We start from the raw sequence: 72,089 nt of genomic DNA on the forward strand, positions 1-72,089 counted from the left end.
AAATCATTTCAATTTTAGTATAAAGTTTTGAACTATTTCAGTAATTTTTTTAAAATCAGACTGTCAGTAAAAAAGTAATACTTAACAAAGAAAACATATTCTGAAGGAGCACACACATAATTTCAGTAAAAAAGTAATCGGTATTCTCTGATTGAAAATTTTATCAGGTCTAATTTTAATTCAATGTGTCAAATACTTTCCCAAAATATATTTTTTACAATGTCTTTCCGATCCAGGTATAGTAAAAACTATAACTAATCCTGTCTCTCCTTTTCTCAAAGTCTACCTTCCATTTCAGCAGGAATAAATGTTGGTCACACTTCAAACCAGATTTGCATTTTCCTAGAACAATCTTTCATTTAACTCTGAGGAATACAATAAATCTCAAATGACACATTCTATAGTAAGACTTTACTTACGTGTTAATTGTCATATGTGCATGAACTTACCAGAAATATAGATTCCATAGATTTTTGCCTTCCAATCAATATCAAAAAAGCAATCAAATCAAATCTGTTACATTCTCCTATACTTTCAGCAAGTTATGGTGATCATTGGCCTGGATATTACATTTAGTTACTAACAACTGATGTAGGCAGATGGCTGCCCAAGCTGAATCATACCTAACCTTATTCAAAGTTATTAGGGAAATTGAACTTGAAACATTGTGACTGAAGCTTGGGTTTATATGGTTTAACTAAGGTTATTTGGCAGGGATTTTAAAAAATATGTTTAAATAAAGAGATATAAGCATCAGTGGGCTAATCTGCATAAAATAAATTTGCTAATCTACTCAGGATTGCGTGGATTTATCAAACTCTAAGGCTGGTAAGTGCTGCTGTGTATCAGCAAAGACGTGAAGAAATCTGACTCCTGTATCATCTAAATGTTGGCTCCCCAAGACAAGTTAGAAGTCCAGGAGCAAAGGGTAGGGATGCCATGTGCCTGGAATGCAGAGTTCCTAGCAAGCACCTTTCAATGAAGATTAGATAGATAGATAGATAGATAGGTATCACTTAGCATCACAAACAGTTCCTCTAAGAGCTATATTTCAGAGGGCATGCTGTTGATTGTAGTTTAAAGCAAAATTTAGAGTGCAGTCAGTCTGAACATAGCTCCGAGGACTAGCAAATACTGGGATGGACTGACAGTGAAATGCAGTGAAATGCAGACTGAACACATCTAGTTTAATCCTGTGTGAACAGACAGATGTGCTATTTTAATTCTGGAGATTTGATGGAACTGGGACTTGATAGAAAAAAAAAAAACTTCTCCAAGTAAAAATATTTGTAAGGTCAAGTGTTACTCTGAATGTTGCATTTCCAAACAACAGAAGAAAAATCATCACAGGCGTGTAGAAATATGTTTTACTTCAGCTTTTCAAGGAAATGTACAGCAACACTTTATTTGTAAAGGAGACAACCACAAGATGGCTCCTTTCATATGATGCAAGCTGAAATAGAAACCAATCCTGATAACAGAGGCTGTTTAGTTTTTTTCAATCCCTTTCCCAAGCACCTGAAACACCAGGCACCAATCTCAGATGAAAATGTGGTGCCACAATTGCTTTGTTAAATCACGGTTTGGGGAGGAGCATGCTCTTTTTGACAAGTAAGAGCTAAGCCCCTTAAGTACAAGCATCTAATCTCACTGCACAGGGTGCAGGTTGCAAGAACACTTGCTAGGCTCAGAGACAGAAGTTTCACACTCTTTGCCTTCCTCTGGATTTTTGTTTCCTCTCTTTTTAAGTGGAAATGGCGTTTTCACCTTTATTAAATACTTTCCCATTTGAAGGTTTCTAGATAATTACATAATTAATCAATCCAGTTTTCTAGATAGGAGTTACTTACTGAATCTAAGCAATCAGTAAGTGAGATTTATATTCACCCCAAATGTCAGCTTCTTTTTTTCCCCTTTTATTTTTATTTTTATTTTTACAATCAGGACACAATTTGAAGATGAGGACATTGAAGAACCTACCCGTTACTGTGGTTCAGGCTCAATATAAATGGAAATGCTTTGGTATTGATTTCTTACACTACTGTTTTTAACCACAATACTGGTATTTTGCCACTCAATAAACGTTAATTTTCAGTTAAAACTGGTAAGGAATGTGGGAAAAAGAAAGGCAGTTTGTCAAAAAGCCAAGAACTATAATTAACTCCCTTATCTTTTAGGGACTAGACCTCTCAGCTGAGCACAGCCCAGTGACTCACATGTACGAAGAAAAGTTGCAGAGAGGCAGAATTGACAAAGCCTTATGATGAAAAAGGTCACTCTTCCCAAGCTTTTAAAAGATGGCAGCTTTACAACTGCAGTGCAACAAATCTGTTTTTATTTATTACCCATGAAATTGCTTCATTTCCTAAGCAGCAAAGTTTTTAAAAAGGGCTTCTTTACACATGAGTAATGATTTTCCCAATGAACTCTTGGTTTGTCTTGCAACCCAACCCTAGTTTATTTAACAGTGAGATTGCTTTCTCCAGGGAAGGCAGTCAGAAATGGGGGATGGGGAAAGGGAGTAGTTGGCTCTGTCTACAGGGCACAGCTGCTCTTTGCTACTAGCCTCCAACAGAGTAATACATCAGTAATTATTTGAAAGTCAGACAGATTCCCTGCTTTTCTTGCCAGACAAAACTCTGAGAACTGAGGAGTGGAAAGGAGGATAAAGGACTTTCAGTTTACTGTTTTTCCACTCATGGCTTTTTTTCCATGTTAGCAGCTACTGCTGCTATTAATTTTCTGATCTTTGTACCTCCAGAGGCCTCATATACTATGCACACTCGGTTTTAACACTTGAGCACCAATGTTTCTAAGTTTATGAAATTAGCTTTTACAAAATGTTTCGGCTGTTTTATCTAATAACTTCCTTCTGAAAAAAAAAAAAAGAAAAAGGTATGTATTTATTTTGGATTCTGTTTTAGGAGTGATTTAAATACAACACTTGGTCTTGTTGAAGAAAGGTGAAGACAGCCAATTATCTAGATAAGAACAACATATTTCAAGTGGTGCACCACTCGGCTGTGGTTTAATTTAACCAAAAATCGGAAGTAAATCTAATCCTTCAACTACTCCCTGAAAATTATGAGTCAGTCTCTATTTACACTGGAAAAATGATGGAAAGTTCCCACCATTACTGAAAAAAATCATGTCTCTAAAAAAATGTCACATTTTCATCACAGTTCACTGAGAGTTTTAGGGGGAAAAAATAGGGGGAAAAAAGGAAAAATAAAGAAAAATGGAAGATTAATAACATTTAAATAAGTTTGTCCTTTTGGAAAATCACACTCAAAGATAGGAAAACAAAATGAAACACAAATGAAAATGAAAACTAGCTGCTACAATGACCTACAGACCCAGAACTAGATTCAGATATAATGTGGGATGTAAACAGCGAGTCTGTGACAACCTCCTCCAAAGACAAGAGGTTTTATGGGACTCAGGACCAGACAAAATTTGAGGAACTCTTTTGTGACAGGGCACACCAATTCAAATGACATTTGTGGAGAAGTATTAGCCTAAGAAGCTTTCAGACTCTCAAGGTATCTATCAGCTCTGGGCAGTCACGGCAGAGAACTTTTGTAAACTGATCCTGTTCTGCAGCAGCAGCTGGCAACGGGGACAAGTACTCTTGGGCATCTCAAATGGCACTAGAAATGTATGTATGGGCAACTAAACAAAGCCCTAAGAGTTAACCAGTGCAAAGTTGCTACAGCAAGAACAGAGGAATTTGAATGACTTCTGTATTTGATTACATTCTAGAGTACTTTTTACAAAACCAAAACAAAACAAAAACAACAAAAACCAACCAACCAACCAACCAACCAACCAACCAACCAACCAAACAAACAAAAAAAACAGAAACAGGCAAACACTATTTATTTGTATCAGAGTGGCGCAGAGAAGATAAGTACACTACAGTTAAGTAACACAGCAAGTCCTTTTTCACAAACCACACATTTAAAATAACATGTTTAGTTTTTTAAATATATACTTGTTAGACTAGTGAATATTCAAGAAGTCTTCATTTATAGACCATTTTATTTCTGTGCCATTAGCTGAAAGTGAACATAAAACTAAACTTAGCTAAAATAGAGCCAATCTCTTCTTCCATTCCACTTTGCCTATAAGCTCTTCTGTGTGTTTTGCTGTTTGAAATTTAGTTCTGTTAAACACCCCAGCAAAACATAAAGTCTACCTCCTTGATCTGACAGAAGCAGAAAAAAAATCTTCTCACTTCCCTTAAAAGACCAAGAATAGAACTGAGGATGAAATTAATGCAAATAGGATTGCAAATAACTACTTTTTTTCCCAAATATATAAAAATGTGTTCTACTAAGTTTAGCAGGTGAAGTCTCCGAGTTATTTAAAAAACCAAGAATGTATTTTTTTCATAACTAATACTGTAAATGTTTACAATACTATTTACTGCATTCCAATAAAGGCTTCAGTTTAAAAAGCATCTTAAATACTAAAATCTTAATATAAAACGTAAAGAACCTGAAATGTTACATATTGTTGTGGCCCCTTTTTCATAAAAGTTTGTAAATCACAGTTTAACCCATGACTGTCAATTTCTTTGATTATTCCATGTGCAAACAGATTATAATAGCAGGTCAGGAAAACCAAATCTATCATCTAGACAGATGATAAAAGAAAACAGATTTATATTTTATGCATCTGATCTTTTGCTCAGCAAGACTGTTGAAAATCCCTTTAAGATGTGTATTCTTCTGTACAGAATCCAGCCACAATAACGATAGAGAAGTACAAAAGAATAAATTATAATGTAATTTAAATGAAATGTTAAAAAACACAGAATTTCCATGTTCTCAGTTTCACAAGATATGACAGTAGTCATAGATTTTATTTCTATTAAATTTAATTAACTTATCAAGTCCATTGCCAAAGTATTTTAAGGAAGTCAAAGGAAAAGCGGAATATCAAAACATACACACTTTTACATTTATCTGGATAATGATTCACATTTCAAAAAATAGAGAGAACAAATGTGATTTCACAAGTCATATGCCAACTACAGCCTGATTAAGGAATCAGTCTCATAGAGAGAACACTGTGCTGTGCTATTTTGGAACTTTTGGTGTAGATCACTAGCATGGAAATAAAAAAGATTGACCTCATAACAAGAATTTAGTCACGAAACAAGATATACCAGAGTTTATTTCTACATGCCAAATTCCTGCACATCATCATTAAAGCCTCTTCCCCTCTCTGCATTCTCCTTCCCCTTTTCCAAAATAAATGAAGTGCTAGTTGTTTATCTTGTAGGAATTACTAGCAGGTAAATGAAGTCACTGTCCATAAGGAAACCAGCCAGTCCCCTGTCTTTGTCTGGTGTGGCAGCTTCTATATCCCTGTATGAGATAAAAAACACACGCAAATCTTGAATATTAATCTTATCAAGGTCAGGAATTTTAATTCTTGCTCCTCTTCACTACGTTCTCTACATTCATTGCCTTTTATGGTAGTTATAAACAATATGTGAACAATTATGTCAGTGTTTAAATACTACAGTATAAAAAACATTGCTTTTTTCAACCTTGGAAACCATGTTCTTTAATACCAAACATTTTGGTAAGGTCCATTTTTATGACATAAGATGTGATATAGGTTGGGGGGTTTTGTTTTGGCTTTTTCCTTATTTGTTTTTGGGTTTTGTGTAGTTAGTTTTGGTTTGTTTTGGTATGGTTTGTTGGGTTTGTTTTTTTCTTTTTTTTTCCTTTCAATTGCTCCACCATATAGGATCTGCATTATTTAATCCCTGAACAAGTGTATGCATCTGCCTAACTGTATATGTGAAAAAAAATCCCCATAACCCGGGATCAGAAGTGCATATAGAATGATGAACTTTCAGAGCTTTTGAAAACAAAGGCCAGGTCCAACATAAAATGGACGTTTTTGTAAGGCAAAGGATAAGGGACTGAACTGAAAGTTGCTTTAGCTGAAAGTACTCCCTCCCCTGGCCAAAGCATTTAGCTTTCCAGGGCTTCAGCGTCACCATCTATAAAAGAGCTGATCTGTAATCCATCCTCCTTCGCACATTATTCTGACATCTATAACTTGGCAGGATACTAGAAGCTGAAGCGATATTTTATTTTGGTGAATATATAATAACATATAGGGGATACAAATATTAGCTGCAGTAATGCCTCATGTTGAAATGCCTTGTCTGTATATTCGTATCACAGTGTTATTTACCTCAAACCACTTTCATTAATTAAACTTCTTACCACCACTCAGGACAGGATTTTATTATTCCCATTTTGCAGATTAAAAAAAATTAAATAAGACTTTACAGTTTAAATAAAAAAGACAGCTAAGGTTAAAACAAAAGTTTCTGAATGCAAGACTTCCATCTTCATATTCTGACTTCATACAGCTATAAAAAATATCGCCACATTTCAATTTTATTATTTTTATGAATTTAGAGTTATATATCTTGATACCAGACTTGTGCTTCTAGTCCTAAATACAGAGAGCTGTATATTATTACCTGACTGTGCAGATCAAAACAAAACTTCGAGAACACAAAAAAAAAGGTGTTTCATTTTGCTATGATTTTTACAGCCTAAACCCACGGTTTCTAGCTCAGGCCATCTCTGCGATATTTTAAGGAAAATCTGAAGCTGAATCTCCAGTTTGCTGTTGCTACAGCTTTTTGGAAAGGACCTTCTCTACATGAGAGCAGTACAATCCAACTAAACACCCACTCCTTATGAGTTCCTTTCCACAATGAATGAATTCCTTAATCACCTTCTTGAAGGCTAAAAAAATCCCCCATATGCTGACTGTCCAATTCCTTTCCTAAGATTTTACATATGTACACAAAGAATACTTGCCATTGGATGCATGTGTCAGAGGGGCATTTTGTGCCCAGGTGTTCTTCTTTATGCTGGAACCTTATCTCTGAGCACTGGATACTGTACACACACAGCTTTATCTATGCCAAAATGCAAAGAAGCCAAATAAATGTGAGGAATGCCTGAAGAATCACAATTTCTGGGAAGAAAGATAAAAATTGTATTTCACAGTATCTTAGTGATCAATCTAGCCTGATAAAAAAAGCTTTTTAAATGCCTGGGGCTCTTGACACTTTTAACAAAAATTTATTTGTACCTTCTTTACCTCAGAATATAATTTCTGGCTTGCATTGCTTAGTAATTGTTCTGAAAAAGGAATACTCCTTGACGCCTAGAGAAGCTGTGGATGCCCCTGGGAGTGTTCAAGACCAAGTTGGATGGAGATCTGAGCAATCCTGTCTAGGGGAAGGTGTTCCCGCCTATGGCAGGGGGTTGGACGATCCCTTACAACCAAAACCGTTGTATGCTTCTGTGATTCCATGATTTTCAGGGACAGATGAGTGCACTTAAATGTAAACAATTGTACTCTTCAATATCATCAATTAAATTTTACTGGTGTCAGAAAAGTACGGTGCCACTCAGTAATACTTTGGACAGAAATCGATTAGGAGCAACAAACAGAAGTTCTCAAAAATTCCGCGGAGCCGCTACTCAAGGACTGGTTTCTGGCTGCAATTTAAAATCTGGCATTGTCATTTTAACCAGACATTGACAGGGTTATCCTTTGGTTTGCAGCCCACTGAGCAGCACAAACCCACGGTGACCTGCCAGTGCTGAGGCTGGCCGGACAGCACGCCCGTGGTGTACGGGAGCGAACACCACGGCAGCCGGTGCCCCGCGGCTCGGCAATTTCTCCTCGGGGACACACGGCCCGGCGCTGGCACCGCGGCGCCGGGGGAGCACGAAGCGCCCACACCGGCCCGGGGCGGCGGCGGAAAGAGCGGCTCGGCCGCCTCCACAGCGGAAAATTCGGGCACAGAGCGAGGAGAGGGGAGAGCGGAAAGGAGGAAAAGGAGGGAGGGCGAGGCGGGAGAGAAGGAAGAAGGGGGGGAGGGAGGAAGAGGGAACGAGGAGAAAGAGGATGAAAGGGCGAGGGAAGGAAAGGGAGCGTGGCGGGAGGGAAAGGGGGAGAGAGAAGGGAGGTCGGGACGAAGGAAAGACGGAGGGAGGGGGAGTGGGAGGAGGAAGGAGCACGGACGGAAGGGACACCTCGCGCACCACCCCTCTCGCCTCGCTCTGGGCTCCCTGAGGGCCGCGTAGCCCCGCCTTCCGGGGCGGAGCCTCGCGCGCAGCCCCGCCCCGCTCCCTTTGTGCCGGGGCCGCGCGCGCCAGCCGCAGTCGCGGCTGCTTCCCGCCCGGGCAGTGCGTGCCCGCCTTCTCGCTCCTTTTTTTCTTTTTTTTTTTTTCTTTTTTTTTTTCCCCTCCTTCTTCTCTTCTCCTCCCCCCTTTCTCCCTCCCCCATTCTTTCCCATTCCCTCTCCCGCTCGCCATGTCGCTGGGAGCCGGCCCCGAGGCGGGCTTCTCCAGCGAGGAGCTGCTGACCCTGCGCTTCCCCCTGCACCGCGCCTGCCGCGACGGGGACCTGCCCGCCCTGTGCGCGTTGCTCCAGAACTCGCCCCGCTCCGACCTGGCGGCCGAGGATTCCTTCTATGGCTGGACGCCCATCCACTGGGCCGCGCACTTCGGCAAGGTGGGGCCTGGCCGGGCGCAGCCGGCGGCGGGAGCGGGGGTGGGTACGGGAACGGGAAGAAGGAGAAGGGGAAGGAGGGCGCGATTCCCGCTCGCGCGCGACGCGGCGCCATCTTTAACCCTAGCGCGCGCTGTGCCGGGAGGCGCCACCGCCCCCCCTTCCCTCACCGCCTGCCGCTCCTCAGGGAATCGGGCGGGACGGGAGCGGACAGCCGTGGCGCTTGGCTCTGTTCCTGTCCCCGTGGTCAGCGAGGCGTGGGTGGCGCAGGTCACGGGGCTGGCGGCACCTGCCGTCTCGGCATCACTCGTCCCACCCCCGCTGCCGGCGGCAGCCGCCCCTCTCCCTCCCCGCTGCTTCCCCGGGTGACAGCGGCGGCCTCGCGCTCGCGGTGCCAAACGGCGCCCGGGCCGCCGGCGCAGGAGCGGGTGACGAGGAGCAGCCGATCCCCTCCAGACAGCCCCGGCGGACGCCGGCCTTGCGGGCTGGAGGCACCGCCGCGGCGCGACCCCTTCCCCGCCCTCGGCTGATCCTCCTTCCTGCCGGCCCTCCCTCCTTCCCTCCCGGGGCGATCCGCGCTTTGTCTGCGCGCTCTGGTCGCGGTCCGTGTCGTGCTCAGGCTCCGCACCTGGAGACCGTTGTGTTGTGGTGCCCGTGTTATGACAACCGCCTCGTTAGGAGTTGAGGCAGAAGGTGCTTGTTGTGCCTGTAAGGCGCTTCTCTTTTGCCTTCAATAGGAAAAATAAATTGCTGTTGGCTCATACGTGTAGAATTTTCTGTATTGGCGTCGTTGCATTGCAGAAAAGACCGAAACAAGCAGCTACGCTAACTTCACGTCTTAGAAGGAATGGTATTCTAATTTTTCGATTTTCGTATATGCTTTTCCTCTTTCTGATGCAGTAAGTATCTCAGAGTATGCAGAATTCCATCTTAGAGGGTTGGGGTCTGTTTTGTTTTTTTTCTCATTGATTTGTCAGAGTTCAGAATTCGAAGGGCTTTTGTTCTTGTTCTCCCTCCCATTTCCCATATACTTCTATTTGCTTATTGGTTGTGTGCCAGAGGAGAAAGATGGATGTACTTAGGCAGTTGTCACGGTTTATAAAAGGACATTAGGAGATGGTTTCTATACGTTATGTGATCTTATTTGTAGTTGCTTCTTTTAGAAAAAGCTTTAGCTGAGTACTCTTTCAGTCCTAAAACAAAGCAAAACAAAAAACTCGAAGCCCACAAAATCCAAAATGTAGAACAGCCTTCTATCTCTTCAGAAACAAGCTAATTATCTGCACTCTGAAAAAAGTGGAGTGCCTGTATTTTCCTTATGAAGTATGCCTGCAGAAAATATTGATACTAATTGGCCTTACAGTCTTCTGTTTTTTTTCTGTCTTGTAAGACTTTCTTTTCAGTGTGAGCTTCTGGCAGCCTTGCTTTTGCAAGATAGTGGTTATTGGATTATTGGATATAGATTTTGGATAGTGTACGTGTTGTTTTGATTTTTCCTTTAAGCATCTTCAGCTTTCTGCTAGCCATCTTAGGTTGAGTGAGCTTTTGTGTGCATTCCAGTTTCTCTTGAAGAGACTCACGCAGAAACTGCAAACAAAGGGAACAAGTCGGCCTGCAATATGTTGTGCTTGTATTTGCTATATTCATTCTTGGGTATGGGCAAAATTTGGTGGGTGCTGGTGTTGCATATGGGGGGAATCTGAGATGAAATGAGACTTGCAAAGGTAACATAGGCTATAAATGGATTTTATGGAATTTTATGTATGTTTTTTCCTTAAAACCATCACATTTGGGCAGCAATTTATGGAAGTTATCTACCTACCTTATAGTCTAGTCAAATTGTGTTCCTTTCTCAGAGCCGGAGACTGCGCAAGACTTTGAAAAAGTTGCAGTAGTGTAATTGAATCCCATACCCGACTGGGTTTGTGTTTGTGTGGCATGGTTACACTTATACCTTTCACCGGTTAGCAGTGTTGCCAGCAGTGGCACAAGAGCTGCTCAGATGCCTGTCTTAATGTCTGTATTTATGGCGCTTTTTTTTTTTCCCCAAATTCCCATTCATCAAAACAAAATGGAAAATTCTTCTGTTTCTCAAAGTGCCACAGTTTTCAAATGCTAATTTGTGAAGTGTTCATTAACAGTTACTGAACAGGTCTCTTTCTCTTTACTTCTTTGTTTTTATAGGTTTTGTGGGATTTTCACTTGTTTGGGTTTTTTTCTTTTCCTGGAAGAAACTGTGTGATGACAGAACTTCATGTCTCTCTGATCTAGGGCCAGTTAGTAACATGGTCCACCAGACATGTATGAGTTCTCACTGCAGCTCTGCAGGAGGCTGAAAAGACAAAACTGATTTAGTTATTTTCTGGAACTACTTGTAAGCAATGGAATCTAAGCCAGTTCATACATATATACGTGTGGCTGCACACAGCAGGAATCCAGGTTTGGTGAACTTTAGAGTTTTCTTTCCCTCTGCCTGTGGCACAGGTTGAACATGGAAGATGGCTCTCCCTGCATCAAAGGGCAGTACAGAAGAATTTTACAGTAAAGCTGTGTAGAGCAACAATCTTGAATGAAGTATTCTTCAGGAAGGAAGTAGCAGCGGTGGTCAAATTGGATATAAATGAATATGTGCAAGAGGGAAGGTGGCTTATGTCCCGGGAGGGGGTGAATACTGGTGTAATACCAGTACCAGTAAAAATGGGGTCTTCTACAATTATAAATGAAAACACAGAGTTCTTGAACAACTTACTCTAAAACATACTTCTACAGCTTGCAGGTAATACTTAAAATGCCAGCAAAGTCAACTGGAGGTGATGGATATTGCAGCTCGTGTTTCTAGTTATACTATCTGGGCATTTAATGACAGCATGGATCTCCTTTTAGAGATAGTAGCAAGTGCAAATTGACTTGCTTTGTTGAGTACCTGTGGTGGAGTTCGTATATTCAGGGCATTCCCTGACTGCAGAAAAGTGCTTGTCTGTTGATAGGTGAATTAATTCCCATTAGAGTATCTGTATTTTAATTGGAGTTAATTATATAGTGTCCTAAATTAAACTGGTATTCCATAGATTTCTGAGAAGGTGGGTCAGCATTTAAAAGTGTTAAAAGTCTAAAAAAGCTACCAGAGAGGTAGAAAATACAGGCTTGCATAAAAAAATATTTTGGTCTTAATTTTAATTCACTTTCTGTTGGATTAACTTTAATTCTCCTTTTAATCACTTGCAATTTAATTTTTATTTTCTCTGAGCACATCTATTTGCTTGTGCTCTTCTGCTTTTGTTTTTTGTCATTTGACTGTTTACATTATAGGAAGCAAAATAGTAGTAAATATGTTCTGTTTCTTTTGGAACAAAAGTGGTAGAGATAAAAATGCCTGTCTCTTGCTTGGCGTTTTGCCAGTGTTGTGGACTATGTGGAGGCCTGTCTTTCTTCACTAGATCCATTTAACCTCTGTTTTAGGTTGGAAAATATCCACCATATTAAATTATTAAATTTAGGTTATTTAATGAAAGTGGACTTGTGTGTCCTGATATCAAGCATAAGTGATCAAGTGAGGTATTATTTTTTGTCATGTTGGCTTTTCCTGTTCATGGATGTAATTTATCTCATTCTTCCATAACGTTGGAAGAAGCAGGTTTTTCTGGCAGCCATGATACAGAAGATCCATACTCAAGCTTTTAATGGGATGAAATATTTTATTAATTGTTAAAGCCCTATGACTCCGAAGTTAGAGTATGCAAAAAAAAAAAACAAAAAAAAAACAATGTTTAAAAATGAAGTTGCATGGATAATCATGGTGTGTGGCCATCTTAGATTTAAACAGTGCAGGATGCAGATAAGTACTGGTGAATCAGTTTGTGTTTTTCCCTTTTCAGTTGATGGGCTGTAATGCCTGTCTAATTAAGGAGTTCTTTCAGCCTCATGCCTGTGCAGGAAATATTATTCTTTCCCAAAGTTGTAATGCTTGTCTGGTAGTGTTTTCAGATTAACTGTATATAAGGTCTATTGCTCTAAAATCTGGCTGAAATTTATTTTTGCATTCAGTTACCACAGATGAACCTCTTGGTGTAGCTGGAGGGGTGTTTTCCATTACATGACTTGTTAATAATTGCAGTGTAATAATTAATAATTGCTGAAGATTGCGATGTTATGGCTGCTAACATGTGAACATCAAGGAAAGTCTTATATTGGCACATACAAAATGTAATTCAGTAGTCTAGTGTTGGAGTCATAAATTTTTTTGCACCAGTTATTGGAGGTGATTTTTTTTTTTCCAACAAAAATGCTTGTTTTCTTTTGAAAGGTACTTTGGCAATGTTGATGTTTATGGAGCTAGATTCATTAGTATGCAATATTCAAGTTTTTCGGCCTTACTTCATGCAGTTCATGGTAAACTGTGTTCAGCCTTAACTCCATTAACGGTCCAAAGAAATTACTTCTGTATATTCCAGAGGATATGGCTTGTTTGAATTATATGAGGGAAGGAAACAAATGAAGTTCACAAACTATTTGCAAAACTAATATGGAATACTTCTTTACAGAGGTTGGTACTTTTATGTCGTGTGTAATTCAGCAAGGTCAGGAATTTACAGGTTGAGAGAGGGAGAAAGAAAAGCTGACATAGAGCAACAGAGAGCAGTGTTATAATCCTGATGTTGATACTTCTGAGTCAAGCTGCCAGCCTGCTTTCAGGTTTTTAATTGTTTCTTTATGGACAGACTATTCCACAGCTGTGGTGTGGCTGATGTTTTCTTTAGTTGTGATACACTGAGACACCCACAGATTTGTTTGATATGATATGAACCAATGCCTGAGCCAGTGTAAGGGTCTCTGTTTTGCTGTTGCATTTGTGTGCAGTGGTATTGGTCTTCTACCCACAGTAAATGGATGCCTAGACTAAACTGTTTATTTCAGCGTGGTGAGTTCCTTTTCCTATCAACAAGACAATGTTACTGTGTAACAGGAAAGAAGTGTTGTTTTGACTATTTTTGAAAGTTGAGGTCGTTCAACTTGTGGTTTGCCTAGTTTCTACAAATGAGAAGTTATGAACCTTTAAAAATAGTATCTGGTTATCTGACACTTCTGGTTAGTATGTTAGGAAAAAAGGAAAGCTTATAGTTTGAGAGAATACTAAAATTTTTTAAAACAAAAAAGGCTTTTATCTTTGTGGTGCCACAAACATGCAGACTGTTTTGTTTTCAACAGTTTCTTATATGAAATGACAAGAAAATGGTGGAATTAATTTATTCCTTGTATAGATTTAACATATTGTATATTAAGTATTAGCTTTCTTGACTAATCTTCTGTCACTTCAGGAATACAATTAAAGAAATGAAAAATCTTTTTTTTTTTTCCTGACATATCTTTCTCTAAACTCTCCTGAGAGTACAAGTCCAGCATCTATGTATTTCCTAACAACACTTTTGTTTTGGCAAATACTATAATGTATTCATTTAGCACATGCTTATTGTCATAGCACATCTGTGTAACATTTTTGGGTTTTTTTCCCTCATGTCTTTAAAGCTGGAGTGCCTAATGCAGTTAGTAAGAGCTGGAGCTTCTGTAAATGCCAGTACAACACGTTTTGCTCAAACACCAGCCCACATTGCTGCTTTTGGAGGACATCCACAGTGCCTGAATTGGTTGATTCAAGTGGGGGCCAACATAAACAAACAGGTACGGATTAATGTGTATTTCACCTATGCAGATAGTTTTGCAAGAAGTGTCTTGTTCCCTTTTTATGACATGTATGATCTTTACATTAACATAGGGGTAATTTATTTTTGACATAAGCTGAAGTCAAATGACTTAATGATCAGTCATAGACATTTTACATTTCAGTAGAGATAGGACTAATAAATGACCTTTAAGCCTCTAGAGGTTTGGAGGATATTTGTTTTAGGAGTTGTCATCTTGCTGCTTCTTGAACAAAATGGTAGTGTTGCCTTGGTATTGGCAGCATTAGCAAATACTCTGATATTGTAGTGCTGCTGTAGGATCAAGAAAAAAAAATAGTGAGGAACATAATACTTACTAAATATGCTAAGAATTGAAAAATTTACCATTGCCTACAGACCCATGAGACCTTTGTGGTGCTTCATGATTTACTCATACATCTAACTAGTAAGGGCTGCCTTGATTTATTTTAATGTGCATCTGGTTTTATGTTTTTTTTTTTTTTTTTTTTTTTTTTTTTTGGTTTATTTTTTTTTTTTTTTTTTTAGTTCTAAAGCTTTTCTAGTAGCTTTCTGAAAATATATCAGAAACATGTACTTTACTAACAAAGAATGAATGGGTGATTTTAAAAATTTCTTTTGGTTTTTTTGCCACAATTTTCATTAGTTTTATGTGAGTATGTAATTATTTGGTAGCAGAGAGTGCATTAATATAGAAAAATTCCTGCAAAGGGCTGTTGTACTCTGGTACAGTAACAGAATCAACATGTAAAAACTATCATGTTTTTTAAGAAAATGTTTGAAGTACTGAATGAATCTGTTATGTTTGCTGGGCATACATAACATCCTTTCTAATGGTAATCAGAAGCATTTTTAATAATATTCTATGAGAGTAATTAATACTACAGCATATGCTGTTGTTAAAAGCTGTGGTATAGTGCAGCATCCATAAAATGTCTGGCCTGTTAAATCTTGCATCATTACTTTTCTTAAAATATTTAAGGGCCAGACTGCCTTTTATATGCAGTAGAATTAAGCTAAGTCTGCTGAAGAACTTAAACATTTGCATTTCTAGAGTTTGGTTCTTTTTTTTTTTTAAGCTGTGCAAAAATAAGAAATGGGGAAGTTTGTGTTGAGTTTTCAGAAAAGAAGTCTGGTGCATTGAGAACAGCTGTGAGACACCAGGAGAAATGTAGAAACAATGAAGGTGGCTGGATGCAGAGGCTATAGATCGCATCTTCTCCTTGATACCTGACAAAAGTAACTTATGCAATAAGTTATTGCTGCATAGTGGTAGAATCTTCAGAAGAGAAAATGCAAGAACTATAAATACATCTGGAGACCAGGTAAGAATGTAAAGAAATGGTGATTAGAGAGGAAACATGGCATGCACAGAATAAAGATATACAAATAACTGCTAAATGAGAAGAGAAGAATGAATGAAAGTGAATGAATGAGAAGAATGAAAGTTTCCAGCTATGAGGATAAAGAGAAGAACTGACCAGTGAGGTTGAAATGGAGTTGAAGAACAAGCTTGATGTCCTGGAACATGATGAGGGGGAAAAAAAATCATGTACAGTGAGTGAGGTTGTAGCAAAGAAGAAAGTAGCAGCTAGCTCCCAGAAGAAGAGGAGAAGAGTGTGGAGGGAGCTCTCCATGGGCTAAGGGCAGCATGCAGATGACTAAAAGAAAGCAGAAGGCAGTATAATATGCAGATAAAAATGGCCTGGAGACTCATTCCAGTTTAAAGAAGTTACTAAGGCAAGCCAGTGACTCGGGAGTCTGTATGTTGATGGCTTGTTGCCAGGATAAATGATTCTCCACACAGTCAAGTTTTCAGATAGTGATGATAGAATCCTATAGACTTCAGGGCAGACTTAGGCAGTGACAGACCACAGACACAAGAGAGATGGGTACTGAGAGCTGACACTGTGGGTGCCTTGTGTGTCCTTAATGGTAGGCTCAAGTTACAGTTGAATGTAGTAACTATGTAGTAACTACTTTTTGCCCCCACAAAATACTAATTGAGCATATGACTAGAGGTATTTTAGACTCAGTTCAGTGATAAAATAAGATACCTCTGGGTAATTAAAATGATAGTAGAAACAAAAATGTTTTCTAAGTTCATAGGATGCAGCTTGTCAGTCACATTGTTTTCACATGCACAAGCACTGAAAGCTAGGCAGAGAGCCTTGGTGATAACTAAAGCAGAAAACTTATCCCACAGATGGTTGGAATGTTTCATACATGGCTATGTAAAACACAGTGCATGTTTTGCTGTCCCCAGTTCCCTCAGCTGTTTATTGAATTGCAGTCAAATTCTACTATTGTTTGATTTGAACTCCTGAAATTATCTCAGTTCCTTATTTAACTTGCAAGCACTTTTAGGTGATCATTTAGGGCTCCCACCCACACTTTAGAGCTTTTGGAGCACTATTTCCTGATGTGTATTTTGTTTATTCCTTCCAGCTCGCTGACTGATGCTGTACTCCAAACAGACATAGTCACTGGCTAATGCTTGTGTGAGGACAAGTGTTCATGGACACTGGATACAAAACACATGCTGAGAAAGATCTGGGAATGCTTGATCTTTAAACTAGTAAACTTTTCCTTCCAAACTGACTTCTGGTCATTGGCTACAGACTAACCCTTCACTTCTGGAAAAAGAAAAGGATAGCTTCTGAAAAGGAATCCACCTGAGTCTCTCAGTTTTACTGTTAAACCTCTGGTACTCAGTAGAATTTGCATGCATGTTTTCTCATATCTGCCCTGAGGTATTGTATTGTAGCTCATGCTGCCTGCCCTGAAGTTTAGGAAAACTTAGAAATGTCTTACCTCATTGCTGGTGATAACTGCCCAGGACACTTCTCAGGCAGCAGCAATGAAGGACAAATGCTGAAAACTCCTTGTCCCAACTGTACTTTGCTCCCCAAATAAATTCTGTGAGTAAATCCTGGGATGCCCAGCGCACTTTTATATAACTGTACGTGCTGGCTAGAATCACTCTGTCTCTCATCAGCAGGCAGTTCTCTACCCCCAGGATCACCATATAAAAATGCACAGGAGGAAAGCTGAAGTGCCAAGCAACGGTCGGTCTGCTTCTAGCCAGCAGTGGATCTAAGAGAATGTCCTACTGTTTCTGATTTTTCTTTGTTTTTTCTTTTTTTTTTTTTTTTTTTCCCCTCTGTGGGATGTGCCTGCTAATAGTTCTTAGTGATGTGACTCGGGACCTGCATTTGGCTGCCTGCCTGCTCTAGTTCACTGTAACAGTGCAAAGCAATTATCCTGCTACTTTTCCTGAGGATTTTTTTGTTTTATCCTTGTCACAACACAGATTGATTCTGGTCTGTTGTACATATTAACATCAGATAATTAGTACTTTCTGATTTAGAAAACCATTAACTTTATTTAAACGTATTTTTCCCTCTAGCCTCAGCCTATTAAACATTTCTGTTGTACATTGCCTTTGTTGATTGGCCAAAAAAGCTGTTGTGTGGCCTGTCATAAAGAGAAGGGTAAAGAAATACCACACTCTTACAGGGGATGCAACTTACTATTCATGCAGTCAGTTATCATCACATGACAGTGATGGCAGATAAGTTTAGGAGGGTTAGGCTTCCCATAGAAGCAAGAACTCTAAGTAGGCTGATACCCTTGGTGGGGAGGAAGAAAACATTCTTTTGGCATAGTACAATTTTTATTTTAAAGAAAATTGGGTTTAAGTACAGATAAAAATATTCCATCATTTCTAATTTGCACTCAAAGGCCTTTTTAGCAAAGGAGGAAAAGTACTCAGTGTTCTTTATTTTCTACTTCCTAGCTTCAGAAAGGCTAGGATACTGGTTCTAAGAAGTGTAAGAAATTAGTAGTGTTTGGAGGTGTGATCATCTGATAGTTCATTTAAATTCCAGTCAGTTGAGTTAAGGAATGGAGTTAGTTTGTGTTTCTTACCAATGTAAGGGCTTTTGTGTCTTAGATATCACTACTAAAAGTATTTTAGAAGTGCTTGCATAGTGTTGAGGTTTTACCCCAGTGGATACTTAAGCACCCCACAGCTGCTTCCTTGTTCCCTCCACCCCCTGAGGTGAGGGGGAGACTCAGAAGGGAAGTTTGAGAGCTCATGGGTTGAAATAAAGACAGGTTAACAGGTAAAAAAGGAAACATAAAAAGAAATCCAAGAAAATCAAGTGATAAAACATTTTTTTAAATCTCACAGCACAGCCCAAAAATCTTTGTAGCTTACTACTACCTGACTGATGCCCAGCCAGTGCTGGAGCAATGACAGCCCCAGTTCTACTTGCTGAGTGTGATGTCATATGGTGTGGGGTAATTCTCTGGTTCGTTTGGGTCAGTGGTCCCAGCTATGCTATGTCCTAGCCCACTCCTAGCTAGAACATTTGTGTACTAAAAAAAACTGGTGGTCACAGATCCAAGACATCTTACCAGGTACTATGAAGAAAATTTAACTCTATCCAATCCAAATCAATATACATAGTTGAAAGCTTTCAGTGTAAATGAATGTGTGTAGGAGCCTTTTATTTTAAAAATAAATTCCTGCAACTAAGTTGGTTTTGGTTGGGTGGCTTGTTTTGGTTTTGGGGGTATTCTTTTGGGTTTTTTTGGTGTTTTTTTGGATTTTTTGTGGGTTTTTTTGTTTGTATGTTTTTATTTTGTTTTTTTTTGTGGTTGTTTTTGTTTTGTTTTTTTTTGTGGTTGTTTTTGTTTTGTTTTTTTTGTGGTTTTTGTTTTGTTTTTTTTTGTGGTTTTTGTTTTGTTTTGTTTTTTGTGGTTTTTGTTTTGTTTTTTTTTTGTGGTTTTTGTTTTGTTTTTTTTTTGTGGTTTTTGTTTTGTTTTTTTTTGTGGTTGTTTTTGTTTTGGTTTTTTTTTGTGGTTGTTTTTGTTTTGTTTTTTTTTTTTTTTTTTGTGGTTGTTTTTGTTTTGGTTTTTTTGTGGTTGTTTTTGTTTTGTTTTTTATAAGTGGAAGAAGTGTCAAGGTACCAGTGAGTGAAATCAATTTAATCATATCCAGGGACTTTGAATTTGGAGGACAAAATAGGAAATGTGCTCTGAATTCAACTGGACCATCCTCAGGCCAACAGAATTTTGGTCCCAAAAAGACAGAAGGAGGAAAAACGGAGTAAAAAATGGCTTTAGACTGAATTGAAAAAATACCCATATATGAAAGAGGCCTGGGAAGCGAGTTTGAGAAAATTATTTAATCAGTAGAGGAAATGTCTTTTGAGGTTAAACTGCATATTGAGGAAATGGAAACTGATGAATCAAGCATAGATTTACTGATTAAAGCCAAAAACAGCAAAAGATTCTTCAGCCACATAAGTAAAAAGAGAGTAAGGAAGGAAGCTAGATGTTTATTCAGTAAAATGAAATAGAAGTCAAAGGTAGTCTAATCATGACCCCAAGCTAGAGAAAAATGCCCTTGTCTATGTGAAAGGGTAGGTGTCCTTTCCAAGGAGGAGGAAGGCATTCAGCAGTGAGTTGCAAAAACTAAATGTCTCTGATGCTTCCTGAGTTTTTTGCCATTTCTTTAAGAGCACTGTACACAAAATATTAGTAGCCACAGAACCAATCAGATGTTTTATCTTGAATGCTAAATTAATGAAACTTAAGTTTCTGCTCATTTATTTATAATGCATCCTTTAGAATGTGAGACCAGTTTAGGCTGTTGGTGCAGTGTTGCAACAGAGGGACAAGTTCTGTTCTAATTTTGAAAGGCCAGTACAACTCATTGATGCTTTGCTTCCTGAAATATTATTACAAAAGTAATTGTGGTAGACTCAAGCAGAGATGGGGAATATGACCAATTCAAAGGATTATGAGGTGTTATCAGAAATAATCAGGGATTTTAGAGCTTCTCCATATACAGTAGCCTCTTTTACTCCACATAACTGAAAAGAGATAAGGAAGAAGTGTCTTAGACATATGAATGTGCTGACAGATTAGGCTCTGAACTGCTCTGGGAAACTTCTTGGAAAAAACTGTTACTTTGTTTTCCTGTTTGGTCACATTCATTCCAGTTGTTGAATCAAAACAGAACTGTTCTGAGACACATACAGAGTACTTCTGTTTTCTTCTGTATGCATGGTTTTGGATGCATTGAAAAATAAGAGAATTTAAAAAGCCATCTTTCAGTGGGATATATACATATATATTTTCCATTTAATCTAGTTTACAGTCTAGGGAGAATTTCTGAGGAGAGCTAGGAAAGTGTTTCAGTGCAAATATATTTGGCCACTTAAGAGAATTTCAAAGCAACATAATAGTAGTGATGACTGAAATCTGCGTTCTGGAATTAAAAGAAATGCTATAAAAAGCTAAATCTCTCTATTCTGTAGTTTTTAAATTCCTTAGCTTTAGACACATGGTTTTCTGGGCCAGTGATTGAAAGCAGCCCTTCTTAAGACATCTATTCTCTTCTGAAATACTAATCTTAGTGCTGTTGGGTGATGAAGTGGTAGTTGCTTTAAGCTTAGCTCATTCTTGCTGGAGAGTCCTTTTGCAAAGGTCTCTCATACTTTTTGTGTTTCCCCACAGCAATGTCATAATTCAGTTCTGTAGATCTTACTGTGGGCAGTGTGCTAGGTCTATGGGGCTAGGGGAGATTTTGTTACCTCTGTCATATGCATGGCCAACTAATCCTGAACTGAACTTCATATTGAGTGATCATTTTTTAACTTAGGGTTGGACTTGTGGATACTAATGCTGACTAAAATAGGCAAATCACTTAACTTTCTGTACTTCCACCACTTTAATGAAGGGGGGAGGGGAGGAAGCTGTAACAGAATGATGAATCGAAGACAGCTTCTATGATTGGAAAATGTATTACACCAAGAAATTTTTTAAATGGATAAATTAGTGTCAGATAAATTTCCATGTATGATAGTTTAAAAAATTGTATCCTGTCTTAAACTTGTCTCTCATCCTGTTACTTCAGGGGATATTATAAATAGGAAAAATAGCATAAACTTCATTGGAAAGCAGTCTTCTATCCATCAGCTGCAGACATCCATTTTGGAAGAAGGGTTGTATAGCTCTCTTCTAATCTCTAAGGCATTTGCTGCTCTTTTCTGTGTCCAAACTTTGTCAGCCTCAACAATTTTCCTTCGTTTATAAGAAAATAAACTCTGCTGCCACTATTGTTCCCTGCTGGGTGTGTTAGGTAGTTCACTGTTTGGCTGAATATATGTCTTTAAGCACTGGTAAGCTGGTTTACCCTCAGTGAATTTGTAGCTTGTTATAAAGATATTTCACCATGAAATAAAACAGTCAAGTAGAAAATTGAGAATGCATACCTCATAATACAAAATTCATTTTCAAGTTATACTTACATGGTCTAAAAGGTAGGATTGAATTTCTCAAAAGCTTGGCAGAAAATTTAAGACACTTAGTAGCTTCTGGGTAGTATGATCATATTTTGCATATATTCACGTTTCAAGCAGAGCTAAAATGCAACCAGTACAGTGGAGTTAGACGTACACTGTTGTGTGTAAACACCGGTGAATCAGTAAAGTAGCTGTGTTACTTTAATAGCTAGTGTTGATAATTTAATAAAAGGAACAGGGAGCTAAACTGGGCACATATAGTTAGAATATGTTTAATATCTGGAACAGACTAGTGAAGTCTGTCAAAAGTTTGGATACAAAGAAAAGTGGGAAGAAAAAAAAAAGGGGGGGAATATCGAAACCCTTGCTACACTGTGGAAATGCTGAGGCTTAGTCACATTAGCAAGCCAGGAACAACATTTACTTGCTACTCCAAGGCAGTGTTTCATTGTGGATTCTTCTCCGTGGTTCTCAAAACTGATGTTTAATTGCAACTACTGAATTTCCTTTGCAGCCTGTAGATCATGATGCATGAATTTACCTGCTTCTTGCTTGGATTTTTAAAATTGTTGTAAATCCTCCCTGTTACGTGTGACACAATTAAGGGGGAGGAGTTCCCTGAAAAGCAATACTCTACCCTCAGTATCTCTTCACATTATACAAAAGAATTAAATGATTGGATGTGCTGGTTAATAACAGTGGAATACAAATTGATGAAGAAAATCAGAAAAGTATATAGGATGTGAATCAATGTGTATGTGTTGGGAGGGATCCGGCCTGTCCTATGAGTACTGGACATACATCCATTACAGTAGAGCTCTGCATGTGTGCTCTTTTCCTGCTGATTGCTGGTGGTGCAACACTCAAGGACTGAGGTAGTGTGTCAGAAAGATCTGAAGGCAGCACAGTCCCACAGACTCAGCCTTGCTGCTCCCGAGTTCAAAAGGACTTGCGCAGTCCAGTGTATCGGGAAACAAAAGTGCCCAGAAGTGAAGGTGTTAAAATAAAGTGTTATGTGCTGTTTACTGGGAGGGTTAACCAGTTTTGCTGAATATGAGTCTGCTGATTGCTGAGCTGTTGGATAAGGCTTGTCTTGGGAGTTAAATGCCCTTAGCATTGCTTCTTGCTAGAAGTCTAATGTACACAAGAGATAACTGCAGACTTCAAAGTAATGATAAAGCACCTGATGTATTTGCTAGCTAATAATAAATGCTGTTTTTATGTATCTGCTATCTTAAATAAAGTGAATAATGTAATAATAGTATTTTAATTTTTAGAGATATTATGCTTGACAAAATGTAGTTTGTCTTTACAGGATTATGTTGGTGAAACTCCTATTCATAAAGCAGCACGGTCTGGTAGTATGGATTCCATAAGTGCCCTTGTGGCTCATGGTGCGCAAATAGAGTAAGTGAGGTATTTTTTTGTTGTTGTTGATTGTTCTGTGTGTAGCTGACTAACTTAGGTTGGTGAACATAGATACTAATTTCAGAAAGAAGGGTCGAAACAGGAGACACATGATCAAAATAATAATGACAACTAGACATGTTCAACTGTAATGAAGCCTAAGATATTTTGCATGTCTAGTAATAAAGTTCATTTTCCTTAAATGATATCATTGTGCTACATTAGTGTTGCACATACATCTGATACAGTAAAATATTTATTGTGCTTCTGTCAGATGACCCCAAACTGTACACTTTATTCAGCACGTAGTTATTTTTTACAAGAAATCTACACCTTGCACTGGTGAATAAGTATAGAAAACAGTGCAAAAGCAACGTTATGTGCAAAACAGCAATTCATACACTTCCCCATTAGTTTATTACTGTTTATTAGTGTATTGTGTATTTGCCCTGTTAACTTTTTTCTTTAAAGGTTTATGTACTGCAAAAACACTCAGAAAAGCTCACAAACTTTTGCAACTTACAACATGGACAAAATGGATGCAGTTTTCACCTAGAAATGTTGAGTATAAGCTCTGGCTTATAAATAATACCAATACTTTAGCAATTTGTTTTAATTAGAATTAGCTTTATTATCTTAAATGGTAACTAGTTACTGTGTTTTAACCTGCACTATGAAATTTTGAAGTTGTAAGTGAAATAAGAATCATGTAGTTAATTTCTTGTTTTACCCTTTGGTTTCCATCTTACTGTTTTTGTAATGCTATCTTGCTAAATCTACCATAAAATTTAACTTGTGTAGTGGTGTCATAGAGTATTCAGGAAATATATTACTTTTTAAGTTAATAGTAGTGAACTAATTGCTTTGTATGAAGAGATTTCTTAATAGAACAACGAAATAAGCTGTCTCAGTTATTGGCAAGCACATTAAATCAGTCTTAAATGTATAATTTTCAAGTTTTCACTCACTTTTGGATATTTTTAAGATAAACTTGGAATTAAATTTACTGTGGAATTGAGCAAACCTTAATTATCATCATCAATTAGTATGTAATCTTGTGGTTTTTACAAAGTAGCCAAGCAAAAGAGAAGTTGTGGAAACGTGAAACAAAGTGAAATGGGTGATACCTGTCTTTGATCAAAGCTATTTGCAGCAGAAGCAGCCTAGGTTTCTAGGAGTTTTAGTGAACAGGAAATAATTTGAATTCTCAGTTTTCTAACTTTGAATTCCATCAGTGTTTCAGTAGACTTGTCACAGGTTTTATAGGTAATTAAACATTGGATCCTATAATGGGACTGGTAAAATCAGGGATGCAACTGCAAAAGACTTGTGGAGCAACCCAAGTTTAATCATTTGAAGGATAAGCAATCAGCCCTGTCACCTGAGGGAGTTAGCTATTTTCTGGTAGCAGTGAGGATTTTATTCCTTAGAATCCAGTTTCCAAGTTCAGTATGTTAAATTAGGCCAAATCCATGTATATGCTTTTGACACTGATTAATTTTGGGTCATCTGGTTTTGAAAGCTGGCCTCAATTAATGGCTATGTAGATTTCCTCGTTTTTGTAAAAACTTGAAAATGTAGATGCCCTGAAAGTTTTGGCTCCTTTATTTTATGGCTTCAGTAGAAGAACAGGAGAGGGATTTTAGTCATATATTCAAGTTTTAATTTGTATATATTATTAAACTGAAATGATGATTGACTGTGTAAGACTAAGGCAAGAAATTTATGAAGTACAGAACTAAGCAGTAATTAGAATGAAACTGCTCATCTGTACTGATGATGAATTAAGTGCTTTTTATTTTTACTGGGATTAGATCTTCTAATCAGTTTTGGTTTTGTTTTGTCTTTAATTTCTTACTATAGTTAGCAGTATTGAAGTCTAGTTTCATAAGGATGAATTAAATACCCCTTGGGACTGCAAATAGTTAAATACTACTTTTACATTATACTTACAGTATATGTCCAGAATGCCATCATCCCTAGTTTTTTTACAGCAAGCAGAACAGGGATGCTAAGATTTCATTGTTACACAAACACTGTAGCCAGTAATGCAATATTGCAAGAAATGTATTTTTTGTTAATGAGTGATTATTGGGAGACTGCTGTTAAAATTAAATAACTTAGACTAGAGAAATCTTGTTATCAGTGTTTACCACATTTCTACTTTATTCCCTTCTTTGGTTACATTGGAAGACAAAAAATATTGATAATAGTCAAGTTAAGGATACAAGTAAGAATTTTAGTTTTAATAAAATAGCCTCACTTGAATTTTTCTAGTTTACTGTATATGAGGTTTGTTAGTGTATTGCTTTTACAGAGAAAGACAGGATGTTGCAGTCTATAAATCTCGTTAAGCTGTTGCATTGTTTTCCTAATTGATGAGAGAGAATTTGGGTCTCTATTCCTGTGTAAATTTTTAATAATATTAAAAAATAATAATTGTACCCTAGTGAAAATATTTTGATTTTTTTGTGGTATTTACCTTCTCATTTTAGCTGAAGCATATTCTGTGCACAGTATGTCCTACAGCCATAAAAATGGTTGCTCCACTAACTATGGTATTCATGGACCCTTGAAGAGGGGGAAGCAGGTGGTCACAATGTCCTCATATGAGTGAAAAGGTTTGCTGTGTAACTGACTTTTTAATGTGGATAGTACCTTTTAAAGTATCCATAATTACTGCTGGATTTTCACTACAAGGCATATTGATGCAATTTATGTATGGTTAATTGTGTATTATTTATTGTGACAGACAAGTGTCCACAGCTCTTTATGGAGGAAAAGCCTTCTTGGTGCCATGTTTTGTTTTGCTGTTTTTCACTCTTATGTAAATGCTGTGTTTTAATGTAGTTATACAGATTGTATCACAGCATGTATAAAAATAAAAAATTTAGCTGTAAACACAGGACACCATTGAATCAGAAAGAAGCAGCAGATCCAAGCGTTGATTATTCTGACTTGTCTCATGTCCATTTGCATGTCGTGCACTTGTGCATTGTGTCTACTTATTTCTGAATAAAAATTCTGCAGCTGTCACTTAAGCAGTTGTGTATTCCTTCGTGTCTTGATTTAGAGCCAAGATGGAAGCTTCATACACTGTATTATCCTGGGATAGAGAGGTGTAACTTGTGGTATAGGATGTGGCTTAGTATGCACCCATCCAGCTGAACACAAGTTCTTGCTTGCTTTAAGGGTTTTATCGATCATGATAATTTGAATAGTATTGTAGAAAAGCTTTTTATTTGCCTGGCAGAAATAGTCAGGTTTGGGTAAATTTGGGTTGTATTCCATGGTGGAATATTATGAGACCCCCCCCCAAAGAGATAATTTCCATTCTAGTTTAATATACTCTGTGGTCTCAAGGTTTGAGTAGAAGGGCTGGGATAAATAAACCAGTACATCTGTTTCCACCAGATAACAGGTTAATACTGTGATGTTGACGTGGTTTAGGCAGACACTTCAGCCACTTTCTTGTTAAAGCTATCTGGCATTCATCTGAGTGTGTAAATTCAATGCCAGAAATATCCTATTGCTGATAGTAAATTTTTCAGCAAGACCTTTATTCTCATTCTTTGATAGGGACTTATTTTATTTCTTCTTTTCAAATTTGTGTATCACCAGCTGCATTGCATTGTTTAAAAAGGCAATATTAATATTGCTTTCTTCTTCATAACTGCTCTCCATCCTCCAAACAGGAATCTGTCTGCAGTGATTTTTTTAGTGCTGCCGGATTAGTCCTTTGAAATTCTTGTATTTCTGTTTCACGTGACCACTCTTGTGATATCTCATCTTTTATTCTTCTCATTTCATACTTTTGAGATTTCTTGACTTACTGAAAACCAGTCACCTCTAGTGAAGAGACAGAAGCGTAGTGTCATTTTCATGACAACACAGAAGTCAGCCATTCCTTTGTGATGCCAACCCTCAGTTCCTTTTCAGTCTGGAGGGGAAGCCTGTTCTCTTGAAGGGTCTCATGGTTCAGAAATCTGTTCAAGTTAATAGATAGCTTCTTGATTTCTTAAAATCTTAGGTGGTCCTAGCAGCTTTTTAGTATGAGCTTGTTTTTCTTGCCTAGCTAACTTTACAAACAAACTTCTAATACTGAACTGCCATCCATTTCTGGTGTTGACATACTTGTGAAGTGCCACAACCATGTCACCTCTTTACTTCAGAAGTTGTATTACAGCATGGATTCAGTGTAGAAGAACCAACATCCTGTTTTCCTACAGTCATTAAATTAACCTCATCTTGAGAGTAATGCTTCAGGATCTTACTGATCATTTGGACTTAGGTGCTTTTTCAGCAGAGAGGTTCTTATCTGTTACTTGATGTATGAGTGCTTGTATAATCTGTTTGGTACTTTCCAAACTCAGACCCCTTCATACACATTCTTTTTATAAATTTGATTGCCTAATTGCCTCTAGATACTAGTTAAACTGCTGGATTAATTGCTGTTGTTGCATTAGTAGACATTGCTGTATAATTAAGGAAAAATATATAGCAGTTCTTGTTTAATTGTATGTAACAAGCATTTTAAGGGCCATTACTGTAGTATTCTTGTAGTGACCATTTTTTAGTGTAGAGGATACATGTGTTGGAATTTATTCTGTCTTTCCCATTTTATATAAATCCTTTTGGAAAGGCAAATTTGAAGTGGCATGTGCATTTCAGTGGTGAAACACTAATTCCCCTTGAAAAAAAACTCCAAGAAGAACTTGGTGATTTCTTTTCATGTTTGGTTTCCGGTTTTGGTTGTAGCAGTGCTTGAGATGGTTTGTAGGAGCTTGTGATTATGAAGTACAGCAGTAATTTGGATTTAGGCTGAAGGAAAGATTTGGAAATACCAAAGCGCAATGCATATGTGTGGGTAACTGATAAAAAAATGAGAGAAGCTTAGTCTTAGAGTAAACCAGTCTTGAAGAATGTAGTTTTCAGAGTTACTGACATTCCTAATAATTGCAGGAAGCTGAGGCAAGCTCATACCACTGAATTCCTGTTCAGTTGGAATGCAGATTATTCTTAGAGGGGGTGGAATAATGGTGATTACTGACATCAGTTACAAAACAGCGTAGAATATAAGAGGTTGTGCTTTTTATGAGTAAAGTAATATCCATCATTATAGCAATGATACTTATGACCTTTCTGAAACGTAAAGAGGAAATTCACTAGATACATGGGAGCTTGATAGGTTAGCTTATTCATTACTGAGAAACTTTATAGCACTCGTTTCTTGAATTTTCTTCAGTCCAAGAGAGCTGGGTCAAGAATATCGAAACTTTTATATGCGGATAGCTTAGGTTTCTGACAGGAATGTTAAGAGTTTTTTGTTGGGATTGATCTACCTTCGCATAAGATATTGCACTAATGTTCACATTAACATATGCAGTTTCTCTTAAAATAGATTTGGGTTTTTTTTCTGCCAAGATAAGCCATTCTGTTGCTCCTCTGGCTACAGAAACCTGGGTACAGTTGAGTCAAGTGGAGAAACCAAAGTGTTAGCGGACTTAAATACAGTGGAAGAAACAATTTTTATCCCAAATATAGTAGTCTTGTTCTGATGGTTAGTCCAGATGTCAGTGGTAGTGATCTGTAGGGGTGCTGTGCTTGATCTGGCAGTAGTTTTTGATTAGATACATGATGAGAGGATTGTTTATAGCAACGTCTGTTCTAGCCTTCTGTCTTGATTTGGGTTTTGTTTGCTGATCTGGTTTGTGTCTTTACAGTTAGGTTGTTCATAGACCAAGTAGCACCTAGCAGCCTGGACAAAAAAACCCAACCAAACAAAAACAAGAACAAATACTGCCTCCACCCAGAAAGAAGAAAAAAAACAAAAAAACAAAACACAAATCCAGGAGGTAGTTGTGGTGTGGCCCAGAACATATTCAGGTTGGTCAGAAAAGTTTTCTAATGTCTGTCATGTACTACTGATTACAAGATGTATCTCATGGCGTGGAGGCTTAACAAACCATGGAAGACCTTTTGTAATTATGACTTAGGGAAAACACTACTCTTTGGCTTCATTCTGTTTTGCTTGATTGGCTCATATGTGATAAATTTTCTTAAAACAGGGAAATCTAAGTTTTTTATGAAACTCATTTTAACTGGTTTTAGGCACTTCAGCAGTTCCTTAATCCTAAAGATTTTATGTCTGCTTGAGTAAACACCTCAAGTTATTTTTGACACCAAAAGGGAAAAAAGAAAAAAGTGTAGTTGGATAGTGTCCTTATTATGGGAAAATAATGAAACCATCTACTACCTATAGTCCTTGAATTCTTGATTTTTCCCTGTTTTGGGCACAGAAATACCATAACATTAATTTACCTCTTTACTTCAGTTTTATTTCCAAACTTCCACTGTCCATGCTTTTTGTGCTGAACAGCTTGAACTTTCTTTCAAGTTTGGCACGTTTGAGAGTAGCTTGCTTCCTTCATTTCTGTAATTCTAAGTTATCTTTGGGTTTGAGTTGCTATGTTGAGGAGAAATAATGTCATTTTATTTGCTACTAGAGTCATCTTGGTAGAAATCTGTGTTGCAGGGTTTTATCTTTTGAAGTCAGTTTGCTCTGAACCTGTCCTCTATAGTTTTCCATTACACTTTCTTCATTGTTAGTGACTTTATTTGTAATTCTTGCTCTGTTTATAGAAACATGAAAGCAACAGCAATGATAATTCTCATTGTCATAAGGTTGTCTAAGGAACTCTTACATTCTCTTTGTGTTTAAAGTGGCTGTGGTACTATAAAGATGCTTCTTTGGAATTTAATTTCACTCTAGTGATCTAGGAAATACTTTCATTTTAGTAGGAAATGTCTTTTCTGTTATGCTGTATTGCAGTCACTGTTGTTTCAAGAGTTACCATAGTCTTTTGTACCTTCCCTTTGTAAATTGTTTTAGAAATCACTTCTTAAATAATGAAATATGAATTTAAAAATACTGTTGCTGGTTCCAGACCACGTCAGGCCTATATTGTTCAGGGAAGGGTTTATTCGGAAATGTGAATATATTGTACAAAAGGTACCGAAAATGAAGTGTATGAGGTCTTTAGTAAAGCATATAAACGGGAATTACAGATAGAACAAAAAACCCTGATGGTGATGTTTGTGATAATTGCAGCATTGCCTACAGTGGTTAATGAATTCTTTCTTCTGCCAATGTTTGCTCAGTCAGGAGTTGAAGTATCTAGGAGCTAATTATAGGTGCATAATTCATACTGAACTTTGATTTGCCTGTGGCTTCACAAAGCAGAATCCTTCTGTCCAGTATGTTACTCTTGTTGGATGATTTTGGACATGCTCACAGGAACTCTCCCACTAAAGAGTGTAAAATAATTTCAGCTGCCAAATGCTTTGTTGTGAAATAAAAACTTGGCACCAAGTTGTGCTTTTGTAGATGCCCGGTGTGTAATTCTAGCATGAGTTTGTATAGCTACCCCAGCAGTGAAGCACATCTGTTTAGTTAAGATTATTTTTCTCTTGGTATCTGGAAAAAAAAATAAAAAGTATGAAACAATTTTATAACTTATGTATTTGGACACCAAAGGGTTAAAACACTTAAAGTTTAGTATTTGAAAATAATTTTGCTTTAGAAATTTTAGACTAGTGTACTACTGTTTATATAGGAAACAGTTTTTCTCACTGTGGGCTTTTTAGTGTTCTGATCTTTTTTTTTTTTCTCTTTCTTCTTTTGTTTTGTTTTAATCCTTGTATCTGCTAATTTTTGTATAGGAATAGCTACTAATTCTTTTGAGATACAGCCTACTAAATTTAAAGTAATTGAAGCCATGAGTTGACCGGTAACTTTAATCCATTCTATATAAATTTCAGTGAAGAATTGAAAAATTGGTTTCAGGATGAAAGTTATAATGCTTTTAAAGGCATAAAAAGCTTAGTATCTTGTTGTTAAGGTGGTCACATGATAATGGCTTACATATTGAATAATGTGCTACAGCACTTTATGTATGTTAATGTGCTTTTAATCTTAATGTTGCCTGCAAATATGTGATCCCTTATGATATAAGTTTCCTGTTTATGCACCATTGCCCGTTTAAATCAAACAGAAGATTCTGAAACTGTAAAAACTACACATGTCAATGTTTTACAGCTACGTAATTCGAATTGACTTGATTTTTTCAAGTAATCCTAGAAAGGGGGAGCATTCCATATAGAAACTGCTGAAACTGCCACAGGTGCTTCTCCGAAAACCTTACAGTTGTGGCATTGAATGTTCAGTATCGCTTCCTTTCTGCACACAAGGCATACTGTTGAGGTATTTGTTGCGGTGATTGGTTTTAATGCTAATCTAGGAATTCAGATATAGAATCTATAGATTTGCATGCTTTGCTTACCCTAATTTACAGTTATCTACATTTTTATTTGTAAACTAACAATAGATAAGTTGAGATCAGTAATTTTTAACAGATATTACATTGATATACGAAAACTGTGGTTTATTTTCTTAGATTGTCGCATGGCATTAACAAAAACACAGTAAGCTGTAGGTGCTGTAATCACTATTTCAAATTAAACATTTAGGAGAATTTTTTTTACATATACGATTTTCAAAAATATTGTTGACTTTTTGTGTAGTAAATGTTTGTTTTGTTTTTCAAGGTATGTGACATTATAAGTTGAAGATAGTATATTTCTATGTTAAAAAACCAGATATATACTTGGTTTTTTTCAGCCAATGAATATGAAAAATGAACAATTAAAGCAACTTACAAGCAGTTTTTTGTAGTAAATTCAACAGCATTTATGTTTCAGTGTGAGAAGCACAAGTCTTCATTTTCTTTCTACAGGTCTTTCAAAGAGTAAATTCTGTAAGTTACATTGAAGTAAATCTTCCTTGCACAAAGTCATATTTAAAGAATTCTCAATTTTGAGTGTTTTGTTGTTTCAGCTTTTTACTCTCGATGGCTTAGCCGTAGTGGAAGCATCTTGAGTATTTTTTAAAAGATTGCCTCATTTTTTTTTGTTCCTTTAGTAAACTTCTTCAATTAGATTGAAATAATACAAATTTCCTCCTAAATTATGCTAAATTGAAAGTTAACTTTGTGTTTCTGTACACCGATCCTGTTTGACCAGATAATGCACTTGTCTCTTGGTGTTGACCAACAATTGAATTGCACTCAACCAACATTTTTGAAAAAGCATTTCAGAAGAAAGAAATATCTAAACTCAAGCTTCATCAGTGTCCTCTTTATAGCTGCTTTAATTGGATACCTGGACTCTCAGATGAACTGGCATTTAGAATGGGAGTTCACATGATGTCAACCCAGAAGGAGACTTAAAAAAAAAGTCCTCTTCGTGCCAAGATCAGTCAGTTTTGAAGACTGTGGACATCACTTGATGGAAGAAGAAAAACATGTTATAAGAGTGTTGTTTTAAGCATTGTAGGTCTGTGAATAAATGTATATGCAAAAGTCAGAGTGTTAACTCAATATATCACTGTGCGTTTTGAGTTTATTTATAAAACACCTGTCACTACAGAACAATGCAAGTGTCATATGTCAAGAAACTTCAAGATCACCTGCTCATCCATATTCAGACTTTCACCATCTTTTCTCATGGATTTTTTTCTATTTAGAATAACTTCATAATTTGAAAATATATCCTTCCTTACATTTGGCTTTCTTCTTTTGTGTTGGAGTTAGCATCTTATACTCCTGTACTTTGAAGAAAACAAGATGTTTTTATTCCCAGCTCTTGGATTTTAGCCTACAAGAAGGCTGAGGGTAAATAATACCATTATTCGTTATTTGAATTTGTTTCTAGATGGAAACAGTGAACAAAGTGTATAGCAAAAATATGCTGCTAAGTGGAAAAGCCTGAAGGCGACTTGATCAGTTATCAAATTCTTGAGTTGACTTGGAAAGGATGCAAGATGTGTGTTTTCTAAACATGGAGTGAATTGACTTTCTGATGACTGCCTTTAGCCCTGGCCAATGTTAAGTAAGGAATTTTTCTCCTGTTTGTCAGTTCATGCCTTCATGTATGTTCCTGTCTGGAGCAGGTGCCAAGAAAGGAATTACATTTTCAGAGCTTTTGTTTTCGGTGTCCTTTCTTCGGGTTTTCCACGTGTTCTTGTAGCTAGACTGACCTTCAGAGTTGTCTTTAGTTTTTTACTTCTTTGCTGCAGAGAGAAGGAATTAAGGTTTTGGAGTGCTACTCTCTGATTTGACAGTAACTAGGCCAACCTTGAGATTATTCTGCACCAAGTCAATGCATACTGTTTAATAAAGGCTGACGAAACATAAAACACATGTCACTTTCCAAGACTTACTCTGATTTTCTTACGTCTTCCTTCTATCCTTCCACACCTTCCTTGCTGCTGGCATCTTCCTTCATAATGAATTCATTTGAAAAATGCAGTGTTTGTAACCAGCTGTTTGTCTTGTTTCTGCTAGAAGCCTAGCTGAGAGACAAACCTTGAAAAGAAACATAAGCTTGCCCTTAAATTTGGCATCTTTGTCACAAAACAAAAAGTTTTTCTTAAAAAAGCCAGTAACAACAAAAAAAACCCCTACAAAACAAAATGCAAAACTTAATTTCTTTACTCATTTTTAATTCTGAGTAATGCAGTTGCAGAAGTAGACCTGTCATATTTGCTGTATGATTAGTAGTAACAGAAGGACAGTTTCCCTGAAGATTTCATACCAGTGTGCTCCAAGCTTCTCAGAACTTCCACTATTTCAAGGTGTTTAGGATAAAAGATCAAAGCTGGTACCAAAGAGATTTTTAACTTATTAAAAACAGTGGAGGATGGGTGGAAAATAAGATATTTTTTTTTTTTTTCAAGACCCATGACACTGAGGTAGTTGTCCACTGGTTTACTTTTCTTCCAGTGTTTTTCTTTCACAGCCCAGGTCTTGAAGTTACTTTCAGTTCTAAATATCCTTTACCAATCCTTTTTCTTTATGTCAGCAGCTACAATAAATGAAATACCTTTCAAGGGATACCTAATAACTGAAATAGCTGTAAATTTACTTGAATATAGTTATTATCTCTGAGTTTCCTGCTTGCTGATTTTTCTTCCATTGTTTTAGGCACATATTCCATGTCACATGGCTACTACACTTAATAGCCAAATAAATCACATACTACTCCTCCTTTTCACTTGATACTCAGGTTGTATATAATTGCAGATCACAACCAAGGGCTGACATAGGAATTGCACATAAGAGGTTGAACTTCCTCTTGTGTGTGGTTGGGACAGTGAACCATTTCTATTTTCATCTGTATAATCTAGTCTGTCTACAGTAATGACAATTTCTTAACTCTTGGATAGGCTGAGGCAGATACTTCACTGTCAGACATGGGTATCTGATTTACTATTACATACATTCCTACTTCCTTGTAATTGCAGCTGTAACAGGTTGATTCTACTCAAGTTCAGAATCACACTTCTTAAAGAACGGTGTAGTAGATATCCTAGCTTCTTAATTCATTCAAATACTCAAGTGTTTCTGGAAGGACTGTATTACACTGTTTATGTTACAAATTTGGTATCCTTACAGTAATTGACAATATTTCTAAATTATTTTGAAAATACATAAGCTATTCTAGTCTGGTAAAACTCCATGATACTTGTCAAGAGCATTTTCTTTCCTCTTCTGTTCCTATTTACATTAGCAATTTTTTTTATTACTTGCATTTTGTTATGATAGGCTAATATAGCACAGCAAGCCCTTGCTGCCTTTTGCATTCCCACTGACAGATTTTTCCTCCTAGAGAAATAAGCTAGAGAAGTAGGTCTTTTTTTATCTTTCTAGCTTGTTTATGAGAAAGTGACGGAAGGTTTCTGCAAAATTTGTCAGCTTTTCCTTTTCTGCTTCTTACTGGAATGCAAGCCAGTATAACACAAATTTGAAAGTATATGAAAATCCAAGAATATTCAGGCTTTGATTAAAATCATGGACACTGTCAACTGGATATAGAAAAGATATTCAAATTAGTGTTCCAACTGTAAGTGAGCAGAGAGAACTTAACAGCTGAGCTATCTTCCATAACATTTTTACAAACGGTTTCTGGAGTCATCTAGTACTTACAATCTCCTCTTATTTCACTGAACTTTTTTTAAAATTTTCCATTACTAACTTGATAGGGTAAATTCAGATTCACACCTTTAAGAGAGGTATTCCTAAATTTCAGAAGCAAGAATGTTAAATCCAGTAGGCTTGAGTGCCTATGCAATGCTTTGAGAATATTTTTGTAAAACAAGTACTCTTTTTATCTACCTGTTAAGAGTAATTTGTTCAGGTAGAGGTAGGAATGGGACAGATCTTTTAATATCAAAAATCATTGCATTTTAAAATTCTTGCAGACTACTATTTATTTTGTTTCTGGGAAATTTAATTTTTCTTTCTCAGAGTTTGTTTGTGTAGCTTTACACACTTTGATCTTAGTTTATTAATCTCCAAATGTCTCTGGCATCTTACATTGACAATCTTTGTAAAATGATGACTTTACTGTAGTCTCTTACAGTCAATTTTGAAAAGCAGAGTTATCATTCTGTAGTACTTGCTAAGTAATAGAATTACTGAGTCCTTGAACTGCTGTTAAATTAGGTGGCCATTCAATACCATATTGGTTTTGTCATTTTTATCTTTGCATAACTTTGTTTGTTTTGCTCTTGGCTAGGTTTCTTTTATTGTTCTTTTGGGGCTTGCAAATTTTAAAAAGGTATCTTCTTGAATAGATGATATGACCTTTTTTTCTAGAATAGAATAGATCTGTTAAGATTTCTGTTTCCTAAGCTGTAGTTTCTTTCTTCTACATCCTTATGCTGTGCAAGTAAATCAGAATTACTAAAGGAGTGTGCTTAACAGTAGCTTCAACAGGTCATCTAGTAAAGCAGGAGAAAGGATTGACAGTAGAATTTCTGTTATCATATGCAGCTGTTAAAATTAGAAGAGACCCCTCTCAAGATTCAGCAACCTTTGTACTCCAAAACTTTCCCCCGACGCTAGCTTTAATTATCGTTTGTTTGTATTAATCCCATTCATATACTACCTACACTGGATGCATAGAACAGATTATTCACTTTGCAGCTCTCCTGTAGGTATTCAAAACTAATACCACCTCCAAGTTTCATTTCTTTTGACTAACTAGGTTTTTCACTATTCTGAAATCTTACGTTCTAGAGCACTCTTGACTGCTGTTCTGTGGATTTTCACTAGTAGTCCAAGTAAACAATGACTTAGAATAGTGTAGTAAGGAATGAAACGAACCCTGGTTTTAGATTATGAGGTTTCTGATTCTGTAATATTTTGGCTTATCCATTCATGGGAATAGTCTTGCTGCAATAGTCAGTTTCTAAAGGTTTTCTTATAGCAAGTAAGTTACTGTGATCTAGGAAGCAAATCTGGGCTTTGTTCTTTGATTTCTTCTCACGAGCTGGAGTTTCAAGAGAATCAGTTCTATTAGTCTTGTGAATTCCTACTCTTTTAGGTGGTCTGTTTCTGGATTTTTAAGTAATCAACTTGTCTAAATGACTGAAGCCAAGAAACAAAAATTCCATTTTTCTGACTAGTTATATCTGTCTGAAAAAATAGTAGGAAATACTAATTTGCATCTTTTGCATTACCATCTAGTTATGTCATTCCTGGCTCTCTTGTCTCCACTTTATGCTCTTGCTGATGAAGTTAGCATGTATTGCTAAGCACAAGACATCCTGTGTGTTTGTGTAAATGCATGTGATATACCACTTTTTCCCATTAAATCTCTGAATCTCTACACATCCTCCCTGATTTCACTCCTAACCTCCTTGATGCACTACAATATACAAAACCCAGTGCCATTTTCTTGTGCACAGAAAAGTCTTGGTTGAAATTACCAAAGCAAGTTCAGAGTACTTATGATGTCACACACTTTGAAATGAGAAACAAACCAGAAACAAAAGTATAAGCAAAGCATAAGTATAGCATCTTTCTCCATATATCTTTTACTATATATGTGTATATTTTGTTGTTAGGAAAAATAGTGATGCTGTTGTTATCTTAGAAACCAGAATGCCATGGACAATTGCCAAGTCATTTTAAGTTTGTTTTGAGTATTTGATCTTTTGCTCAAGTTAAAGCAATAGATGCAGAATAAACTGCAGAAGGTGGTAAAATTCAGCACTTAAATTAGTCTGAAGTTTATGTAAAGATCAGCTACTTCAGACTATTTTAGAATAAAGCATTTTGAGAAGTTTAAATAGGAATATGGTATAAGGCACATAGTATATTGATTTTATTTAAAAGTGTCTTGTCTCCCAAATTTTGCTTAGAAGTGAGATATATGTGCAAAAAATGTGCAAAAAGTTAAGATAGTTATAAAACTAAGATTGATAACTAATTTCTTAATGGAAAATTTGCTAAGTGTATGTTTTCTCTCATCACCAGCAGATAGATAGTCAGTAAGGGCAGCAGCAGCAGCCAGCTAGCCTGATGAATGAGTGTAATCCAGTTTCTTTGTATTGTACAGCTTGAGAAATGCCAGTGGCCTGACAGCAGCAGATCTTGCACATACCCAGGGCTTCCAAGAATGTGCCCAGTTTCTCTTGAACCTCCAGAACTGTCACCTGAATCGTTTCTATAGCAATGGCTCCTTAAATGGGGTTCATCAGAATGCAGGTCCCAATCCATTCAGTGGTGGGACAAGTCGAAAGAGATCATTTGAAGACACAGAGTCTGCTGGAGTAAAGAAGGCTAGAACAGAAGGTGAGACCCCAGAGGTAAAAGGATGGTTTGATATTGTTGCTGCGAAAGGAAAATAAATGTTTAAAAGTCACTTGGAGTGGGTGTTGGGTATTGCTAAGAAACTCACATATCTAAATTGCATATTAATACAAGAAGCAGATTTATACAATTATTCCATGCTGCAAGATGCCACTTCTCCCTGTCATCATCTTGGCGTGTTAAGAATTTTCTATTTCCAGGGAGTGCTAAAGCTGCATGATGCTGAGAATAGTTAGGCAGAGGAGTAGGAGCTGAAATTAGCTTCTACTCCTTCCTCAGTTTCTTCAGCTTCAGGAGGACCAAGTAACAATCCATTGATTCACAGAGATGCCTGGATGTTCTGATGGTAATTTTCCATTCAGGGATTAATTCACAGTTCAGAAACTGCTACATGAGGTGGATGGAAGAAATTGAATGCAGAAGGGTCTCCCAAATCAAGAGGGGTTATATCTGTAAATTAACATACCGTAAGTTTCCAGGATTGTTTTTGAAGGGGAACTGCTATTTCACACCAGGACGTAAGTCCAGAATGGACCTTAATGTTTCCTATGCAGCCTTGTATGTTGAGGATACTGCTGTTTTGCCAGCAAAGATGGAATAGTACAGCCTACAGATACTTTTTGGTAACTCTGTAGAAATCCTTATTTAGAAACAACTTGAGTAACATGATAGAGGAGAATTATCTTCTTCCTTTCTATTAGTCATTCCACTATATTGTCACTAAGAGCAAGGGAGTAATTCTGCCTTTAGACCTCTCTTTTCCTGATAATGCTAAAGGATGCTTTTCTTTAGCATCAGGAAAGGGACTTCATAGGTCTTGATTGAAGACACTTTGTTCAGTTAAAGTTGATGTTCTAACATAAGTGACTTTCAGTGAGCCAAAAAGAATGTGCTTAAACAGTGCTTAATTCCAGATAGCAAGGGGGGAGCTGAGACTTAACCCATGTTTCTAAATATGACATAAATCACATCAATATCAACACTACTATTTGTTCAGTACTTGCTATCCAAACACCACTTTACCAGGATCAGAGACCTTAAGTGGGTACTCCATGCCCAGTCATAAACAGGATATGTTGTTTCATGTAGCTGGTCTAAATTATAAATTTCATTATGGAGAAGAGTCCCTGTGTAATTAAATACAAGACTTCAGGAATAAGTATTTCTTAAGTAGCTACTTAGAATAAGAAAACTTGCCCAGTACACAAGTGTCCATAACAGCTGCAGAAAGATGCTTTCTGTCCATTGATCTGCAACCAGGAGGCACTGCTTGAAGTCAGATTAACTTACCTTGGATTTTGAAGAGCTGCTTCATCTGAGTGTTCCTAAGCAGCTGTGTCTTCCAGAATATGCTCCAAGCTAGTCAATAGGCAGCGTTTCCCCACAGTCTGGGGGATTGGTGCTGTGTCTGCATTAGCTTTCACTGTACCAGAGTTGGCCCAGTACCTAAGTTAGATTGAGTGAATAAACAGACAGTGATTGAAGTGAATGAGTGCTCCTGGGCAATTACAGAAATGTTGGAAGAGCAATCAGGGTAGGTAATTTTTGCAGTTGTTAACAGTATGACTTTTTAAGACCTTCACAAACAAATGCAAAAGCTTTGCTGCTTTTGATTGAAGGTTTTTGGAGTAACTAAAAGATATATCCCAGCTGTGGGAGCAGCAGTTTCTAATCTGACACATTTGCCCTCAAAGACATCAATCAGCATCAGTAATAACTATTGCATCGATGTAAAAAGTCTCTTGCACTGAGAATGAGTCACTGTTCCTGAGGTGTTCTGGTAAACAACAGAGCTGAGTAATGAGTTATCAGTACATCTTTGTGCTTAGCTGGCCTTTTTACAGAAGAACCCCAATTTTGTGTTAATTTTAAACCCTTACTAAAACCACACTAGTCTGTTGTCCTTTAACTACTATTTTGTGCAAGAGATTCCAGATGTTCAGACAGTGTAACCAACCTGTATTAGCAGGGAAAAGTCGGGTTCTGATGGGCATATTCCAAATCAGAACAATCACTGCTTTGAAATTACTTGCTGCAACAACACGGGACAACATATGTCACTTACAAGAACCTGTAAGCACTAGAGTTGAGAGAGGATAAATGCTTAAGGTGTGCTTTGCCCTGGAATAACTAAACTGGGCAGTGGATGGGCATTACTTGTTTATACGCACAGAGATGTGTCTGCCAGCAGGTGCATAGTATTAAAAAACGCCTTAAACCTCAAAATTAGGCAACAGTGATACATGATAGAAATTAATTACTCAAGTATAATTGACAGAAGTAAATTGGTGACCACTTTCAGAATATATGCTGAATCGTTTTGCATTTTTGCATAGGAACATAAACTAGATTTTATGTCCTTATTTCTGAAATCAATTCCAGAAATTTCATCCTGCTTCCCAGGAAGGTCAGCAGAGGGTGGTGATGATGATGCACACTGGGCCAGCTGTTCACACAGCTGTGTTCATGTCAGTTGTAATCCTGGCCCCTCTAGTCCAGCCCTGAGCAGGCTGACTTGTGCTCAGTGATGTGTGTGCTGCTCACAACCAGCACAGATGCTTGGGTGTTCTGTGTGATGGAGGGCATTTCTGGAACTGGACCCTGGAATTGGCCAACATGAAACTGCATTTACATATTCCTCTAGATAACTAAAAAAAAAAAAAAAAAAGTCTTTCCCTTCCTGGTTTAGGGTAATTTGAAGCCTGCTGAACCAAGGGTTCTGATGTCATTTAAGCCCTCAGTGATCTCTTTGGCCCTGGAACACCTCAGGGCTTAAGGTTCTTTAAAAATGAGTACTTCATGAAAATTTTGGTTGTGCCCAAGCTAATGGGAGCTGAATTGTAGTCTGCCAAAACAGGCATTTATAACAATATTTAGTGTGTGCAGTGTGTTTAGGAAAGTGTTAATGTCAGTGTGAGAGCAGGGCAGGGCCTCCTGGGGTAGGAGTGGAGCAATGCTCTAGGTAGGTACAAGAAGTAGTACTGAAATCAAGCCCATCTTGCTTATTAAAGCATTCCCCCAGCAGTCTAACCACTTGGCAGCTTCTCTCAGAACACAGTTCTGCTTATTCAGCTCTTGAAGAGATCCCTAGAGCAGTCTGATACGGATAAGGATGGGTTACTGGGAGCTGGCCCTTGGGAGTGAAAAAGGGACCAGTCTAAACCGACCATAGACAAATATGAGTTGGGCACATCTCCTGTAAAGCCTGAATATGAGTAAATTGAATTTCTCTTCATTCAACTTTTTGTACAGCAGACAAGTAACTTCATATGTAGGTGCAAAGTCTAATAGGTACCATGATAATTTTCTGTTTCGCTTTAATAATCAAAGTATTCATCTTTTGTTGGGTGAGTTTTCAAGTAGGCACTAATGACTAAACATGACTTCTTTTGTCAGCTTACAGCTTTGATGGCTTAATACCAATGCTGAATGGAGGAGCTGAGGACGATGCTGACAATATGCACGTTGATAGAGAGTTTGCTGTTGTATCAGGTGGGAGTGGACAGTTTCCTGTTAACTACAACAACATTCAAATGGTTGAAGACACCAAACAACAGGAGAGTACTTCTGTTGGACCAAAAGAAATTGAAATATACACTGTTTCTGCAATGCAAACTCCTTGTCGTTGCAAGAATCAATATGCATTCTATTTTTAATTTAAGTATAAAACTTAGTCCTTTATTTTTGCACATTGTTGTCTGGAGTCTTGAAAACTACTGTATTCCTGTAACACCCATTATATTGGGGGTTTAGTAGGTATGGAAAATTAGCTGTTTCATACAATGTATTGTAATGGTGAAAGAGAAGGTTTATTAGTAACTTCTTAATATTTCAGGTAAACAGAAGTCCATGATGGCTGTTTCATCTTTCACCTGAGGCTTGTATTAAGTTGTGCCTTGCTTCTAGTTGCTGTAATTTTGAGTTAAAGGAAATTCAGAAATAAGCTAAATTATTTGTTTAATTTTCATTGAGTAGATAGTAAGAAGATTTAATATGGAAACATATTCTAGCTTTGAAAATAACATGTTGTGACAAAACTATATTCAGAATAGTACAATTCTATAGAGAATAGTCTAGACATACACCCTATGTCCTGAACTGGCTCGGACACAATGACCTAAGTGCAGGATCCTGCTGTGGGTTTTTTTATATAAATAGAAGACCAGACATCACAATTTTAATCTACTATTTGGAAGTAGTATACCTGGTAAAACAGATCTTGTATTTGTACCAATCGTCATGAAACAGTCAAAATGTTACTAGGATTGGTGAATATTAATACTCTAGATTTTTTAAGGATTGCTTAATCAAGATGATTTTTGTTAACAGGATATGTATAGAGTTTGATTAAAACTGTCTTGGCCTTTTTTGCACTTCATAGGTTAAGACACAGAGTTACTACAATAGTGCATTATTACATTCAGAAATTAATTTCCTATTTATAATTTTTTTCTGCCAGAAATATGTTTATGCATTGTACCACAGATGCAATTCAACAAAGGGAATTATAAATGATAGATATTTATAGTATGTGTGTGTGTATATATATATATATATATATATATATATATATATATATAACCAATACTTTAAAAGTAGAGTATGATCTTTTCCAGTGATAATTACTAAGTGTTTTTATTTATGGAAAAATTATTTTCATTCATAAATATGGTCTATTACTGTATTACTATAGGTGCTCATTTTTAACCAATAATAGCATTCTATAATTATCACTAGAGCTATTCATTACCTACTTCTGCATATTAACTAATAGAAGTGCCAGATTTATTAAATTTGGTTTGGCAAAACCAGCCTATAATGGTTTATTTTTAAACAGTTAAAATTTTGCACTTTTCAGTTAATAAACACTATATGAAACTCCTTCTGTGCGTTTTCATCACTGAAGTATATTAACTTTGATGTCTTGATGGGTTTGTGGGGTTTTTTTCCACTTTTAATGAGAATTCATGATTAGTGAGTTCGGCTGATGTGGTTATTTTAACTGATGTAGGGACTAAACAGGAAATTCCAGTTAGTACATCCAGAGAGTTACAAATCGGACACATTTCTTGTGTAAAATATTGGTGTCTGTGAAATGTCAGTGTTGTACTTCAAATAATAGCCATGCAAAAAACTTAGAGAAAACCAAAACTGCAGATTCTTCCTTGTCAGACAGTGGTACTCATTATGTGTCTCTTAAATGGGAGCCCAGTGTTTTACAAACGTGGGAAGTTGCCAATAGACTAAATTAACTGAATTAATTTGCATACACGCAGTAAATGCAGTCCTGTTTTGCACATGGGTTTATGCGTTCATGGAGACATAAACATATGTGCATGCATCCAAAGATCATCACAGAATGTAAAATCTTTTAAATGTCACCACATAGCTCTGTAGTTGCTATGTTTGCCTTGCTCATCTTTACCAATATAGACATAAATAATATTTTAAAGGCAGAATATATCATGCATTTTTTGTGCTAGTACTTTTGAGTACCACTGCAAAAACATGCATTTCAGACAGACTGATGAAATCTGTTCATGGAAACAAAAGCTATTGTACTAATTACTAACTTCAAAGGGGAAATTGCTTCAAAACAGTTGTCAGTGATTTTTGCATGCACATTTTTAGAATTTTGTTTGCTACTACTACTTTTTAGTCTTCTGTGCACTCTGCTATTGCTATTGTATGGCATTTTGCTTGTGGATTGTACACATGCTATTATAAACATAACATTAAATACAAACCTGCCCAGTATGTTATCTAGCAAGCTGCTAGGTACATTGAGGTACTTTTTGAATAAAGGATCTTGGAAACATTTCATTTTAGCACCCCAATGTAACATTTCTTTGTTTGATTTACTTCAGTGCATACTGTACTGGGAGAGTTACAACTAAAAAGAAAAAAAAAGCCACAGTTAAATTAGGGCTGGGAAAAAAACCCCACCCTTCACCCTGTCACAGATACTCAGTTGTTGTATGTACATAATCTTCCATCTCAAGAGGGCATTACAATTAAGATTAAAAGATCGCTTTTATTCCGCTCTTGAAAACACTGCCCAGAATGTTGTCTGCTGCACCTACTTCATACAGTTAAATGAAAAACAAAAATCTGAGAAGTTCACGTGGTCTTTGCAAAGATTAATATAGGCATATTTTCAAAATAAATGTGGATAAAAAAAGTTGCATTTTCAACTAAGAATCCATGCCACAAGCTTACTGGTCAGACCTCATTACTTGGAACTACCTATGTTGTTATCAAGAAAGGATAGATTTATTTTCAGAGCTGCGTATGGAAACATTTTTAAGTAAGTGAAGTATAGTGGAGACATTTTGATGTATTTCGATTTATTCTTAATTGTTGGTGACAGGCTTATTTCTTAATGCAGATATGAATAGCAGTAGCTCCATATTGAATGCACTGACAAATGGATGTGCCATCAATGGACACTTGGATTTCACCGCCGCACAACAGCTCAGTGGGATGGATGCCAGGCGTGAGGAGTGCTTAGCATTAACACCCAACGGAGTAATTCCTGGAGTAACTTCTCCCAGTAGGCATCAAATTCATACCAGTAATGGCACCGAGGAACCGGAAAAAGCCATGAGTAATTCCACCGATATGTGTGGATCTCTCCACCTGAATGGAAGCCCGAGTAGCTGTGTTTCCAACCGGCCCTCGTGGGTGGAAGACCCTGGAGACACTTTGCACTATGGACACTATCATGGTTTTGGGGATACTGCTGAAAGCATCCCTGAACTCAGTAGTGTTGTTGAGCATTCCAATTCTGTCAAGGTCGAACAGAGATATGACAATACTGTCCTAGGCACGATGTATTTGTACCACGGTTCCTAGATGAATGAAGTTTATATCAAACACATACTGAAATTGCTACCAAATGAGACCGGGGAGACAGAATCCTCACATAGCATTAAATTTGAAGATCGCAACTTGTTGCTATTTTTACACTTTGTTTATATGAAAAGTAAACCTTTAATTTGACAACCTTATACGACAGTTGTAGTTTATTGCATGTATGGGGCTTATTTAGTGATAAAATAGGTGCTGTCACGATGGAATGTTTATTGTTTCAAATTTTTTATTATGGAATGTTCTGGTTTTGTATTTTTTTTCTAAGCTTGTGAACACTATCTTTCCCTTTTTAGAGCTGTTCTCCCTTTTATTAAAGCAATGTTTAACTGAATTTTGTGAAGAAAATGCTATGTATGTGCATCACTTAGAGGTAAAGATTTTTCTTTTCCGTATCTTCTGCTGAAGCTATGGTAGCAATATCAATGCCAGCTCTCACTATGCAAGGTTGAAAGTGGCAATCTTCTGGAGCTTCTCTGACTTTATAGTTTGTACATTTGTTTGGTATAATTAGGTGTTCATCTTTAAATTTTTTGAACAATGTGTTTCAAAATGCAGAGACAAATTTGGAAGAAGTTGCTGTTTCACTTTCTGTAGCGTAGAAGTGCTTTTTGTTGCTGTTGGGCTCTTTGCATTACAGAGTGGGAAAGTGTTGGGCTGCCTTTGTTCGGTTGCAGTTGGGTGTGCCTCAGGTTAGCTCTGTGGTGGTTTTTTTTTTGGCTTCTCTCCTTTGTATGTGTGCTTGATGTTTTACCATAGCTTACAGACTGGAGGCATGTTGGCACTGTTCTGCTTTGTACACAGTTTAAAATTGCTGTTACTTGTTATAGAATTTGCCAAGTCAAAATATTTGAGTTTGACTGTCTTAGATATACATTTATTGTCTTTTTTTTAAACATACACTTTGAAAATGTAATGTTGTGTACTCTTTGGGCTATGGTCACGGAAAAAACATATTTAATGCTTAATACACAAATTCATATAAGTGCACTATATGAGCACTAATACTATAAGTTGCTGCTTGTGTTAAAGTGAAGAGTGGGGAAGAATATGGTAAATAAGATAAGCCCTCTGAATTGTGTTGATTTTTTTGTTCTTGTTTTGTTTAAAAAGGGACCTTTACAAATTGGATTACAAATAAAGAAACATATTACATTGTATCTGAATATTTTGTTTAGATGTTATTATTTTAGTGGCAAGTTGAGAAAGCATTAAATAGTTTATAATACAGTCACAATTCTCATCGTCTTTCTCAGTGCTGCTGTGGCATTTCTTTTTGTCAGTATATGAAAGCAATTTGGAACAACCCAAGAAGTTGTCCTTGATTGAATTACAGAAACACAAATTGGATACTTGTTGTATGACAAGTTGCATCAGCCTTCAGCTTAAAAAATACTGGGTTAAAATACTGCCTGTCTGTAAATAAAAAAAAAAAATACAGTCTCATTCAAACATTTTTAAGCAAAATGATACTCATTGCAGAGGAGTCAGTGTTTAAAATAGCCTTTACACTCTACATGGTTCACTAGGCACAAGGTGTTCAGTGTATTCAGATTGAGAGTAGGACTGATGGGAAAACTGACCAATTCTTTTGCAGACCAGCAAAACCCCCCCTCGGTGCCTTCTGGAGACAAAAAAAAAAAAAAAAGACCATTAGTGAAAGCTGAGTGCCACCTGAGATGAGCTGCTCTGCCGTGCACATTAACCACTTGCTTGTGCTTAGACAACTGCACCTGGGTTCCGTTTTTAGATGGTTTGCTTTGCTGGTGTAGTGCCCAGAGGAGCACGTGCCATTGCCATTGTACTGACATGAGACAGTGAACTCTCATTTGCTGTAGAATTTGGGCTTGGGGATCCTCTTAGAATTTGCCAAGTTTGCTCCACATGCTTTCTTTTACTTCGAGTAAATCCAAGCAACTCATAAGCACTGCCATCTTACCTTCATGGCTGTAAACTGATCCTTGGAGAGCTTGCTTTGGGTACAATGCCGTTGGCATATGAAGGTGTAATATTAGGTATGTAATTTTAGCATTTTTAGATTTGTACTCTGTTCATAAGGCAAGATTTTTAAAACCTTGGTTTTCATTCACTTGTTCTTCACACGTTTTTTTCCTAAAAATACCTTGGAAGACATTGTACTTTCAATTCAAAGGGAGAACTCGGAGCTTTATTTTAAAAAGTGCTTCTGTGTCTGTGTGTTCAGCCACATGCTGATAGACAGATTTGAAGGTCTGTTGCCAGGTGCCATTGAAGCCAGTTGTTAAATGAGGATTACGTGGAGGAGAGCAGTGAGGGCCATAGGATGTAGGTGCACTGTGTGTGTCCCCAGGTGTCTGTCTACAGTTAATGTTGCAGAGGTAGAACTCTGTAACAGAATATGACTCAGGAAAGAGCTGAGGTGTATCCATTTTAAAACATTAAATAAGGATAAGAATTGGCAGATAGCATTTTTGCAGGTGCTCTTTGAGACAATATATTTACTTACTGCAAATTCCATTTAAACTCTTGTTTTTAAATTATCCCATAAATTTTTGATAAAACATGAGGTAGGGAATCACAGAATCCCAGTGTGGGTGAGGCTGGTGAATGCATACCAGCTGCTGTTGTGAGCCCATACCACAGTCATAGGAAAGAAAATGCTCATGCTTACTTGAAATTTTCTGGTTTTCAGTTTGTGTTGTAATTTGACATACTTGTGAACAGTAAGTTATAACAGTAATGAGTTCTGCCAGGTACAGCTGTGTCTTTCCATATCAGAATCATAGGATGGCCTGGGTTAGAAGTGACTTTAAAAATCATCTACTTCCAAACCTCCTGCAGTGGACAGGTACATGTAACTACTGCTGATGCAGAGGCGTTGTTTTTAAATATCGTGTTGTTGAAATACAGAAGACTTTCCTGGGGTTGCTGTGCTAGACCATCTGAGGAAGCCTGAGAAGGCTGTCAGAGCTCACAAACCCTCCTCAGGCCTGAGTTGCCAAGTCTCAGGTTCTGCTGACAGCAACGCTGAGCCATTTGAATGGAGCTTTGCAGTTCCTGAAGAGACTGCTGGGTTTTAAATGCAAGACTTGCATCAAGAAATCTTTTTTTTTTTTTAGGTGTTGCTTGGTTTTACCTTGGTTCTCAAAATGGCTGCCTAAAAGCAAAGTTTTCTTTCCATCTGCCAGATGTAACTCCATAGCACCATTGCAAATGTCATATGGAATTCACTAACTGGTTATTCTCACCATTTTCCTCATAATCTCTTTGACTCTCAGTTTTGTGTGGAATTTTCAGTTTATTTCTTTCTGGCTGATGCAGATGTTGTTGCCCTAATTCCCCCTAAATGTAGCTCCTTCCCTGTTTTGTTTTTCAAAATCATTTGCAGTTTTGGCAGAAATACAAGTCAGTACAGATTCAGGCAGTATTCTGATACAGAATATTTCTGACTGAGTATTTAAAATCAGCAACACTGGAAGAGGGGAAAGGGAAGTGTTACACTGCTTCTTATGTAGTTGCAGTCCTTAATATTTTTAATAATCCCCTAATTCGAAATAAAATCTAGTCTAAACTTCTAACAGTGATGAAGAAAGACTTTCACTTGAGATATGTAATAGTTTAAGATGAGATGCTGCCTGGCTTCAAGAGCAGAAGCAAATAATTTCCACACACTGTGAACTTTACTGATTGCTGGTTTTGCATCTTACTGATCAAATCCAAAAGAGCTGCCTCACAACACATGGAAATAAGTCCTGAGCACTAAACACCAAAACTAGATGAAAAAGGATTCCTTGATGTCCCACGAAGGACAGCCTACAGTTCAGCTGTTAACAGTCACACACGCTTTCTGAGCTACAGCCTTGCACCCATCTCCACCTATTTGTGTATTGCCACTTTCTCCCAGTCAGTGAAAAACCACCTTGCCCCAGCACAGAGCTGCCCAGTTTGTTTTTCCATGCTGCCACAGCCAGTGCAGTACATCCTTTATGTGCCCTGGTCTGGGAAAGCAGGGCAGCAGCAGTAGAGGGTGAGGTAGCTGGACCACTCCTCCCTTACTGGGGCACATGCTGCAGCTTCCCACTGACACATCGAAACCCTGATATATTTTCTCCAGGATGGTTACTAACCTGGAGAAATTATTTTTAACTGTGCTTTTAGAGACCTTTGTGAAAAAAAGAACCCAACTTTTTTGAACAGAACTTCTCTGGCACTCGAATAAGTGATTTTTTTGGGTTTGGGGTATTTTGTGGGGGTTTTTTTTGTTATTTGCCCCTAAATCCCAAGTATGGCTTCGCGTCAAACTGCAGCTAAAATTAGTATCTTGATGGGTGAAAGTCCTGGGTGCCGTGTTTGGGGTCAGGTAACCTGGTGATTGAGCAGTGTTGCACATGTCCTACAGGGACAAAAAGTAATAGAAGTGGCATCTTCCTGTGCTGGACAGTGCTGTGCAGCAATTAGGCTGAAGCATAAGAGGCAGGAGTGGAAGGTGGTTCCCTGGGAGCATCCCATTTTGCTGCTGCTGCTGCAGGACTGGGGAACGCAGATTCACGGAACTGAAATCCTTGAGACCCAGCTAAATTGGGGGGGGAGGGGGGGGGTGGGGGGGTGGGAAGTCTTGTGTAAGCAGGATTTACTATTCCTGGCAACTGGTAACTACATTTCTGCTGCACTGCTTAATGACTCCCAGACATTTCACACCTCTCCTTCCTTTCCCAGAGTTTCCTGTCTCATATTGGTGCCTGGTTGCTCACAGGCAAGGATCAAAAGAACACTGGTTTAAAGCAGATGGTTTATTTTTAAAGCATATCTGGCTTTATTTTTTTTTTAATACAATAATTTACAATATATTTGTGGAATCATTTACAAAAGAGCCATCTACTTTGCTCTGTTACGAGCATTATTTAATACCTAATTTAAGAGCTTTACCACTCTCAAAATCATACCCCACCCCTCAAAAAGCATAATGAATGTTACTTGTGGTATGAGAATGAAGGATGGGCATCATCTCTCACGAGAAAGCCTAAGTGTGATGAGTAAATTCTCTTTGCTTCCTTGAGATGGAGCTGCACATACAGGACTTGATAGCCATTTCTAAATCAGTAGGAATTAGATTCAACTGACTGAAGTGCAATCAGGGAAGACACACATTTGACACTGAAGACAAGTGCCCTGGCTTGATCACTAATCTGAGCAGTGTTCCACAAGGCATATAACCACGTACTTGAAGCTGTACACAAAATTAAATTGCATAGTCTTAATTATATTTCTTCTTGCCAGCTAAAACTGTAAATTGAAGGAGAAAAATAGGTTGGTCTAAATTTCTTTTCCTGCAAAGGCAGGATGTAATCTTACTGCAGAGGAAATACCATGTGTTTAGTAGAGTTCTCCTTTTGATGTTACTGAAAGGTCAAGCACTGTTTGTTAGTGCTAGCTGGCAGCTCAGTCTCACCAAGGATACTATGCTTTCCTGTGGCAACCACAAACTTCATCCTGCCTGCAGTTTTTGCCAGGTTTTGTATGGGAGAGGAGAAGTTGACGTTTATTTTATTCTCATTGTTTATAAACGGTGCTGCGAGCTGGACCAAGTGTCAGTAACATTAGCTACCTAGCTTAGAACCTGAGTTTCTTCTACTTCATATTCAACACACAGTATAATACAAGTATTTTCTAAAAATCAGTACCAAAAAGACAAATTATGAAAATCAGGCAGGTACACAATGTAAGAGCAACCAAGCAAAAAGTATATGCATGATGTAGAAAAGCACTTACTTAAATGGTGGTTCCTGAGATCAAGTAGCTCTTCCTACTATAAGATGCCCAACCAGAAAATCCTATAAATTCTAGGAACTGTAAAATCCTGAGGATTTTTTATATACAATACATCTAATAAAATGCCTAGGGATTTATTTATTGGACTATATTCATAATTAATATTTCAAATCCACATTTTCAGCTGAAATTCTAGTATTGATAAATCACAGAGATGTTTTCCATTAGCTGATGGGTTGGACACTATTTCACTAAAACTGTCAACATTTGCTAGATAGATCTTCACTTTTCATCTCAGAGCATCATCCTGCAGGTGCGGGTTGGCACTGCTGGCAGTAATCAAGTACAACATTGAAGATCACCCCTTTTTTGAATGCACAGCAATTCTCTACATGAGCAGTGCTGCCTCCATCAATAGGGGCAGTGGTCCTGTCGCATCTTCTAGAGGCAGTTTTACAGGAGGCAAGAGTATTCCAAACTCTTCTGGAGCTAAAGAATCTCCATTATCCACACTGGCAGCACCCACCTTGACATTTTCAAGGTGCCTGCAAAGCCAGTTTTTCCAAACACAGGCAGGCCCTGCCCATCAGCAGCATGGAGTCATGCTAGACCTGCCCTGTGGCTGCAGGGAAAAAGGGCTGGGGGATGAAAGGTTCCAGATGGAAGGAAAGAGGCAGTGGCAGCACGGCCCTCACCCCTGGCAGATCCCTCTCCACACCAGGACCAGCAGCCCTCCCAGTCCCTGGTGCCAAGCCTCCCCTGCTGGGAATGGCACAGACTTGGTGGGCACATTGGTGCAGCAGCCCCATATTCCTCAAGTTGTTGTTGCTAAGCTGCTCTGACCAGCACTGCACAGCCCCAGACAGATGTGTGCCAGCTGGATGCTCTGTAACCAGGTTAGCGTGGCACCAAGCCCAAAATGACAAGCCCTATTTATTAGGTCTTTGATAGTCTGCCTGAGGTTAAGCCTGCCATGACCCCAATAGTAAAAGGCAGAACAGCTGAGGGAATAATCCTGCTGAATCCAGAGACTGGAGAATAAGATCATCCCTTGGACTCAATTTGCAGAGTGGAAGAACCGAGTTCTGCACAGGTGACCTCTTGGACAGTCAGCTGGGTAGTGTGAGACTGAAGACAGCAAACATGAGCATTATTGCCTCTTCTCATCATGAAAGAAGTTCAGAAAACAGCAGCTCCATCATGGAGTGGCAGTAACACTGAGACATTGTCTTTCCCCCTCTTCTTCTATATGATCTCCCATAGGAACCTATTTGAAAATATAAAATACTCTGAATGTTACAGATTGTATCCCAGTGTGATTATGTGAAAGAAAAGTTTGATTTATTATACATTTAAGAACATTTATTATACATTTATTATACATTTAAGATTCCTCCATATCCTGCTCCTGTAATGTCAGTCTGAAAAAAAACCCTTTCTTTACCTCAGATTTCATTTTAATACCCTTTCTGTCTTCCTAGTCAACACAGATATGTATCCATCATTACCCTATTTATTGTCTGCAGCCCTGAGTGCAGCTCTACTCTAACCCCCACCCTGGATTCTCTGCTGCTCCCTGAGGGTGTACAGAACTTAGGCAATACCCTAAAACTGAAAGTGAAGAGGCACCAACAAAGAGAAAGAAATCAAAACTGATCATTCAAAATCTGCTAGGAAAAAGAAACCGAAAGCAAAACAAGGAAAGCCAATACTTAGGATATCAAACTGCAGTGATGGAGGCACATAGCTTACAGGAGGAGGGAGGATGGGAAGGAGGTCTCAGTGACCTGGAGAGGACTTCCTTGCTTTGTGGTAGCCTAAACACTGCAGGAAGATTCTGGAGTGAGAAGTAGATTCCACATCCAACTTCCCACCTGGAAAGGATTAACTGGATCAAAGAGCACTGAAATAGAAGACAACCAGCTAAGAGGTTGGAAGAGCCCTTCCAGTAGCTACTCTGTCCCTTCCCGGTGTCTGAACACAAAGGTGCACAGCTCCTTTATCACTGCTGCCTGGGGCTGCAAGCAGGTGTTTCCCCACCCTGCCTGGGGCTGCTAGCAAGGGGCAGGTCCCCTATTCAGCAGAAGAGAGTAGGTGTTTTTTTGTGCCAGATCAAAAGCAAACTCCAGTCATTCTCATAATTTCCACTACTACCAAGGCTTTCAAGGAGGTGTACTGGTGCTGTGAAAACAAAAACCCCCTCTCAAATGGTGAGGGGAGTAAATTGGGAGACAGTTGCAGAAGAGATGTTTGACACAGAATAAAAATGGGAAAGGACAAAAGCAAAGTGGGAAAGGCATTTAATGAAGCCCCAGCAAACATTTTGTGCACTCCCACAAGGTCCCTTTTCTGCTTCCAATGGGTAAAGGTGGGTTTCAGTGTACTTAGGAACCCCTGAAGGAGTTTAATCATCACACATTGCAGGAAGGGGAGCTCAGCATGTGCCTTGTGTAGCATTTAAGATGTGGGAGGTTTCTACCTTGAAGATTATTACATGTTGAGTGTACTGGCTGGGTTGGTCTCTGGTTGCACCTATATTTCTGCTGTGTACCTCAGCTCTGGTGCCCTCTTGAGAACCTTCTCCCTGAGATGCTTAGCTCTGTAAATGGGAGTGGCATTGTGCCAAGGAGTGTGTTTTGGCTTGCGCAGGGGACTGCAGAGTACTCTTTCTAAATAGTGGTTTGCTATTCTTTAGAGCACATGGGCTATGGAAACATATGGGCCTCTCTGCACAATTTAGATGTTAGGAAAACAAGGAAATAAATGGTATTGTATACGCAAAGAGACAGACAGAAGAGAGAGTACTGTGCCAGATCCTGGGTCAGAGCTATAAAACTAGCTACAGAATGAACTGAAACCACAGTGAAATGGGGAGAGAGAAATTATCAATAAAAACCCAAGCAAATAAACAAGGAAACAAAAACCAAAGCAACAACAACAACAAAAAAGGAAATAAAATAAAATAAAATAAAATAAAATAGCAAAGAAAGACTCATCAAAACAGACTCCATAAATAAAAACAGCAAGTGTCAATTGGGGTGCCCAAGAAAAGCCAAATCCAGAGAGAAATAAACCACCCCTAGCCGAGGAGTCTGAAGACAGAGATGTGCTTTCTATTATAATGTCCTGCATGAGAGCAAGAGTGAACATCTGTTTGCCATGGCCATCAGGAGCTGGTGGTGGCTTTCCTCCACAGGCACTGAGGTCCATGTGCCCAGTGCCATGGGAGGAGCGATCCTGCCTGCTTGGAACCTGCCAGGGGATGGAGAGGGTGGGAACCACAGCACCTCTGTCCCCACGTGCCAGCTGTCGAGACGGGATCACTGGAGTTCAGGAGAGCTGACTGGGGAGAGCTGTCTCTCAGAACCCTCCTAGGGCTCTAAGGGAAGCCTGAATCATCGTTACTCGCTGCCGTGATTAAGCGAACAAAGGCAGCAGAAAGCTCCTTGGGGATCTCTGTGGATTACTGACTGCTCTACCCATCCTCTGACAGATGGCTGTAGTAAAGCATCAGAGAAATATTCATGCCTGTTCAGTGAGCTGCTGATTCTACTGGCTGAATTAACAAATATCCCAGAGTCCAACCACGTATCTCTGGTATGCTAAATGAGGGCCGTGCACCACCTCACTCCCTGAACCCCTTATTGTCATTTGAGCAGTTTAAATTAGTGCTTGTTGTAGTGAATTTATGTGCATTTTTCACCACCTTTCCCCTAGTGAATATATAATGTTGCACATGTAGAACATTGGCTGTAGCCAAATGTTCACCTCGGTCCTGTGTTTATTCTCAAGTGGGGTAGAGAGCACCTGCTGGCAGATTTCCTAGTCCTCCAGTCTTTCATGACACCCCTCCTAGAGCAACCAGACACTGTACTGATCATTCCAGGCTCAGCTCCAAGGAAGTCATTGACCTCCAGCTCCTTCCCCTCCCTGTCCATGCCTCACGTGCATCCTAAGCCCTGTCTTCTCCACATCTTCTATTACTCAGTGAACAGGAGATGGAGATAATTATCAGCCTACAGCAGCTCATGATGAGGCCTTCTTGGGTTTCACTATCACATCAGCTATTGCTTCAAATTATAATGAATAAATTTTTATCGAAATATGGTTTTGAACTCTGATATTTGGCACTCCAGTCCCTCCTGTGGCTGGACTAGGGCAGCTGCTTGAACCATAGGAGATGACCCCCAAAAAAACTCCTTGTGCAGCTTTCATATGTTATGAATAAGTATCTCTTGCTGAACTGCTTTAGCCAATTCAGAGATAATGGAGAAAAAAATACTTCTGAAACCTCAATAGAAAAATAGAGCCTGGAATGCATTTCTGTTGCCAGGTGTATTCATTTGCTGGAGAGAAAGTTGGATGTGAATTGAAGACTTGAAATTAAATTACTTGAGAGGATACTGTAATTGAAAAGAAGAGAAAAGTGTGTGTTTGAAACAAATTTATTTACTACCATTGGAGAACTGTAATTGAAAAGAAGAGAAACTTGTTGAGTGAAGCATTTGGAACCGATTTGAGAGGGAAAGACAGTACAGGGCTCCTGCACTCTGAAATTAATTTCTTGCTTGATTTGTAGTGTCAAATTTTGGAAACATCTATATTGATTAATTTGAAAGTGTGATGTCTTGCCCTAGGAAATCAGGCATTGCTGTTTAGGGATAGAAAAACAGTGCTCTAAGCCTGCTCCTAAGCTCTTACACAAAGTGGAACCAGGCATTGACTAAGATACAACGGGGTCACAGTCTGGGCTCCTCAGAACAAGAGAGACATGGAGCTCCTGGAGCAGAACCAGTGGAGGGCTACAGAGATGGTTAAGGGACCAGAGCATCTCTCATATGAGGAAAGGCTGTGAGAGCTGGGCCTGCTCAGCCTTGAGAAGAGACAGCTTGGAGGGGACTGTGTCAATGTCTGTGAGTGTCTGAAGGGAGGGCATCAACAGCATGGAGCCAGGCTCTGCTCATGGTGCCAAGCAATGGGACAAGAGGCAACAGGCAGAAAATGAGGCACGGGAAGCTCCCCCTGAACATGAGGAAGAACTTCTTACTGTGTGGATGACCATGCACTGGAACAGACTGCTCAGAGAGGGTGTGGAGTCCCCCTCACTGGAATTATTCAAGAACTGCCTGGACACAGTCCTGTACAATGTGCTCTGGGGTGATCCTGCTTGAGCAGGGAGGTTGGACCAGATGACCACTGTGATTCCTTCTAACCAGACCTATTCTGTGACTCTGTGGTTCTGTGGTGGCAGTGCTAGGTCTAGATTTCAGATGTAATGTCATCAAGGTTTTCTTCTCCGCTGGAGAAAGCCCATTTGTGCCTAAAATTTACCTGAGGGTAATGTGCATTGTCATGAAATGACTCATGAACACACAACTATCTCAGAGACTCCTACTGCATGAGGAAAACATTTGCCAGCATCTGTCTAGCACTTGATGGAGGAGCTGGTTTATCATTCTCATAAAAAGCTAAAAAAATATATAGATAAAAGGAGAAAAGGATGGATGTTGCTGAACAGCACAAAGATTTCTCTGTAACCAAGGAATGGTTGGGAATGTCTCTCACACTGTTCCCACCCTGCAGTCCATACAGCATCTGTTCTGCACCAGTAGGTGAGCTGCAGCCTCCCTGCACCAGGGACATCACCCTGGGGCTTCCAAGACACCAACAGCTCTTGCAGGGTTGTTTCCACGTGCAACCTTGTCAGGAATTCACTCAGTACCAAAACATGGGCTGAAACTAGGTAAAAAATGACCTTGTGTGAAATTAGGTGAAAAACACATCTGTGTTTTCTGCACTACAGATCCAGTAGCTCGGGTCACACTGGAAAACACCTGCACTAGGTCTTCTCAGCCACAAAACCTACAAACAGCCTGGGAACACAGGTCTGAGCTTGTCTTTTCCTCTGCCTGACACACTGCTGAGTGCATTCAGGACTGTGCAGGGTACTGAAGGCTTTCATTGACACCTCTGCAGCCACAGGGCAGGAGTGATTGATTGGCTGAGTAATAGGAACTTGCAGAAGGAACCAGATGAAGATGCACAAGACAGAGTGGATACCTTAAACTACTTTCTCTTCCTTGAAATAGCTCCTCAGGGTAGACACGAATCAACTGCAGTTGCAGTTTTACACTGTCATAAGGTTCAGGTCACTCTCAGGCTTCAGGGTTTCTCCTCGTGTGCTCTGTTATCCCCAGAATTGTGCTCCACATTTTATTAAATTTACTTTTTTTCTTACTATGTTTATTCCTTTGTAAGAACACATTAAAAATAAACAGATGCGCTGAGTTCAAATCCGGGGCAATCTTGTTCAGTATAATATTTTCTCCCACATATCTTTCTGACCTCTGAAAATTTCTCCCTAAAGGAATTAGGATTAGAGAATCAGGATAAGAGGATAGGATCACTGGGAAATTCAGGCTGGAGGGGGCTTCAGGAGGTGCCTCATGCACTCACAGCTGTGAGGTCAGACCAGGTTGCTCAGGGTTTGCCCAGCCAGGTTTCACAATTCCCCAGGGATGGAGCCTGCCCAGCCTCCCTGTGCAGGACCTCATGGAAAAGGTTTCAGCGCCCAGCCTGAGGCCCTCTCATTGCAGTTCCTGCTGCCCAGGGCTCGGTGCCTCCTCTCCCTCCCCTGGGGCTCCGGGGTGTCTGTGAGGTGCCCCCAAAGCTGTCCCTGCCCAGGCTGGCTCAGCCCAGCCTCTGCTCATGGGGCCAGGCTCCAGCCCAGAGCCCTGCAGGGTGAACTCACTCCGGTTATCGGCGTCTTTCCGCACTGGGGGCACCAGACTGGCGCTGCCCAGATGTGCTCTGGCAACGAGCGCTGGGCACGGGGTGCTGCCCCGAGCTCCTCCCTGTGCTCCTGCTCTTGCAGCCCCAGATGCTGCTGCCTGTCCTTGCTACCAGCTCCTGCCCAGCTCGCTGCCCCAGTCAGAGTGTATCTGCACACCAGTTTCCCATATCCCTTGACTGCCTCCTCTCCATCAGCTTGTCTCATTACTTTTGAACCCACTCATAATTTTGACTGCTACATCTTTTGCCAATGAACTAAAAAAAAAAAAAAAAATCAGTATTGTGCGAAAATTCAATTTTCATGGAAAAGTGCTCCTTTTCATTTGCTCTCTCTGGTGGTTTCATCTGGTGACCCACAGTTCTGTGAGAAGCAGTGAATAAATTTTCTTATGCGGCACACAATCTTGTAGAGCTACATTATATTTTTCCTCAATCATCTGTTTCCCAAGCAGAAGAACCACATTCTGTTCAGTACTTTTCTGAAGTGGATCTATGCAGGATATTCTTGTTATTTCCTGTACCTCTTTTCCATTTCCATGATAACCTTTTGAGATGAGATGACAGTATATGAAAAGAGGATGCATCATAAATTTACAGTGTAATGATGCATGATGTTTTCTGCTCCCTTCTTTTCCTAGTAATTGCCAAGAGTCTCTTTACTCCTTAACACTGGAGTGGTGTTCTCAAAGCACTATCAGACATTTCTTATGCATTTAGAGGAAACAGAGAGCTCATCAATACTTGTATGTATGTAGTTAAAATTGTTTTCTGTTTATGTGACCCGTGGTGAATGCTGCAATACCAGCTTTCACCTCTGCCTTTATTTCCAGTTAACTTGTACCATGAGATCTTCTGCAACAGTCTTCAGGTGGTCACAGTTCAGATATTTTGGGATAATTTTTCAGATGTGGCCTTAGGGACATGGTTTAGTGGTAGACATGGCATGCTGCTTTAACAGGTGGGCTCAATGATTGGAGAAGTCTTTTCCAACCTAAATAATCCTATGATTTTCTGACCAACAAACCCTCCCACCTCATAATGGATGCTTTTCTTCCATCACTTACAAGTATTTTGAATAATGTAGGTCACAACCTAAATTTCTCTCAGACTTCACCCAAATCCTCTTTTCAGCTGCTTATTTATCTCTACTTCTATATCCCTACTTCTAAAACTGCTGTTCAAGCTTTTCTGTATCCTTGTTTCTTCAAAGATCTTGGACAAAGCAACCTGGGGGAAGAACCAAAGGCCAGCACCGTCCGCTGGCCAGAACTGACTTTTCAGAGAATGGTCAGTCTGCACCAAAAGGTGCCTACAACCTAAAATCTGCATCAGCTGTTAGAAACTACATGGAACTGGCCTTTCTCAAATAATGCAGGCTCTAAACAAATATTCAGTACCAGATTACTTTTACCAGGATAGGTAAGTGGCATCACATCAGTGCAACCCTGGCAGGAGGAGACCTGGGTGTTCCCCTTCTGGCAGGAAAAAAGCCTCCTTTAAGAAAGCTGTGCTTGAGTGAGCTACAGGCAGTGCTGCCATCCCCTTATCACAGTGGGGAAGGGGAAGGTTCCTGCTCACCGGGTGTGCAAGGAGAAACAGTCTCATCCCTGAGAGAAGAGCGCTGCTCCTACTGCTCCGTGGAGGCTCTGGGCTGCCTGGTTCTGTGCTGGGAGGCACCACAGCCAGTCTCACCACATGTCCAGTGCTGGGAGAACACCTGGAGCATGAGGGATTTCTTGAGCTGCTCTCCACTTGGATGAAGCTACCAAGCAAGTAAGAAAACTGCTGCTAACCCCGTGTTTGTCACAGCACAGACAGACCAGCTCACCCACCCCTTGGGTTTTTGCCTTTTGTTTCTCCTACAGCCTAATCTAAGGGCTACAGGACTTAATTCTGAACTCAGTGCTCAATATAAGACAGAGATCTGCAGATCCTTCAATTTTTATTACTTTAGTGGGGATGATTACTGTGCAAGAGAGACAAAAATCCCTTTAAATAAAAAATAGTTTTACTTTTTTTGTTCACTAGCCTCAAACTATGTTAGCATTGAATTTTAAAGGTCAGGGCTGGAGTAATAGAACTCACCAGTTAGGTCCTCACTAGCCTATTATTGCACCAATTTCAGAAGGAGAAATCTGAAAAAATTGCCAAGGGAGATCGAGCTCAGGCTGGTGACAAAAAAGCTGAAATGAAACAATGAGGCTCATTGTGTTGGTGACTTTAAAAAGTGACTTTCAAGTCACTTTAAAAACTAATGTTTTTCAGCTTTCTCCTGAAGTGTGCTTCTCTCACAAAACTTAAACACCAATGCCCTGCCAGAAAATCCCCTGGCACTTGGCCTGTTGGGTCAGGTATCTGTGATACCACAGTCATGTGCAGCCCCTGCAGATACTGAGGGCACCACATGAACTACACAAATAGAAGTGTGTCAAAGTCAGGCATTTTAGACTCTGTAAGTGACAAATTTTCATGCAGCTCACGAAAGGCTTCCCATCATCTCTGAGAAGACAAAAAAAAAGTGCTGTCCCCCAGGGCTCCTTCTGTATGTGTGATTTGTAAAATGTTAGGAAGTCAGCTGATGGCTGCAAATTGCTCGACACTTGAGAGAAGGGGTAAATAGTTGAGGAAAAACTGGAGATCAAGGGCTCTCTACTCAAACAGCTCACATTTAAAAGATACTTCATTAGTATCAACAGATCACAACATGGAGGTACTCTACTTTTGTAAAGCCACATGCTTTTGGCACTTCAAGAACAAACATAAAATGTCCACAAGCAAACAGGAATAAAAAACTTAAGAAAAGGATTCCTTGCTAAAAATATTTTGTTTGAAGTAAAGCTGTGTCACGCAGGGAGAGCAGTTAAAGAGAAAAGAACAGCTAAAACACAGGATGGGCAGCAGGTACAGTCTTTTGTAAGCAGGCTAGCAATTTACTCTTGTTTAACACTTTACTTTGACCAAATAAACCTGATTTATTTCCTTTTTGAGTCTTGTCTAGCAATAAAGTGATCTCAAAGTAAGCCAGGAGGTGGTGATGTTCCTTACAGAAACAGTAAACTGCTGAGCAGGATCCTTGGGACAAGCTAACAGTGCATACAGTTCAGCACCTGTGTTGGAGGATGCCAGGCACAGAGATGTTTCTGTCATAAGTCATCTGGCAAGTGCAAGAGCTTGTAATATCAAGTGATAGCTGAAGGAGAAATATTTTCTCTTGCAACGTCTTAGGCAAAAATCTGCAGCTTTTCCACAGCTGTGAAGAATATGTTCAGTGCTCAATGAGTAATAAATAAGTGGGAGGGGACACATGAAACTGGGAGACTTCGATGCCTGAACCTGCATGTGCAGTGCCTTCACCCAAAATTCCTCTGTCCAGGCATTGCCTGGCAGCCAGCCCATGGCCCTTGCAAATGCCTCTGACAGACTTTCAAGGGAGGGTTTTATGATTTAAGGAGACTATTTATTACCTCCTTGACTCTCATCAGGTTGATTTATACCACTGAAGGATTTGGACATATCTGAACAAGGTTTGCAATACCTCTGATTTGATCATGGTTATTAGCTGTCCCTGCTGACCTTGATATCCACACTATGGACTGTGATACATTCAAAGTGCTCAAGCACTTTGGGGGATTTGGTGTAGTTTTTCCAGAACCCCTGGTAAATGGCTGAAATATCACAGCTTTGGATTTTCCTGCCTTGTGTCAGATGGCTTTTGCACTCCAGTGCTAACAAATTACTGCACTGTCCTTTCTGAAACTCAGCTTTGTTACTAGAATGTATTAGAGAAAATCAGAGCTGTGCAACATCTCCTGAAGGTGGGTCCATGTTGCAATATTAGTGTCCTGTAATTCTTTCTAGGTCAACTTTGAATGGCATTTGTGTATTTGTAATGAAGGAACAGGCAGCTAAACACGAAGTCCTGGACTTTCAAATGACTTGGCATAGCCTTCTGGGCCTGAATGTCAGCCCTAGCTAAATACGTCTCCAGGAGTCAGATTCGAGTTTTCAGTCTTCAAAAACATGTTGTAGTATCAATATCCTTCATGCTTTTGCTTCCTGGGGAATTTTGAATGATCATGCTTTGCCAGTGTGATATTTTACCTCCTAAAATTTTTTAAGACATGATTCCATTGAAAGCAATGTTGTTGCTGTTGGAGAGGTTTAATTTTTTTGTTGTTGTTGTTTGCTTACCTCTGAGCCTTACAATGTGCTTGTTCACAACATTTGGGTCACACTGCAAAGTGACACAGAATTCACTTAATATATGGTTCAAATGCTAGCTTTGAAACTCCATCTAATCTTTCCAGACCCAAATATCTTGTTAATTAATTCTCATTTTCAAATCCCAAATATGTTTGTGTGTGTTGTAGCAGACCATATGTTTGCTGACATTGAAAATGAAATTGAATAAATGAATGAAATTATCTGATTCACTGTTTGGGAATTGTGAACATGCCCTATGCTATCTCTGAATGTCACCATTCATTTTAAAATGCTCTAAACTAATGGCACTATAAGGACTAATTACTGTGCTGTGATTCTAGGTGTGTTACATCAGTCTTAATAATTACATGCTTGATTTAAGATTAACATATTGTGAAACATGCTTGTATTAAGATATTGTTTGTGGCAAATGGGGCATCAAATATAACAACAGTTCTCTCCACAGCATTAAAATAATCTTTTCTCTTTTTCTTACAGGGCATACTAAATCCCAATTTTCCTCACTTCAGTGCTGAAGTTTTCTGACATTGTTGGGATGTCAGAGGGCAGCAGGATTGTATGAAGAAATGTGTAGATTGAATGGAATAGATAGATAGATAGATAGATAGATAGATAGATAGATAGATAGATAGATAGATAATGGTATGAGTTAATCCAGTGAGGCTGAATCTTGATATAAGAAGTTCCAGTGCCTTCACAGGCTTAGGCTGAATTAAAAAGAAAATAGTTGGGTTGGTCTCTCTTTTACCTGAGGGGAAAGTTATTTTGCTTATAATAATTAAAATGAAACCTACTTCAGAGTCCAGACATAAGTATTTTTCAAAGCTTCAGCACTCTGCTTATGTGCCACTTTTGTCTGGAGAAGCTTTCCTCTTTTTGCATGACTGAGTTTGTAATAGCAAATAGCACGACCCTGCCAAAAGGGAGGGCTTGAAATTCTCCCTTGCATTTCTCCTGTGAGCATGGGCACCTGGCACCCTCACACAGCACACTGTGTGTGTCTGCTTGAACCTGAGGGCTCTTCCCTTCTGCCTGGAGAGACCTGGGAAACCCTTGCAGAAAGAAAGCTGAGCTGCTGCTTGCTGCTGAAGCTGGATGCCCAGCTGAGCCTGCAGAACTGCCCATGGCTGAGAAAAGGGAGTTAGTCCCACTTCTGCTGCTACTGACCCCACTACCCCACCACCTTCCTTGCAAGGCTAGCACCTTTTTAGACCCTCTCCTGTACCCATTCACCTACCAAAATGGCAAAACCTGGCACTGCTTTTGCTCAGAGAGGAGCCTGGTCCATGCCATCCCTGGCAGAGGTGGTGATAGGAGCTCTGGCCAGGCCCTGGGATGGGAGCCACCTCCTTCTGGCAGCAGGGAGCTGTTCTGTTGGCTCACAGCTTCTTAGGAAACCTTACCCCAAGACAGCAGCAAAAGGAGGAATAGCACAAACAGCAACCTGCAAAGGAGACAAAGCAGCTTCTTCCCCCTCAGCCTGACTTTTCCCTTGTGGCAGTGGCTTTAAGAAGCTGGCAAGGGGGCAGGAGTAGAAAGAACAACAGTGGTGGACACAGGTGCCCAATACAGGTGTAAGAGCAGATTGAAGCCCCACGTGCCATCTCTAGCAGTTTGGCTTTAGAAAGAAGCCATTCATATCCAGGAGTAAAATATAACTTTCCTTAAGGAAAAGAAAGCACAAAGATGAAGTCTCTGGTTGACCAAGAGCTGGTGGGACTGCCCAGGACAGCATCCCTGCTGCAAGAGCCATGTGGTCTTCTCCTTCCCCCTTGATAAACTGCAGACTTCTGTTAGCCCAGAAAACAATCCATGACTGTGAGGGCAGTGTGCAGATCTGGGCCTGGTTCCCAAACTGCCCCACAGAAATTAAGAGACAAAGCCTCAATCCCGATTTAAAAATCCCTTAAGACATAAGGTGTACTGATGGTAGCTTTACTTCTACTCCTTTACTCTTACTCTCCATCCCCCTGATATTACTTAAGTTCATATTGATCCATTTAAGATGTATAAAGCAAATAACTGTATTTAACAGCCCTAGTTGTGAGCAGTCAAAGAGCTCTTAGAAAAATCTCAGAATGTGAATCTACAGTGTTTACCCTCAGGCAGGAATTCCATTAATAATTTAAGATGTCTGTGTGCAATTGAACAGTAATGGTAATTTTCAGCTACAAGGGATCAATCTAACAGTGTATTCCAGATGTCTGTATGCTGTGGAAACAGCTCTTCTCTGGGTAAATGTCATCTTTATATACAGTGAGCTCTGAAAAATTACAGCCATTTTTCTCTATGGTTCATTTACACAGCTTTATTGAATCCCTGGAAAAGCCCTTACAATGTGACCTCAGCTTGCACACATATCATTACCTTGCAGAGCTGCTGCTGCCTTGCCCTGTAAGTCCAATGCTTCTTAAGCGTCCAAAGCCTCAGAAGTGAATGACAGACTCATGGAATATCCTGACCTGGAAGGGGCCCACAAGGATCATCAAATCTAAATCCTGTCTTTACACAGGACAGCACGAAGAATCACACCCTGTGCCTGAGAGCATTCAGTGGGGGCACTGGCTTCAGCTTGCTTTCCTGAGGAGCAGCACTAGATCCACCTGGAGCTGGACCAGCTGCTGGCTCAACCCAGGGCACAACCACACTTTGCACACATAAAGCCAAACAATGCAGTTACACATCAGACAATGTGCTCTCTCTGCAAGAGAGCATCCTTCGGTGGGATGTCTGGCTATCAACCTGGTTTCACAGTGGGACCCAAGGTGACAAATCCATGGTGTGTCCACCTGCAGGGTCAACAGCTCCATGCCAGCCTGGTATGAGTTCCTCTCTTTTGGGGAGGACTGGTTGCACAGGTGCAGAAAAGTGTTCATCAAGACCAGGGTGTAAACTTCTGCAAAAAGTATTTTCAGGGAGGGCAACAATTGAGGAATCAAGTAAGGAATACATCAGTGCAAATGAATTCCTCATGAAAGTAACAGCAGTAAGAACATTCAGCCCCAGTACCTCCTTGTCTGGAGGCTCCTAAAATCCCTGCTGACATGGCTTTCCACGGGTGGGCAGTGCAACCCTTCAGGTACTGTAAATAAAATGCCATGACACCCTCTCTGGAAGGAGTACACCATAAACTAAGCTTTGGTCCAAGGTCTCTGCAGGCTTCCTCCAGCTGGAGGATGGTGCCAAGCCTGCCTTCATGCTCCTTCAGAAGATGCCAGATGCTTTCCGTGCTGGTTGTCCCTGCTGATGGCCTTTGAGCTATAGAAATTTTACCAGCTGTGGTTAGCACTGTGACAACAAAAACCAGCCTGATAGTCAAGCCTAATGGTGGGGGAGGGGGAAAATAATCAGTTTTTACTGGACTTTTCTGAATGCAGCTTCCCTCAACAAGGATGATTATAGCTAATTAGGCAGAGCATGGTAACAACACTCACATTTGGATGTGTGGTGTCTTGATGGAAGAGGAAATTAAATAGGATGTGATCAGAGAGCTGCAAACAAAGAAAATGAGGCCAGTCCAAATAAGTAGCCTTTCATCAGAGAATGGATGAATAGATTAATTTATTTTGTTGTACCTAGAACATTAATAAGCATTACATAGTATTATAATTTGCAATTCAAGGAAGCATCTGACATACCATCCTTGAGGGCTTTGTTTCCCTCCTGCCCTGAGCAGACACCCACACACACACACACCCTCTTCACCAAGAATCCAAAGCAGATGTAATTGTTACCCAGGATTGTCATGCTGGAAAGATGCCAGGGCTCAGCAAACTGAGCAGCAAAATAAGGATTACAGAATCATTAAGGTTGGAAAAGCCACTTGAGATGAAGTCCCCAAGGAGGTGCAAGGGGGACCAGATGACTGGGTCCAGTGAAGGCACTGGCAGCTTTGGCACAACTCAGAGACACCTAGCAAAAGTTCTAGATGTCTTTTGATACAGCACAAGAACTTTAAATGTGAGCAGAGACTTGTGCTGCTTTGGCTGCTATCAGGTGGATCCCAGCTCTGGTCTGACCATCCTGCAAAACTACATCCCCAAGCATGTAACGACTCTTAAAAAAGTAGATCTCTAGGCAAAGGTCTTTTTTACATTACTCTACCATATAAGAGCTGGGAAGCATATAAACCTTGAACTGGCAGTACGTTTTTCTTGCCTGCTGTTGGCAATGCCCTGGTGTGGTCAGAGACAAGAAGTAACCTGAGGTGGAAGCAGGAATCAGGCTCTGTCGTCCTCCTTAGCATGAGCAAACAGCAGGATTGTACCTAGTGGTCAATGTTTGTGGTCATGATCTAAGCACCAACCACCTGTCCACATGCTGCTAAGGCAGAAAGCAAGTAACTGAAAGATTCTCACTGATTAAAAGTAATGTCAAGGGAAATCCCTCCAGCTATGAATTCTGCAGAGCACAAATCCGGAAATTTCATCCAGAAATTCCTGCTTCACACTCTCCCCATTCCAAAGTTGCATCACACTTTCAAGCTGGGCACCTGGCTCTGAATTATGGTTTTGGACAGTGATTTTCTCTCTTCTGTGAGCTGAAAGAACAGAGTCACAAACAAGTACATGAGAAAATTATTGCCTCAGCAATAACCTCTCCATAACCTTGCAAGGAGGAATTGTGTGCAAAAAAGACTTTGCAGTAAGATATATAACAGTTACCAATAAAAGCTTTGGGCCATGTCACTGAAGCTTTATATTATCCATGCAATTTACGGAATCTATTCTGATTTAGCCACTTTTCCAAGAATATGAATGAGGCAAATAAAAGACTTCACAGGAGCAGAAACAACAGTGGAGCTACAGAGGTGTACAAGTAGGGATTGGCAGCTCAGGCTTCAGGCAGGATGACAAATAACATAAGACCCAGAGCCCAGCAGTGTGTGGTTTCTCCCAGGTACCTCCTGCTGCAGCATCAGTCTTTGCAGGAGAGCCTGGCCACAGCCACGTGAAGAGGGCAGGTGCTGGCTGCCTGCACAGGGAAAGCCAGGCAATGTGCATGGAGAAACTGTTCCCAGACTGAGGGACAGGGAATTGCTCCCTAGGACTGCCAGCCATCCCTTTCCACGAGTGTCTTGCTTGCTAAATAGTGTTTTAAATAATAATTTTAAAAATAGAATTCAAATTTAGCCAAATATTAAGATAAAGGGAAATAGTAACCACAGCCCCATTTAAAGAGACATTGTCTGCCAAAACAACACCTTCTGCTTTGCCCTCCTCAGAACATGCTACAAGTTCCCAGCTTGTTCCATCCATGCTTGCCATCAGCTTGCTCTGCCACTTGAACCCATGGATACCACCTGTCTCCTTCAGCCTTCACATAGGGATGGTGCGATAAACTTATTTTTGCAGACCACACAAAAATTCTCAAGTAACAACTAGTTGGTCTTAAAATGCAGCTATCAGTATTTTTCAACTCTTTCAAAGATATGGATTTCATCTGGTCTAACACTGCTGCTTTTTAAAAATTTTTATTTTCCAAGGACTTTTCTTCAGGGAGGGCAACAATTGAGAAACCAAGGAGAGTTAGAGATTTGTGAGAAGCTGCTTGAGCAACAATGGACTGAGAACATCAGTATTCAAAGGGGGATGTGGCTGTTCAAACCTCAGCCTATTCACCTGCCATTAAAGCACCCCTTCTAATACTGCATATTCACTTACTTCCAAGGGAGAAAAAACTTATTTAATACCTAGTTCAGACAAAGAACAAACAAACCATGTACAAACAATTTGTGGATCTACAACTGTAGCCAACAACTACATCATGGAAAGCTGGCCTGCAATTAAACAGCAGTTGCACTGCCCAGCTGAACCAGGCTCCAGTCAGCATCTGTACTCATTTGGATCAATGGTTATCCTAGGTTGCAGAGATCCCACATGACACCAGCATCCTAACTTTCTACTCATAGAGACCTTTCTTTAATCTCCCTTTCTTTCCTTTTCTGCCACTAGCTGCCAGCTGTCTCTTGTATTCCACATCTCCCTAAGGCTGAGCGTGACATAACCTCTGTAGAGCTCATTTCTGCACAATGGGGAGGAGAGACACCACTAATGTTATAACCCTAGCTCCTGATGCCATTCCTTCATTCTTCTGCTGAAAGGATCAGCTCATCATCTGCAAAATAAACACAGTCAGGTCTGCTGGGGAAGTGGCAAGAAAATGTGTAATAGGGCTTGTACTCACCGTGGTGTCTCACCTACACTTACTCACCTGGCTCCTGCAAAGCAGAGTGTGGGTGGCCATGGCCCTATAGGACAGAACTGGGGGCGGCCAAAAGCTGCTCCTTTCAGATGTCTCCAGACTCTCTGTGCAGGAATGGGGACTTCCACGGGCCCAGTACAGACTGCAGGCAAATCTGCTTTAGCAGAGGTCTGGCTTTGAGCTGCAAACAGCAGAGGGGAAGCTACCACTCCCTGGATGGCATTGTGGGAAAAGGTGCAGGACTGCCAGAGTAACAGGGCTCTGTTGTAGTAGTCCAGACAGACACAACTGGCACCATCACCAGTCCCTTATTAAAAACTTCTCATGCCTTCTCTCAGTGGACCTCTCTCAGGCAGCTCCACACGGCACTGACTTCTCAATGAAAATTCCCTTCCTCCTACTGCATGACCAGCAACCTCCAGCCTGTCCCTGTCCTGGATGTCTCACCCTGTCTGTCCCTCACACAGCATCTTCTTACACCATCTCTGCCTTTCACAACCACATATCCCTTACCTCAGCACAGCCAGCAGACTCTCAAGCTCCAATTGCAACTTACTCTCTACCAGCTAGCCCACTCTTTCAAAACTCCCATTCTCATCGGACAGGCAAGGCTGTCTCCACTTCTCAGCAACCAGTACAGCTGTAACTCATTGAGGAAAATTTCCTTCTGCACTATCCTTACAAATTATCTTCCCACAGGGCTCCGGTCAGGTCACTGTCTGGTCTTCCATGGTGGAAATTTAGCTCTTGGATCACAGCACAGAGATAATTGGAGAGGTGTTGATGCTGATACTGGAAATGAATCTGATGCAAGGCAGGTGAATGCATGCAGGTCTTTGCTCGGTGGGTAACAGGACACAGGAGCAGAGACGTGTTTTGGTAAGAGTGTTTCAAGGTTTCTATCCATATTGACTTCAATCTTTGCTTCTGTCCTGTTCTAAACAAACACGTTTTAAGTGCTACCATCTTATTGCATTAATAGTTTTAACATTTTCATGAACAATTTCGGTTTACAGACACCAATTTATTTTCCTTGTTGGTCTGTTTAGCAAATTACTTTTACTTTCCCCATAATATGATTAGCAAAATTGCACTTACCCAGGTATTGTGAGCAAGACGTTTCATAGTGACAGAGGGAACCATAAGGAGCAATTTAATGTGTCCAATCTCAGAAAAGCCCAGCAACATTTGCATTGTGAAAAATCAAGGTCTCCTAAAACAACAAAATAAATTCCCAGTTGAACTAAACCTTGTACAAGACTTCTACTTAAAATATAATGTAAAACATATTTGAAATTCCAAGTAGCTTTGCTGAAACCTGTAGGAATTCATTTGATGGCAAGTTTGGTCACAGAAGATGGAAAGGATGGCAAGGACAGGGTGACAAGACACTGTGCACATAGAGAGTAGAGATGTGAGATAAGAAATCAGTAGGAATTGTGCTTGTGCATGTGAATCACAGTTCAGTCCCAATTACCAGTCTTCTACACCAGCACCTGTTCTTTGGGGTCATTTATGTTCATCTTCACCCTTGATTCTTACAGTAGGCTTCCAGTATACACAAGAGAGCTGGCAGGTCTTGCTTTGGGCTAAATAAATTCAAAACTTGCAGAAACAGCTTTCTATTAGCATAAAGCAGATAAATTGCAGCAAACCAATAAACTGTGGCTTCACAAGCACACTACCACAAAAAAAAAAAAAAACCCTCTTGAAGGTCTGCATGTTCTCTAGGGTTGGACATGACCCCATGGCCCTCTGGAGCACCCTGTCCCCTGCCCTTCCAGGATGCACAAAGGGACAGGGACTTGCTCATTCCATCCTTGCCTCATGCCAACCCTCCACAAGGCTCAAAGCAGCTACTTTTGCAATTAAACTTTTTGCTACCGCTGTGAGCATTTTGAACAACTCTGTTACTTCCAGGTGCTGAAGTAGTAATTAAAATACAGCATCCCAAAATAGTTGTCAAGTTTTAAATTTGTCTAAAATTTATCATAAATAAGATGTGGGAAGCTGTGAATTTGCCTGAGGCACAGCAAAACTAAAACACGAATAATTACATAAAAAGTTACATAATCCAGGGATTCCCTTCTCCTTCATCCCAGTTATGGAAAAGGTTTAGAAAAGCTGGTGATATATATTTTTATCCATTTCTCTTTGACAGAAACCACCATGGAATATCCTTGTCCAAGGGACCAAAACAAAGAAGACACTTTGCAGAGCTGTAAACTTGTGTCAGGATCATTTAAGCATAGGCCAATAGAGTTACTTTGCTTATTTGCTTTTTCTTTATGGTGCTGATCCCCACGGATGAAACAACAAACCTGTGCCCAGTGCTGCGATGGATTCTTACCTCTGAAATAAGAGCCAGCAGGTGTTTCCCTGCAGGCTTCTGGAGAGCTGCATGAATTCAGCTGTCCTTGTTGAACTGTACAAGGTTCCAGCCCGACACTGAAGCCGGCCGGTCCAGGTCCCTCTGGATGGCAGCATCGAGCCTATGGATGGCACCATCATTCCAGCTCGGTGACACTGGCGACGGTGTCAAGGTAAAGGGCTCTCCATCACTTCCTCCAGGGTAATGGGGTCAAACAGGACCGGTCACAGATAGAACTGCAGAGCTCCACTCATGAGCAGCTCCCAGGGAGAAGGTCTGTGACCCATTAACCATGATCCTCTGAGCCCAGCCATCCAAAAAGCTGCTTACCCATCTAGATCCCCACCCATTCAGACGACAAATTCCAAATTTAGATGTATGAATGTTATGGGAAACAACAGTGAAAAGCCTTGCTAAAGTTACACGAACTGCACCTATGTCATTAAAGCTGAAGTAAATGAGACTCAGTGTTCTCCCTACATTCACAGTTATTTATGGTCATTTTATCACAGAAGGCAAACAGCCTGGGCAGATATGATTTGTCTGTGTAAAGCTGTGCTAAGGGCTCTCATTCTTCTTCACATGCCCAGAAATGGACTCCCTGATTTTCCCAGAGGCTGAAACAAGGTTGATTTGCCAATCATTCCCCAAATTTTGCTTCTGGTTCTTTTGAAGACAATCATATATAACGTTTTCCACATGCTGCTACATACAAAAGGTCATACACTTGGCATAATTTATGTAAAGTCCCTTCACATCTCTCCTGTGGCCATCTTTTTGATCATCCCAGTTTGCCTAAAATTATCTGGGGGGAGTGGAAGGGTGGAATGAGAAATGCTCACATCCCTTTGAATGGAAATTCTCCTTCAGATAGCTGGGAATTCCAATCCTATAATGATCCTTTCTGCTCCTAGTGCAGAAACCCAACCCTGTCCCCTCAAGCCTGTCCAAGTTCAGCAGTGCTGGACAAGGAGAAGTGGCTCTGCTGTTACTGTCACCTCGTGCTGTAAGCATGTACAGGAATTGCCAATCCACAGTCTGCATCCACAACCACAGTCTGTCCACCAAAAGCAATTGACAGGTAAGGAGAAAGATAAGCTTTCAAAAATTCATTCAGTATATTGCAGAAAATGAAACACATCCACTCATCTTGTCTACTACAGCCTTCTGAAACACACACCCACACACAAAGAGTGAAAAAAAGTGTGTGTGTCCTTGTCTACCTACCAGAAGGACACATCCTAAGTGGTTTGCATAAAAATAGAGATCCCAGAAACAAAATATTGTTGACCAGGGTTTTCAAGAGGCTAATAAAACAGCCTCCAGCAGCTGCTTGCTACAGAGTAGAGATGCTCTACCTGTATTTTCACTGGAGGAAATCTCTGCTGTCCAAAAAGACACAGGTGAAGTCCCAGCATAGAAAGGAGCCACCAGCACTGATGGCATATCTCAGTCTGTGACTCTACTTCTTACTTCAAGCAAGAAATCGATCTTAAAAGCCTGACATGAGAAAGGATGGGGCAATGAACCCTCCTAAAGTTAGATGAAACTGTTAACATTTACATGAGTTTTACAAATAAAGATACACCTGTTTTTTCTGAGCTTTGCTACAAACCTTTTCAACTTGTCCTCCAAAAATTCCTTTGTTTTCATCTTTTATCACTAATAGCACTAGATAGCAGATTCCTTCACTTAATATTTCCAGAAATACAAGCGTCTGACATTTGCATCAGTCACCTATGGAAGATATGAACAGTTTATTCATGGAAGTAAATATTTGTGCTTTTTTGAGAACCTTGCTTAACTATGGCTCAACAGTGAGTTATCAAATATAATTTTGCCTGTTTCTGCACTGTCAGACACACTAAGACAACCCTTGGCCTCTGACTTGAACAATGAAGGTTCTTTGGCTTCCCTTGAAATCTCCATGGACATGAGTGCTACCTTCTGGCCAGTGGTGCCTTCCATAAAAGAACAACTATGGATGGTAGGACACCCTGGAAACCCCCTCCTAACAGTTTTTCGTTATTCTCCTGTACAGCATGACACAATTCTGGCTTTGCAAAATGTCACTTCTGTCTTGACACATAACAGCCTCCAATCCTTTCATCAAAGCTAGTAGGAGTGTCACATAATTTGTGTTTATCTTTTTTTTTGGAAATCTGATGCTCTA

General features: G+C 39.5%; 1 protein-coding gene across 1 annotated transcript; it reads left to right on the forward strand.

The window, feature by feature from the left end:
- The first annotated feature begins 8,370 nt into the window (after window positions 1–8,370).
- ANKRD10 (ankyrin repeat domain 10) lies at window positions 8,371–46,445 on the forward strand. Its single transcript, XM_062487994.1, has 6 exons — window positions 8,371–8,571; window positions 14,092–14,244; window positions 22,899–22,990; window positions 37,454–37,689; window positions 41,104–41,199; window positions 44,096–46,445. Exons 1-6 carry the CDS (start codon window positions 8,371–8,373, stop codon window positions 44,560–44,562), a joined length of 1,245 nt encoding a protein of 414 aa, XP_062343978.1. The 3' UTR covers window positions 44,563–46,445.
- The last annotated feature ends 25,644 nt before the right edge of the window (window positions 46,446–72,089 follow it).

This window comes from Cinclus cinclus, chromosome 2 (genome assembly GCF_963662255.1).
Source record: "Cinclus cinclus chromosome 2, bCinCin1.1, whole genome shotgun sequence".
NCBI lineage: Eukaryota > Metazoa > Chordata > Aves > Passeriformes > Cinclidae > Cinclus > Cinclus cinclus.

Excerpts from the sequence above, each read along its gene's own strand:
- ANKRD10 (XM_062487994.1), top strand. The coding sequence starts at position 8,371 with ATGTCGCTGGGAGCCGGCCCCGAGGCGGGCTTCTCCAGCGAGGAGCTG. Across the intron at positions 8,572-14,091 it reads GGGCCGCGCACTTCGGCAAG|CTGGAGTGCCTAATGCAGTT; the intron begins GTGGGGCCTGGC and ends ATGTCTTTAAAG. Across the intron at positions 41,200-44,095 it reads AGAGTTTGCTGTTGTATCAG|ATATGAATAGCAGTAGCTCC; the intron begins GTGGGAGTGGAC and ends TTCTTAATGCAG.